The sequence below is a fragment of the Loxodonta africana genome, chromosome 1 (genome assembly GCF_030014295.1).
Source record: "Loxodonta africana isolate mLoxAfr1 chromosome 1, mLoxAfr1.hap2, whole genome shotgun sequence".
Classification (NCBI taxonomy): Eukaryota; Metazoa; Chordata; class Mammalia; order Proboscidea; family Elephantidae; genus Loxodonta; species Loxodonta africana.
Window position 1 is genome coordinate 20,254,017 of NC_087342.1, and position 71,912 is coordinate 20,325,928.

General features: G+C 47.1%; 1 protein-coding gene across 1 annotated transcript; it reads left to right on the forward strand.

Annotated features, from left to right (window-relative positions):
• Positions 1 to 9,442: 9,442 nt before the first annotated feature.
• On the forward strand, positions 9,443 to 53,910 carry TMEM44 (transmembrane protein 44). The gene is given in 12 exon segments (XM_010592868.3): positions 9,443 to 9,830; positions 12,384 to 12,510; positions 15,061 to 15,154; positions 18,407 to 18,573; positions 18,775 to 18,861; positions 25,263 to 25,433; positions 26,827 to 26,976; positions 28,750 to 28,854; positions 35,879 to 36,037; positions 49,438 to 49,470; positions 53,508 to 53,583; positions 53,586 to 53,910. Coding segments are annotated over 12 exon segments (1,338 nt in total). The 5' UTR covers positions 9,443 to 9,693; the 3' UTR covers positions 53,618 to 53,910.
• Positions 53,911 to 71,912: the final 18,002 nt, after the last annotated feature.

Sequence of the window (71,912 nt, forward strand, 5' to 3'; positions counted from 1 at the left end):
GGCCCTGGATAAGTAAAGCATTACTGAAAAAGAAGAACAAAGTGAGAGGCCTCACTCTACCTGATTTTAGAACCTATTATACTGCCACAGTAGTCAAAACAGCCTGGTACTGGTACAACAACAGATACATAGACCAATGGAACAGAATTGAAAATTCAGACATAAACCCATCCGCATATGAGCAGCTGATATTTGACAAGGGCCCAAAGTCAGTTAAATGGGGAAAAGACGGTTTTTTAAACAAACAGTGCTGCCATAACTGGATATCCATTAAAAAAAAAATGAAACAAGACACATAGCTCACACCATGCACAAAAACGAACTCAAAATGGATCAAAGACCTAAATATAAAATCTAAAACGATAAAGATGATGGAAGAAAAAATAGGGACAACGCTAGGAGCCCTAATACATGGCATAAACAGTATACAAAACATTACTAACAATGCAGAAGAGAAACCTGGTTACTGGGAGCTCCTAAAAGTCAAACACCTATGCTCATTGAAAGACTTCACCAAAAGAGTACAAAGATTCCCACAGACTGGGAAAAAGTTTTTAGCCATGACATTTCCGACCAGTGTGTGATCTCTAAAATCTACATGATACCGCAAAAACTCAACTACAAAAAGACAAATAACCCAATAAAAAAATGGGCAAAAGATATGAACAAGACACTTCACTAAAGAAGACATTCAGGTAGCTGACAGATACATGAGGAAATGCTTACGATCGTTAGCCATTAGAGAAATGCACATCAAAACTACAATGAGAGTTCATCTCACTCCAACGAAGCTGGCATTAATCCAAAAAACACAAAATAATAAATGTTGGAGAGGTTATGGAGAGACTGGAACACTTATACACTGCTGGTGGGAATGTAAAATGGTACAACCACTTTGGAAATCAATTTGGCACTTTCTTAAAAAACTAGAAATAGAACTACCATATGACCCAGCAATCCCACTCCTTGGAATATAACCTAGAGAAATAAGAGCCTTTACACGAACAGATACATGCACACCCATGTTCATTACAGCACTGTTTACAATAGCAAAAAGATGGAAGCAACCAAGGTGCCCATCAACGGATAAATGGATAAATTATGGTATATTCACGCAATGGAATATTACGAATCAATAAAGAACAGTGATGAATCTGTGAAACATTTCATAACATGGAGGAATCTGGAAGGCATTGTGCTGAGTGAAATTAGTCAGCTGCAAAAGGACAACTATTGTGTAAGACCATTATTATAACAATTTGAGAAATAGTTTAAAAAGAGAAGAGAATATTCTCTGATGGTTACGAGATGGGGGAGGGAGGGAGGGAAAGACAGGGATTTTCACTAATTAGATAGTAGATAAGAACTATTTTAGGTGAAGGGAAAGACAACACACAATACAGGAGAAGTCAGCACAACTCGACTAAACCAAAAGCAAAGAAGTTTCCTGAATAAACTGAATGCTTCGAAGGCCAGAGTAGCAGGGGTGGGGGTTTGGGGACCATGGTTTCAGGGGACATCTAAGTCAACTGGCATAATAAAATCTATTAAGAAAACATTCTGCATCTCACTTTGGAGAGTGGCATTTGGGGTCTAAAACGCTAGCAAGCAGCCATCTAAGATGCATCAATTGGTCTCAACCCACCTGGAGCAAAGGAGAATGAAGAACACCAAAGACACAAGGTAATTATGAGCCCAAGAGGCAGAAAGGGCCACATAAACCAGAGACTACATCAGCCTGAGACCAGAAGAACTAGATGGTGCTCGGCTACAACCGATGAGTGTCCTGACAGGAAACACAACAGAGAGCCCCTGAGGGAGCAGGAGGGCAGTGGGATGCAGACCCCAAATTCTCATAAAAAGACCAGACTTAATGGTCTGACTGAGACTAGAAGGACCCGGAGGTCATGGTCCCCAGACCTTCTGTTAGCCCAAGACAGGAACCATTCCCAAAGTCAACTCTTCAGATAGGGATTGGACTGGACTATGGGATAGACAATGATACTGGTGAAGAATGAGCTTCTTGGATCAAGTAGACACGTGGGACTACATTGGCATCTCCTGTCTGGAGGGGAGATGAGAGGGCAGAGGGGGTTAGAAGCTGGCTGAATGGACATGATAAGAAAGAGTGGAGGGAAGGAATGTGCTGCCTCATTAAACCAAAAAACCCAAATCCACTGCCATCGAGTCGATTCCGACTCATAGCGACTCTATAGGACAGAGTAGAACTGCCCTGTAGAGTTTCCAAGGAGCGCCTGGCAGATTCGAATGGCCAACCTTTTGGTTAGCAACCATACTACTTCACCACCATGGCACCAGGGTTTCCACTATCTCATTAGGGGGAGAAAAATTAGGAGTATATAGCAAGGTGTTTATCAATTTTTGTGAGAGACTGACTTAATTTGTAAACTTTCACTTAAAGCACAAAGTTAAAAAAAAAAAAAAAGGTTGGCAGTTCAAATACCAGGAGCTCCTTGGAAATCCTGTAGGGCAGTTCTACTCTGTCCTATCGGGTTGCTATGAGTCAGAATCAACTCAGCGGCAGTGGGTTTGGTTTGGTTTTAGAGAGAAAGAGAGAGAGAAATGATTTTTTAAATCTTAAAAAATAAAATGATAGATTGGATCCCTCAGACATTTCTGCTGAGAATGTAAAATGGTGCAGCCACTCTGGAAAACAATTTGGCAGTTTCTTGCCATATGAGCCAGCAATTGCATCCTTGGACATTCATCCCAGAGAAATGATGACTTATGTTCAAAGCAAAAACCTATATACAAATGTTCAAAGCATCTTTATTCTCAATAGCCCCAAACTGGAAACAATCCAGATGTCCTTAAACAGGTAAATGGTTTAAAAAAAAAAAAAACTGTGGTATGTCCATACCATGGAGTAAACTAGGAGCTATCAACACGAGCAACAACCTAGACAAATCTCCAGAGAATTATGCTGAGTGAAAAAAGCCAATCCACAAGGGTTACATACCTATGATTCCATTTATATAACATTCTTGAAAGGACAAATTATAGAGATGGAGAACAGATTAGGGGTTGCAGGGGTAAAGTGGAGATAGTGGGGGAAAGTGAGCATGGCTATAAAAGAGCAATGTGAGGGACCCGTGTGGTGATGGAAATGCTCCGGATTTTGACTGTATCAATGTCAATATTGTACCGTAGCTTTGTAAGATGTTAACCATCAGGGAAACTGGGCTAAGCGTACATGGGATCTCTCTATTAATTCTTATGACTACATGAGAATCTACCATTATTACAAAATAACAAATTTAATTACAAATAAAATAAAAGTAAAAGAGGTTAGTGGTATGGGGAATACCAATGTGGGCTCGCAATTTTAAATAAGAAGTCAGAGTAAGCCTCGCTGTGACATTTCAACAAAACTCAAAGCAGATGAAGAAGTCAGCCTTGAGGGAGTCGGGAAAAGCACATTCCAGGCAGAGAGCAGCCAATTCAAATACCCTGAAGCAGGAGCCAGCTTAGCAATTTCAAGGAATATCAAGGTCAGTGTGGGAAGCAAAGTGAGCAAGGGCTAGAGTGTTAGATGAGATCAAAGGGGTGCCTGATCTTGTAGGCCTTCCAGGTCCTTGCAAGGACTTGGCTTTCACTCTCAATGAAATAGGAAACCACTGGGGGGTGGGGGTGGTGTTTGAGCAAAAGAATGACATGCTCTGACTTAGGTTATAAGTATATATACACACAGGATCATTCTGGCTGCTGGGTAGCTTCTAGACTGTAGGGGTGAAAGGTAGAAGCAGAAGTTACATTTATCCCAGTGACTTAGACAGAGTAGTAGTAGCAGGCGACCTAGTCAGAAGTGGTCAGATCCTGGGTGGATCTTGAAGGTAGAGACAAAATCTTTCACTAAAGAGTTGGATGTGAGGTGAAAGAGAAAGAAAAGAGTTAAGGATGCCACCGTCAATGTTTTGGCCTCAGAAATCAGAGGAGGGAGTTTCCGTCATCCGAGATAGGGAAGACAGCAGGTGAAGCAAGTTTGGGAAGGAAAATCAGGAGTTTGGTTTTACACACATTCAGTTAAACAAGCAAGTAGAGTCTTTGAGTGGTGCAATCAGTAAGCACTCAGCTACTAACCAAAAGGTTGCCAATTCAAATCCACTCAGAGGCACCTTGGGAGTAAAAGCCTGGCGATCTATGTCCAAAAGATCAGCCGTTGAAAACCCTATGGAGCACAGTTCTACTCTGAAATGTGCAAATGCTGATGTCAAGCAGGGAGTTGCACAGGTGAGTCTGAAGTTTGGGCGAGAAGTCTGAGCTGGCGGTGTGCATTCAGGAGACACAGGCACAGAGACAGCATGGAAAGCCAGAAGACTGGAGGGGATGGGGCAGGCAGAGGAGAGGACCCAGAACTGAGCCCTGTCTCTCCACCATTAATTGACTTTCCTCTGTAACTTTCTCTCTCCTTTTAGTGGGTCTGTGGATGCTTGTAAGAAAGACAACAGTAACTTCCATGTTGACGTGTGCCATATGCTTTACATGAACAGTTACTAATAGTCACAGTAACTGTAAGGTAGGTACTATTATCCTTATTTTTCTGGGCAAGAATATAGAAGCTCATAGAGGTTTGGTGATTTGCCCCAAGTCACAGCTACAAGGAAGCAGAGTGGAATTCCAGCCTAAGACTTGCTGGCTCCAAAGCCCACGTTCTTCCTGTTGCACCTTTCTGTGAGCCAGATGACCAGTGACTGGGAACGGCTCCCCCAGTTTCTATACCCCTGACTCAGGGCCATCTCCGTAACCCTGTCTTTATTGAATATACTGCTCTCTCCAAGTCACTGGGATAATTACAACTTCTGCTTTACTTTCTCTTATGAGAAAATAAGAATCTCCAGGGAAGCTTGTGACAATGCAATGTAGCAGACTAAGTAATGGCCCCCAAAGGTATCAGGTCTTAATCCCTGGACTGTTACCTTATATCGAAAAAGAGCCTTTGCAGATGTGATTAAGTGAAGAATCTTGCGATTGGAGAGATTATCCTGGATTATCCAGGTGAGCCCTAATTGCAATCACAGATGTCCTTTGAAGAGAGAGACAGAGAAAAAGGCAACGTGACCACAGAGACAGAGCTTGGAGTTATATATGGCCACAAGCCAAGGTATGCCAGCAGCCACCAGAAGCTGAGAGAGGCAGGGAATGGGTTCTCCCCTAGACCCTCCAGAGAGAGTGTGGCCCTGGGGACACTTTGATTCCGGCCCAGTAAAACGGATTTTGAAATTCTGGATTCCGGAACTGTGAGAGAATTAATTTTTGTTGGTTTAAGCCACTAGGAGTCCCTTAGGCACCCTAGTGGCACACTGGTTAAAGCAATTGACTGCTAACTGAAAGGCCAGCGGTACAAAACCATCAGTGGCTCCTCAGGAGAAAGATGTGGCAGCCTGCTTCCCTAGAGATTTACAGCCTTGGAAAGCCTATGGGGTTGCTATGGATCGGAATCGGTTCCATGGCAGTGGGTTTGGTTTGGTTTTAGGAGTCCCTCGATGGTACAAATGGTTACACACTCAGCTGCTAACGGAAATTTTGGCAGTTCAAGTCCACCCAGAGGTGCCTTGGGAGAAAGGCCAGGTGATCTATTTCTGAAAAATCAGCCACTGGAAATCCTATAGAACACAGTTCTCCTCTGACACACGTGGCGTCTTCATGAGTAGGAATCGACCCAATGGCAACTTTTGTTTTTTTTTTTAAAGCCACTAAGTTTGTTGTAAGTTGTTACAGCAAGCATAGGAAACGCATACTTGCAGGTTCCAAGCCCACGCCCAGGGATGTGGATGTGGTGGGTCTGCTTGTTTGACAGGCAGCCAGTGTTTCAGACACAGGTGATCTGTGGCCCATACCATCCCAACCACTCAGGCAAGGGACTCATAACAAAGACTTAAACCCAGTGCCCCGCTACCACCACTGGCTGCTCTGACAGGGATCACAATAAAGGGTCCCAGAGAGAGCTAGAGAAAAACGTAGAACAAAATCCAAACTCACAAAAAAAGACCAGACCTACTAGTCTGACAGAGATTGGAAAATCCTCAAGAGTATGGGTCCCGGACTCCCTTTTAACTCAGTACTAAAGTCACTCCTGAGGTTTACCCTTCAGCTAAAGATTAGACAGGCCCACAAAACAAAACGAGACTAAATGGGCACACCAGCCGAGGGACAAGGATGAGAAGCCAGGAGGGGACAGGAAAGCTGGTAATAGGGAACCTCAGGTCAAAAAGGGAGAGTGTTAACATGTTGTGGGTTGGCAACCAATGTGTCATGAAACAATATAGGTATTAATTGTTTAATGAGAACCTAATTTGCTCTGTAAACCATCATCTAAAGTCAATAAAAATTAATTTTAAAAAAAGGACTTAAACCCTTTCATTAGGGCTTCTTAAGAGGGGTTCCATTGCTCTGTGGAATCCATAGCTGAATTTCAGGCTTCATAAATTTCTAAGATTGTATGAGAACGTGTGTGTGGGGCGGGGGGGCTATGTATGCATGCTCATATTTTTCAGGGATAAGATTTTCTTCATATTCTCAGGGGGGTCACAGAAACAGTTAAGAATTACTTTTCCAAGAAAAAACAGTTGAGGTGTGTACATCTGGTCCAAGATGGGTGGAGAGGAATGAAGCAATCTTTAAATTAGGTCCAGCCTCCAAGGGCTGATGCTGAGCCTGACGGCAAGGGAGGCCATAATAAAGGCCAAATCCAGTAAACAGCGGTATCTTCAAGTCTCTACAAAACTGAAAGCGTGAGGTGGCCCTGCCTTAGGGCCTGGTGGGAGTCTGATGCAAGACTGGGCAGGGTGTTTCCCCACTTTAGAGAGGTGGCTCTTGGGATAAATTATCTTTGGCAACAGTATGGAGACAACATCACCAGAGGAGTCCAAGAGCTGGGGAACCACAGGCCAGTGTGCATGGGACATAAAGGCAGAGATGACCATTTATAAGCACATAGGACATTCACCAGGACCTTCAAGGAGTCAGAAGGCAGGTATCTCAGACAAGAGGTCCTCCAGTGGTGTAGGCAGTAGCTGAACTAGAAAGATACTGTAGCCGCCTGTTATTTACAGAATATGTGGCCTAGAGAAACTTCACCCAAACCAAACCCGTTGCCATCAAATCGATTCCGACTCATAGCGACCCTATACGACAGAGTAGAACTGCCCCATAGGGTTTCCAAGGAGCGGCTGGTGGATTCGAACTGCCGACCTTTGGGTTAGCAGTTGTGGCTCTTAACCACTGCGCCACCTGGGCTCCTGGAGGAACTTAGGTCATATATATTTTTTCCTTTAATGTAACCCTTTAATCTTGTCTTAATTGCTTTTCATTCTCTAGTACTTCATCTTAACCATTTTATTCTTTTAATCATGGTCCCTTGTGTTTAATGACCTATTTTAATTTCACCTTTATTTGTGTGATTGCTTATTTAATGTCTCTCTCTTCTGCTGGGCTGTAAGCTCCACAAGGGTGGGAACCATGTATGTTTTTTTTCAACACTGTGTCCCCAGCTCCCAGCACAATGCCCGACATAGAATGTTTTATATCTCCCGTGAGTGGTCATGACGTATAAAAATGAGTGAACCAGTAGAATGGTGCAGCCACCTTGGAAAACAGCCTGGCAGTTCTTCAAAAGGTTAAACATAGAGGTACCATAACAAAAAAAAAAAAAAAAACATTGCTGTCAAGCCGATTCCAACCAATGGCGACCCTACAGGACAGGTTAGAACTGCCCCCATAGGGTTTCCAAGGAGCAGCTGGTGGATTTGAACTGCCGACCTTTGGGTTCACAGCCAAACGCTTAGCCACTGTGCCACCAGGGCCCCAGACGGCAATTCCACTCCTAGCCTACATCCAAGAGAATCGGAAACCTATGTCCGTACAAAAACCTGTACGTGAAAGCTGATAGCGGCATTATTCATAACAGCCAAAAAGTGGAACCCAAACATCCATCAACTGTTGAGTGGATAAACACAATGTGGTATAGCCATACCAGGAATACTATTAAGCAATACAAGTGAAGTGCTAATACATGCTACAACGTGGATGAACCCTGAAACATTATGCTAAGTGAAAGAAGTCATAAAAGACCACCTATTGTATGATTCCATTTATCAGAATGTCCAGAACAGACAAATCTATAGAGACAGAAAGTAGATTAGTGGTTGCCTAGGGGGTTTTGGGGAGGGAAATGGGGAGTAACTGCTAATGGGTACCAGTTTCTTTTAGGGGTGATGAAAGTGTTCTAAAATTCGATAGGGGCATTGGTTGCACTAAAAAAAAAAAAAAAAGCCCACTGCTGTCGAGGGGATTCCGACTCATAGCGACCCTACAGGACAGAGTAGAACTGCCCCATAGAGTTTCCAAGGAGTGCCTGGCGGATTTGAACTGCTCATCTCTTGGTTAACAGCTGTAGCACTTAACCAATACACCACCAGGGTTTCCATTGGTTGCACAACTCCATGAATATACTAAAAACCACTGAATTGTACTCTGAAAGGATGAGTTGCATGGTATATGAATGACATTTCAGTAAAGTTGGTATTTTAAAAAAGTAAAAAACAAAGGAAATGGTACAGTTATGTCCTGCTTTAAGCAAACTTTCATAAAAATTGCTAGGAGGCGCAAGGGTTAAGCACTAGGCTGCCAACCCAAAGACTGGTGGTTGGAACCCATCCAGCTGCTCTGGGGTAGAAAGACCAGCTAATCTGCTCCTGTAAAGATTACAGCCAAGAAAACCCTACAGGGCAGTTCTACTCTGTCACATGGGGTCACTATGAGTAGAAAACAACTCGAGGGTACCAACAACATTAAAATCTAACAGGAAATTTAAATATTGTTTTGTTTTCAAGAAACACAGCCCTGTGTACCAGAAGGAAGTGTGGCTAGATGGGTAGGGACGGATTCTAAAGATAGCTAAGCACCTTGGTTGCCGGGCTGCGGTCTAGAATGACCATGTTCAGTACCCTTGGCTTGGGCGACAGAGTGGGGCCTGAGGGTGCCGTTGACAGCTTCAGAAAAGACCTAGAGGAAGATAAGTGGTGGTGGTTTGCAGCATATTTCCTCCTTCTTGGCTCCCCACCCCATCCTTCCTATTGTATCCTTGTAAGGGGCAGGACCAGGCCCCACTCACCTCGGATCCCCAGCACCCAAGCGCAGCGCAGCGCCAGGCGCCAAGTACATATATTGTTCGGCTCAGGAAATGTGATGAATTAATGAACGGACAAAATGCCTGACCGTGACCCGGCAGGGACCCCGCCCTCCCCAAGCCCACAACGGCCTGTTCGGCTCTGGACGCTGGATTGGGGTGGCGGTGACAGCGACGGGGTCCGCCGGGAGTGGGTGGACACAGCCTTTGTGCAGAGGCTGCTCCGGGCTCCCGCCGCTGGGGGGCGGCCTCCGCCCGGCGGACCCCGACAATAGCGCAAGGGGTGGGGAGCATCGCGGTCCCGGAAACTTTCCCCTCGTGCCTTCGCCGCCAGCACCCGGGAGCGCGGAACTGGGTGCGCCCATCTCTGGTCCGCGGTTGATGCGCTCGGCTGGGGCCGCCGCGGCGGAACCGAACACAGGGAAGGAGCAGAAGGGCCCGCCGCCACCCAGCCCAGGGCTGTCGTGGGCCTGGGGGGCTGCGCCCGGCTCCCGGCCACGCGGGAGGCTCGGGCACTGGGCCGAAGGGACGCGCCGAGCCGTGCCATGGGGGAGGCGCCCAGCCCCGCGCCCGCGCTTTTGGACTGGGAGTACCTGGACCGCTGCTTCGCCCGCCACCGCGTCTGCATCTCCTTTGGCCTCTGGATCTGCGCCTCCTTCTGCTGGATCGCCGCCCACGCGCTGTAATGAGGGCCAGGCCCCGGGCGGGGCTAGGGTGGGAGACGGGGTCTGCCCCAGGGGGAAATGGGGCTCTACCACCCTGCTAACTTCTCCTGGAAACCTAGAGGGAAGGGGGAGGGAAGTGGGGACGGAGGAGGCAGGCGGCACAATTCCAGGACCGAAACTAACATTGCGATGTAGTCTGAAGTCGGATACTTTTTTCCGGATTCCGCACGCAGGGAAACTGGGCTCTCTGCCAGCAGGAGGAGGCTAGGTGATCACTGAATGGGGCCCTGGACTGCAGACCACAGAGTCCGGAGTTCTAGGGCTAGCCGTTCCCCATTGATTCGCGCTGTGAGCTGGTTGTTTCATGTAAATGGGGATAATACATCTTAGGACGGGTGGAGGGACTCAATAAATCAATGCCTGCAAAGCGCTTAGTAAGTGCACGATAGACACCATTATCCCAGTCCCAGCTCTGACATCAACACTTTGGGATCTTGGGCAAGACCCTCCATGTTTCTGGCCTGGGTTTGCCCAAGGCCGTACTAGTGGGGAAGGATCATGGGGTGCGGCCATGATCTGACTCTGGCCACAGTATTTGCCCAGGTCTGCCCAGTGTCCAAAGCGGTTTGGCCAGGTTTGGCTAAGGACAGCCTACAGGTCTTGAACCACCTGTCCCAGGCTCAGACATCCACAGGCTGGCAGAGGCAGTGCTCAGAATGGTGCCATCTGCCCACTGGGTACTTCCTGGCTCCCCTGGGGGAGGCTGGAACCAACTCACCTTAAGGCTCAATGGGTGTTCCTGCCAGGCGTTTGATATTGAAGCAGAGATTCCGCAGCCGCACGACTGGAATACTAATAAAAAGGATACTTTAGCAGGCTCACTGTTGGTCCGAGGGCTTTGCACGCATTATCTCATTTAATCCCTGCAAACCCCCAGAAGTGGGTATGGCTATTGCTCCCATTTAGAGGAGGTTAAATAACTTTCCTGGGATCCTGGAAAGAATGGAAACCCCAGATCCTATTGAAAAAGGGACAGGATTGTAAGGCCTAAACTGCCCAGAGCAGAGAATGGAAGCTGAGACGCCATCTTGGTGTTCCTCACAGCTGCTGTCTGAGGTCAGCATTATCAGGTGTTTTTACAACCTGGAAACTTGGGCTTGGAGAGTTTAGGTAATTCCCGGAGAATACCCAGCTGCGTACACAGCCTGAGAGCAGAGCCTCTGCCTTTTCACCTGTCTCAGCTGTGAGCACACCTGTTGTTGTCAGGACCTCCCCACCGCTGAAGGGCCATTTGTCTTTGGGAGAATGTATCCCTGGGGTGTGGGGGCTGGGTTGAGGTTAGCCTGGGACCCCTGGCCCCTGAGAAGTGGGGAAATGGCTGAAGAGCAACAGGGTACAGAGCAAAGCCCCCCCAACCCCACCGCCATGAAGCCAGAAGTCCTACCGTTAACTCACCTTTACCCATAAACAGGAGTCACTGGTGGCACAGTTAAGCACTCGGCTACTAACCAAAAGGATGTCGGTTTGAACCCACAGTATCCCCATAGAAATGTAGCAGGGAACCCACTGCCGTCGAGTCAATTCTGACTCATAGCAACCCTATAGGACAGAATAGAACTGCCCCATAGGGTTTCCAAGGAATGCCTGGTAGATTCGAACTGCCTGTCTTTTGGCTAGCAGCAGGGAGATGTTTAGAAAAAGTGCTTCCGAACGTCTGGTCAGTGATGCTACAGGGGCCCTTGGGCCATCCCAGCCTGTCTTGCCCTTCCGGGCTTGCCTCTGGGTGTGTATGTACGAGTTTGAGAGAGAGAGCATAAGGGAGAGAAGCCAGCCACAGGAGACCAGGGACAGGTAGTCCGCAGTGCCTGCAGACATCCTGGAGGGGCTTCGCTTCCTGTGTATGGACAGCATCCTCACCGTGGGCACAGGCCAGCGGAAGCCAGGCCACCCTGCTTCACAGACGGATTAGAAGGATTTTGCTTTCAGAGAAACACAGGCTGCCTTTTTAATTTGAACAGTGATTGGGTTTTTTTTTATAACCCTCCTGTTTCCTTCTTGGAGCCCTGATGACACAGTGGTTAAGAGCTCGGCTGCTAATCAAAAGGCCGGCAGTTCGAATCCACTAGCTGCTCCTTGGAAACTCTATGGGACAGCTCTACTCTGTCCTATTGGGTCGCTATGAGTCGGAATTGACTTGATGGCAAGGGATTTATTTCCTTTAAAAAAAAAAAAAAAAAAACCTGACAGCTAGTTTGTCAGCACTGAGTTGTGGGTCATTAAACCAGCTGCCTGGTTTCTGGGAGGAAGGTGGTTGCTCTTCATTAGAGAGGTGATGTCTCCATATTCCCTGAGGTCTGGAGTCTGCTGTGGGTGTTGACAAGACGCTCAGAAGTCTTCCAACCCTTTCTTTTCCCATCTGTCAACTGAGTTCAGAAATACCTGCTGCTTATCTGGGGCAGAAGTGCTTTGTAAGGACACCAAGTCTCAATTGTCCCATTTCAGACACCACCCTGGCCTGTCCCCAAATGCATGTCTCCCATGTTCTGACCACACCCCTGTCTGTCACCCAGGCTTCTCTATCTGAGGTGTGCAAAGAAGTCTGGACAGGACCAGTCAGTGCTGTGTGCCTCATGCTGCCTCCTGACCAGTCTGTGTGATACCATTGGGGCCATTCTGGCCAGACAGCTCGCCATCCAGGTATGTCAGGCCCGCAGGTGACAGTGACTCAGTTGGGCTCTGGCCTGGCCTGCCTTTCTCTGCCGCAGCTGCAATGACTTCTGTCTTATTCCTTCAGCATGTGAGGCACAGTCTTGCCTCAGGGCCTGTGTCTTTGATGTTCTTTCTGCCCCCAGTATCCCCGTGGTTCACCGCCCACCTCCTTCAAGACCTGCACAGATGTCATCTCAGTCAGTCTTCCTTTAACCACGCACTTAAAACCGCGACCCACCTTTATGACCAGCCACCTGATTCCTCCCTGCTCTGTTTTTTTACATGACTCTCGCCTCCTAATCTACCGTATGCTTTACGTATTGATTGTGTTTATTGCTTATTGCATGTTGACCCCTAAAAGAACGTGAGCTCCACAAGGGCAGGGACTTTTGTCACGCTTATTCACCACTGTATCCCAATCACCTAGCTCAGCACTTAGCACACAGAAAACCAAAAAACCAGACCCATTGCCGTTGAGTCGATTCCAACTCACAGCGGCTCTGTAGGACAGAGTAGAACTGGCCCATAGAGTTTCCAAGGAGTGCCTGGTGGATTCAAGCTGCCAGCCTTTTGGTCAGTAGCCATAGTGCTTAACCACTACATCACCAGGGGGTTCCTTGGCACATAGTAGGTGCTCAATAAATAGTTACTGTTATTGTTGTAAAGCCCTGAGTCTAGACCCAGCTCATGCAGTGGTGGCTGGACCTTTCTGGTGGTGACATGGGCTCAGGAGCAAATGAGGAGCAGTTTCAAGTTTTCTGAAGGTCTAAGCCCCTAAACAAATCTGTGCAGAGGGTCCCCATCCCAGGAAACCCTGTTGGGCCATAGGGCCAGGGGTGCACACTGCAGGGTGCTTCATAGGGCTGGTCCTGGCCTGTGCCCACCCAGGTAGATGTGAAAGAGGGAAGCCGAGTGGTGGGAACACAGATTTGGACAGTTCTAGACCCTGTTCTGAGCAGTGTTTTCTCAGAAGCAAATCACCTTTCATTTTGGGAGCTCATTCTCATTAGCTGATGAAATGTAATGAGGCCTAGCTCAGGTCAAATCATAGTAGCTAATATTTATTAAGTACTTAACTTTTTTTTTTAACTAATACCTGGAAACCTAGGTGATGTAGTGGTTGAGAGCTACGGCTCCTAACCAAAAAGTCTGCAGTTTGAATCCATCAGGTGCTCCTTGGAAACTCTGTGGGGCAGTCCTACTTTGTCCTATAGGGTCGCTATGAGTCGGGATCGACTCGACAGCAACGGGTTTGGTTTAAAAAAAAATTTATGTTGGTTTAATTAATACCTGGCATGCAGGGCCTTTTGTATAACAACTCATTTAGTCCTCAAACCATCCTATGACCTGAGTGCTATCATCACCCCTGTTTTACAGGTGTGGAAACTGAGGCACAGGGAAGTTAAATAGTAACTCTTTTATGGTCACCCACCTTGTGCTAGAATTCAAATTCCAGAACACGGGCTCTAAACCACTGTCTTCGTCATCTGGTGCTGCTGTAACAGAAATACCACAAGTGGGTGGCTTTAACAAACAAAAATTTGTTTTCTCACAGTTTAGGAGGTTAGAAGTCTGAATTCAGGGTTCCAGCTCTAGGGGAAGGCTTTCTCTGTCAGCTCTGGAGGAAGGTCCTTGTCTCTTCTGAGCTTCTGCTCCTGGGCAGTCTTCATGTGGTTTGGCATCTCTCTTCCCCCATATCTGCTTCTAGCTTGCTTGCTTAATCTTTCATACCTCAAAAGAGATTGATTTAAGACACATTCTACACTAATCCTATCTCATCAATAGAACAAAGAACCCATTCCCAAATGGGATCATAACCACAGGCATAGAGGTTAGGATTTACAACACATTTTTGGGAACACACTTCAGTCTATAATAGCCACTAACTTTTTTTTTTTTTTTTATAGGGTCGCTATGAGTCAGAATTGACTCGACGGCAATGGGTTATACTGTCAGCAGAGCTCTGATGGTACACTGGTTAAGAACTCAGGCTGCTAAACAAAAGATCGGCAGTTCAAATCCACCAGCCACTCCTTTGTAAACTCTGTGGGGTAGTTCTACTCTGTCCTGTAGAATCGCTATGGGTCAGAATTTCCTCTTCAGCAGTGGGTTTGGTTTTTTTTTGCTGTACTTTGCTTCGAGCTCTGTTCTAAGCACATTCCATGCGTTTAGCAGTCTCTAGGGGAGGCATTTTCATTATCCCTGTTTTACAGATGAGCAAACCGAGGCCCAGAAATTTCAGTGCCTGGGCCCGAGTTACACAGCAAAGACAACACCATGCAGTGGAAAGTGTGGAGTAGGAGGCAGAAGGCTGGGTTCTTGGGGTCAGTCTTTTAAGCCCCTGTCTCCTCATCAGTCAAATGGAGATGATAATAGCCTTTCTCAGGGCTGGTGGGAGGCTTCGCAGAGCTGATAGAGGTGGAAGCGGCCCATCAGTGTATCGGGTGGTGGCCAACACAGGTTGGAGAGGAGATGTGGGGCGAGAGATGCAAAAAAATGATGTTTGCACACGAGAACCCTATTTCCATCTGCCCCCAGGTTTTCACTGGCGCCTACCTAGCAGCTATTGACTTAGTGAACTTCACGTTCATTCTCTTCCCAGTCTGCGGCTCCAAGTTCAAGTCACATTCAGGTGGGTATGTGGCCATCTGTTCCTTTGTTCATTCAGCCAATCACTCTACTAATTCTTGCCACACCCTGTGCTGGGCCCCTTCCGAGCACAGAGAATGAATGCACCTGGTCCCTGACCTCGGCCGGATGAGGGAGGTGGGGCCCTAAACAGCATTCAGGGCTGCCAGTTCAGTGTGTATACACCGTGGGGCAGCCAGAGGAAGGGACGGGGCTACAGGTGTCATGGAAGGGTATCACGCTGGAACTGGGACTGCTGCCAAGGGCATCCCAGGCAGCCAGAGCATTATTGGCAAAGGCGGTGGGAGGGTGGTGCATGCCCTGGGGAGTGACAGTGGCGTCTCAGTGTGCAAGTCCAGGGTGGCCAAGCGAAGCCCCGGACTTCCAGACTGGATGCCAGGAAGGGCGCTGTCTTAGTGCTGCTATAACAGAAATACCACAAGTGGGTGGCTTTAATGAACAAAAATTTATTTTCTCATAGTTAGAAGGCTAGAAGTCTGAATTCAGGGCACTGGCCTTAGGGGAAGGCTTTCTGTCTGTCTGCTCTGGGGGAAGGTCTTTGTCTCTTTTCAGCTCCTGTTCCTTAGGCCCTCAGTGATCTTCGTGTGGCATCTATTTTCTCCCGTCTGTGTTTCCTTTCTTCTGTGCCTAATCTGGGAAATCCGGGTGGCATAGTGGTTAACAGTTCGGCTATTAACCAAAATGTCGGCAGTTTGAATCCACCAGGAGCTCCTTGAAAACCCTACGGGGCAGTTCTACTCTGCCAGCTAGGGTCGCTGTAAGTTGGAATAGGTCGAAATGGCTATAAATCGGACTGTAAGTCAGAATCGGATGGCAACAGGTTGGGGTTTTTTTTTTTTTTTTTTGTACCTAATCTGCTCTTTTTATATCTCAAAAGTGATTATAGCTTAAGACACACCCTACACTGATCTGACCTCATTAACATGACAAAGAAAACCCTATTCCCAAATGGTTACATCCACAGGTATTTGTTGTTGTGTGCTGTCAGAGTTGGTTCCCACTCATATTGACCCTATAGGACCAGTAGAACTGCCCTTTAGGGTTTCTTAGGCTGTGATCTTTACAGGAGCAGATCACCAGGTCTTTTCTCCTATGGGGCTGCTGGTGGGTTTAAATCGATAACCTTTTGGTTAGCAGTCAAGTGCTGAGCCACTGTGCCACCAGAGCTCCTGTATCCGCACGTATACCCGTTGTACCTCTTGCTGTCGAGTCAAATCCAACTCATAGTGACCCTACAGGACAGAGTACAACTGCCCCACAGGGTTTCCAAAGAGCGGCTGGTGGATTCAAACTGCCGACTTTTTATTTAGCAGCCAAGCTCCTAACCACTACTCCACCAGGGCTCCGTCCAGAGGTATAGGGGTTAGGATTTACAGCACATATTTTGGGGGGACACAATTCAATCCAAAACAGGCATGGGCTACTTCAGGCAGAGCTGGGCTGGAAGTGACACACGGGTTGAGTTTCCCTGAGCAGGTGGGCCTGGGGGGTTCCTGAGAAGGGGCAGCTGTGAGCCTGGACCCCCGCCTAAAAAGAGGAAAGTTGCCCGCAGCTGCTAACTGCTGCCCGGAAGAGAACCGTTATTATTAGAAGCGTTCAGAGGCGTGTCTGTCTGATATTTCAAAGAGACTATCAAAGATGTTTTTAGAAATAACACCTTATACCTAGTATTATTTTCTTCCTCTTCTGATCGTCAAAAACCAAGTTCTAGTAAAAAGCAGAAAATAAGGCTCTCATGCTAGGGGAAGGGGCAGAGCTTCTCAGCCCTGACTACAATGGAATCACCTGGAGACCTTTAAAAATACTGATGCCAGTGAAACCGGTCAGTTACAACAGGACAAATAGTACGTGATCTCACTTACACGAATTATTTAGAAGGGGCAAGTATATAGAGACCTAAATGTATTAGTGGTCACCAGGGATGGGAGGGAGGGAAAAGACGGAGCCATTGCTTAGGGGACACTGAGCTTCTGTTAAGGTGACGGAGAAATTTGGAAACAGAGTGGTGTTGATTCACTTAGATGAACGTTTGATTACCATTGCTAAATTGAACCTGCAAAAACTGTGAAAATGGTAATGTTTTGTTGTGTGTATATTTACCACAAAAGAAAAAAAAAGATTTCCTGAAGCCAAATGATTTTGGATATCCACCTTTATCCAAAGTTTGGATATACTCGTTTGTAGTATTTCAATTAAATTGCACTGGTAAAATACAGCAAAATCTGTGAGAGCCGGAACTTGACAGGACTGCCTTGTTTTTCCAGGTCTCGAAAGTTTTCCACCTTTGACAGGTTGCAGACTTACCATTTTTCTATCACTCGTTTTAGTGGAAAATATTTGAGTTTTCCTTCTCTGACAGGTTTCTGCCTTACACAGGTTCTGGCTTTCGCAGGTTTTACTGTATAACCTGATGTTTCAAAATGCTTTATAATGAACCTTGTACAGTTAAAATACTTAATGAAAACATTCAGGTGTAATAAAGGGGGAAAAAAAAAAAACACCATTGGTGGAGTCCCCTGCAGAGATTCTGCTGTGACTGGGCTATGTGCAGCCTGGGCACTGTGGAAGCTCCTAGCTGGTCTCCACACGCAGCCGGGGCTGAGAGCCACTGGGCCAGGGCTGGAGAAGGAAGACCAAGATGGGAAGAGATGGGCTAGAAGGACAGCTGCTGTGCAGTGGGGGCATCCTGCCAGCAGGCCAGCAGTGCAGGGTGAGAGGGGGAAGGCCCAGGCAGTGTCGGATGGCTCTCCAAGCGGAATGACAGCTTTATGTCGGCGTGCCTTTTCCAGGCCTGTGGTTGCCCTCCGAATTAGAGAAGATATCAGCACCTGCCGACTGGCTCGCTGCTTCTTGTGCTGCTCATGGTTGAGGGGCCCTTGGTTTAAAGACATCCACTCATAGCTTTGTTCACCAAGTCCATGCAGGACACAGCGTCAGCCCCGATGGGCTTCAGGCATAGTAGAGGCCATGTTTTATGCACACAGATAGGTATGAGAATAGAGAATGGCCATCTCCGTCCTAAGTCATCAACTGCTATAAAAGAACACAGGCTGGAGAGCAGGGCTGGTTGTGGAGGGTGAGGGTGGGATGGGGGTGGAAGAAGCTACTTGACACAACCCCAGAGCCTTGAAGGGTAGGGACATCTGGCCTGTAGAGCAGGGTGGGACCCATTCTGGCATTGGGGTTGAGGGCTGACACCAGTTCCAGGAGCCATGTGGGATTTGGTGTCTTGCAGGCCAGGGCTCCCAGAAGAGGAAGAGGAGACAGCGGCTCAGGGCCAGCATATTTGCCATGGCCCTGCCACTCAGTCTGGGCCCAGGCTGGGCCCTCTGGTCCTCTGTCCTGAAGGCTTCAGGCCCAGTCCAGGGGCCACAGCGGAGGCTTCTGGGAAGTCTGCTGCAGGTGAGGCTGAGTCACCACAGGGTGGGGTAGGACCACCGTCCTCATGGTCCCTGGGACCCTAACCCTGGGGAGGGCGTCATGGCCTTTGACATTGTGGGAGGAACCTACTAAATTAGAAGAAAGCGTATCAGGCTTTGTGGCTTTCTGGGCTGCACGGACAGTCTCCACAGAGTGCTGAGGGTGCATCACCTGTTCCTGCAGGAAGATATGGAGACCTTCGGCTACCTGCTGGGTGGGATCGCTGCCTTCGGCTCCTGGGCCTCCCGGATCCCTGCACTCTCCAGAATCGTGAGGCTGGGTTTGGGGTGGGGGTGGGGGTCCCAGGGGCAGGTCTTAGGGTACCTGGGAGCATCCCCTCTACAGGCCATCAGGGCAGTGGTGTGGAGTCACGGGGGGCACGGAGGGTGTATGCGCACTTGTACTTAATGTTTCCCAGGGTTCAACGGTGTGTGTGACTGTGATGGGGGAGGGCAGGGAGTTCCCTCAGGGAGGTTCCGAGGGCTGTTAGAACCTCTCCCAAGGAGAACCCTGCTTCCTACTCCATTTGTCATAATAAATGAAAAGCAAGCACTCAGGAGAAAGCCACTGAGGCTGGATAAATGAGTCTCCCATGAGGGACTGAGAAGGTTTAGGCAATGTGATCATTCAGTTCCTGGGGTTCTGTGTAGCTCAGGGGTGTTGAAGTCCAATTCAGCAGGTATTTTCCGAGTGCCGGAAGTGAGGGCCGCCCTGTGTTGGCCAGTCCTGGGGGGATGAAGGCGTGAGTTGAGACACCATGCTTGCCTTGGGGAGCTCACAGTCTCATGGAAGACACAGAAATGTAAAGCAGGCTATTTTCTTTCTTTTTATATTTTTATTGTGCTTTAAGTAAAAGTTTACAAATCAAGTCAGTCTCTCATACAAAACCTTATATACACCATGCTATGTACTCCTAGTTGTTCTTCTCCTAATGAGACAGCACACTCCACCTCTCCACCCTGTATTCCCCGTGTCCATTCAGCCAGCTTCTGTCCCCCTCAGCCTTCACATTTCTCCTCCAGACAGGAGCTGCCCACCTAGTTTCATGTGTCTACTTGATCCAAGAAGCCCACTCCTCACCTGTATCATTTTCTACCCCATAGTCCAGTCTAATCCCTGCTTGAAGAGTTGGCTTTGGGTATGGTTCCTGCCTTGGGCTAACAGAAGGTCCTTCTAGTCTCAGTCAGACCATTAAGTCTGGTCTTTTTATGAGAATTTGAGGGCTGCATCCCACTGCTTTCCTGCTCCCTCAGGGATTCTCTGTTGTGTTCCCTGTCAGGACAGTCATCGGTTGTAGCCGGGCACCATCTAGTTCTTCTGGTCTCAGGCTGATGTAGTCTCTGGCTTATGTGGCCCAGTCTGACTCTTCGGCTCATACTTACCTTGTGTCTTTGGTGTCCTTCATTCTCTTTTGCTCCATGTGGGTTGAGACCAATTGTTGCATCTTAGATGGCTGCTTGCTAGCGTTTAAGACTCCAGATGCCACTCTCCAAAATGGAATGAAGAATGTTTTCTTAATAGATTTTGTTATGCCAATTGACCTAGATGTCCCCTGAAACCATGGTCCTCTAACCCCTACCCCTGCTACACTGGCTTTTGATGCATTCGGTTTATTCAGGAAACCTTAAAGCAGGCTGTTTTAATGCTGTAAGACGATATGGGGGCAGTGTGGTTCAGTGGTAGAATTCTTACTTCCTCCATAAGGGAGACCTGGGTTTGATTCTCGGCCAACGCACCTCACGTGCAGCCACCACTTGTCTGTCATTGAAGGCTTGTGTGTTGCTTTGATGCTGGACAGATTTCAGTGGAGCTTTGAGACTAAGACAGACTAGGAAGAAAGGGCTGGTGATCTACTTCCAAAAATCAGCCAGTGAAAATCATATGGATCACAAAGGTCTGATCCACAACCAATCATGGCGATGGTGCAGGACTGGGTAGGCTTCCGTTTCATTGTCTAAGGAGGACGACTTGACAGCAACGAGTCTCAGGAGAGGGAGAGAAGGGTCCTATCCTATTCAAATGGGCGAGGGTGAAAGCTGTTTACACTGCAATTACAGGTGAGATGGGGGGGCTGTTACACTGGCTCAGAAGGATTCGAGGGGACAGAGGCTAGGAGAAGGCCTACCGGGCAGAGGATAGCACATGAGAGAAGCCACCAAGGCAGGGACGTACCTGAGAAACAGTAAGACATTGCAGAAGACCACTCTGCACCCGATTGAGTGTGGAGCGTAAGGGACTCATCATCTACTCAGAAAAAACACTTGCTGAACAGCATCATGGTTTAATGGCAGTTCCGGGGGGCAGGATTTGGGAGGTTAGGTGATTATTGGCAGGAAGCTACTAAAACCGGAAACTCCATGAAGCATGAGGCCTCATCAGTAAAAGTAAACCGTCCAGGTTTAGGAGGAGCGGGGGAGGAGCACCCTGCTGTTCAGCGACCCACTAGGATGGGTCTCCAGGAAGGGGCCCAGGGCATCATGGGGGCTGGGAAGCCAGGTCACGTTAAGGCCTTTGAAGGACCTGCCCAGTGCCCTCACCACCCACCTCACAGGGCCGGAGCCACCCTGCCACTCTGTCCCTCTGCCGTATTTTCTTTGTAGCATTTATCACGGCCTGAGGTGAGCTCCTGTATTTATGTGCTAACTTGTCCCTAATCCCCCAGCAGGTCAGTAAGTGAGATCAGCAACCTTGTCTGTTTCACTCCCCGCTGTCTCCCAAGTTACACCAAGGGCTTGGTGGGTGCTGGCAAATCCCTGTTAATGAATGACTTCATTTGGCTTGGAAGAAAAGGAAACTCATGGGTGCAGGAATCAGCAGGGCTGTCACGGGACAGAAAGAGCAGCCTTGTTCTCTGCAGTCTCACTCAGAGAACAGGACCAGGCCTGGGGACAGTGGGGGGCAGAGGGCACTTTCTACTTGGTAAAAGGAAGAACTTCCTGGGAGAGACACTTTGCATAGTGGCTGGCATGTCGAGAGCCACCAGTATTGTTATTCCTGACAACTGCCTTAGGAGGTAGTGGGCTCCCCATCACTAATGGGATTCAATTTTCATGACCCTTTAGTTTGGCGGGATGATGGAGTGAGTTTGCACTGGGGGTTGGGCCAGGCAGCCGTGAAGTGCTGCCAGTGCTAGGTGTCTGGTTTCATGAAGAACAGCGGAAAACTAGGGCTCCTTTATTAGGGTCTGGAGTGTTCTGGGAAGCCTGGCCAGCATGGGACTCAGACCCTGGTTCCGTCAGAAGCTGCTTCTAACTTACTCATGGTGGGTGCTAAGGAGCAGTATGTCTGGGTGGCATTGGTGGGAAACCCTCCCATTCCTCCAGAAGTGAGTCTTTGAGCAGTTCGAGTGCTGTGAAATGCCCACCGACAAGTAAAACATACCGACCCCAGGAATCGTTGCTCTGCCAAAGCTGCGTGAGGCGCACGTCCTGCTGAGCTGGGTCACACAGCCCCTAGACCCACCAGCGTCTGTCCTGACCTGCTAGAGACGGACTGTGTATGCTGCAGAAAGACTGTCATGTCTCATAGTCACCAGTCCAGTTCCAGTCTTTAAGCAGATGTTAAGCACTTATTCTGTACATAGCACTGCAAATAGGGCCTCCAGGCCCTGGTACTGTCCCTGAAAAGAAATTTTGAGTTTAGGGGACAACGGGTGCTGGGCCTGGGTTGGCACGTGAGTGAAAACATAAGAGTTCCCCAGCACGAGGTTCACTGGGAGCCGCAGCAAGAGCAAGGCTGGGAGCCAGAAGGCCCCAGTTCCAGCCCCGGCTCTGCAAGTCACCTCCTGGCTCTGGCTGTTGGTGTTCCTACTGTGAAATGGTGTGGGAGTAGTTAGGCTGGGAGACCCCCGAGGACATAGAGCATTAATATTCTAAGACCCTGTGGCCAGTGCTGACCAGGACCAGAGCTGCTTCCTGGGCTGCCTGTGAGGTGGGAAGGGCCCATGGGAAATGGTGTGGGCTCCACCCTCAGCCTCTGAGTCACCAGCCAAGCTCCTTCCTCCCCAGATAAGCCTCTGACGGTGGTATCCTTGCAACCAGTGTTCAGTGGACGTTGGGCCTGAAACAGGGAGACCTGGAAACAAAACTAGAAGAAATGCAGAAGGAAACCTAACATTCCTGAGCATTGTTTTTGAAAGTTAAAATGAAAATGGGGAAATAATGACCAAAATATGCTTTTTCCCTTCAAATTTTAACATTTGTTACCCAAAGCCTGTATATATCTAAATACTGCCATCTAATGAGCAAATGGAGCCCCAGTGGCACAGTGGTTAAGTGCTCAGTTGCTAGTATAAAGGTCGACAGTTCGAATCTACCAGCCACTCCTCGGGAGAAAGACATGGCAGTCTGCTTCTGTAAAGACTACAGCCTTGGAAACCCTACTGGGGAGTTCCACTCTGTCCAATAGGGTCACTATGAGCCAGAAACAACACAAGGGCCGTGGGTTTTGGTTTTTATTGAGCAAGCTAAATTATATATAATAAAATGTGTACCTACATTAATTTAAATATATATTACGTATTTAAAAAAAAAAAAAAACCATTGCCATCAAGTAGATTCCGACTCATGGCAATCTCGTGTTATACAGTAGAGTTCCATAGGGTTTTCTTGGCTGTAATCTTTACAGAAATAGATTACCGGGCCTTTCTTTTATGGCAGCACTGGGTGGGTTCAAACCCTCAACCTTTATGTTAATAGACAGACAAGGGCAAACCGTTTGCACCACCTGTTGTCGTTAGGTCCCCTTGAGTCAGTTTCAACTCATATCGACCCTATGTACAACAGATGAAAGACTGCTGGGTCCTATGCCATCCTCATAGGTGTTGCTATGTTTGAGCCCATTGTTGTAGCCACTGTGTCAGCCCGTCTTATTGAGGGTCTTCTTTTTTGCTGACCCTGTACCAATCATGATGTCCTTCTCCAGGGACTGGCCTCTCCTGCACCACCTAGGGACCTATATGTTATATAATGATATATAATTGGATATATAGTATGTATGTATATATATATAAGCCTGTAGGAGTCCCTGGGGGGCAAGAATGGGTAAGTGCACGACTACTAACCAAGAGGTTGGCAGTTTAGACCTAGGCACACCTCAGAAGTAAGGCCTGCCGGTCTGCTTTCAAAAGGTCACAGCCTTGAAAACCCAACAGAGCGCAGTTCTGCTCTGCACACATGGAGTCTCCATGAGCTGGAATCCACTGGATGGCAACTAACAACAACAAGGATATAAATTCTGTAAAATGCCTTTTTACCTGTAAGTAGTCGCTAGGTGGTACAAACCGTTACCGCACTCAGCTGCTAACCAAAAGGTTAGAGGTTCAAGTCCAGAGGTGCCTTGGAAGAAAGACCTGGCAATCCACTTCTGAAAAATCAGCCGTTGAAAACCCTGTGGAGCACAGACAGTTCTACTCTGACACACATGGGGTCACCAGAGTCAGAACTGACTCCAAGACAACCAGTCCTTACGTATAAATATTGCATATGGTTCATCTTCTTTTTACCAAAGTGTCCGTTACTCATTCCCAAAAAGTATCCCCTTTGCTTCAAAAATTCCAGAAAATTATTCCTGATCTCCCTGGCCTTCCCTGTCTGGCCTGGTTCCAAACTGGCAGTCACAGGAAGAGAAGGGCCAGGCCTTCACAGTTCAGTCATCCCATGTTTCCCTCCCTCACAGCACCACGTATCAGGGGCATCAAGATGGTGAGGACTGGCCCTGCTCTCTGGAGCCCACTAGCTGCTGAGCAGAAAGATATGTAAAGAGCTACAGCTACTAACCAAAGGGTCGGCAGTTCGAATCCGCCAGGCACTCCTTGGAAACTCTATGGGACAGTTCTACTCTGTCCTATAGGATCGCTATGAGTCGGAATCGACTCGACGGCACTGGGTTTGGTTTTTTTTTTTTTGAAGTCAGTCAGGGTAGAAGGTACTCCACCAGAGGGCTGTGTAGGGTGTGATAGGGCCTGCCAGAGTTACACACTTCGCCCGGGGTGGAGGTGTTAAGATTCCCGGAGTCAAGTTCAGCCAGGTGCTGAGGTACAAGTAGGAGTTCACCAGGTGTATTCGTTTCCAGGGCTCCAGAACAAATTGCCACAATGTGGGTGGCTTAAGACACCTGAAATGTATTGTCTCGGTTCTGGAGGCTAGAAGTTCTAATATAGGGTGTCGCAGGGCCATGCTGTCTGAAAGGTCCTTTCTTGTCTCTCCCAGCTTCTTGTAGCCTCAGGCATTCCTTGAAGTATGGCAGCTTCACTCCAGCCTCTGCCTCAGTCTTCACGTGGTCGTCTTCCCTCTGTGTCTGCCTGTGTCTTTTCTTTTTATGAGGATATCAGTCATATTTGATTAGGGCCCACCCTACTCCAGTATGGCCTCATGTTAACTAATGACATTGTGAAGACTCTATTCCCAGATAAGGGCACATTCACAGGTACTGGGGGTTAGAATTTCAATATATCTTGTTGAGGGGGAACACAATTCAACCCATAACACCAGGCAAAGAAGCAGCTTCAGCAAGAGCTGGAAGCCTGACAAAAGCAGTGCCTTTGGGGCCAGGCCATGGGCAGAGGGTTTGTCCCCCACCTGCCATGCCACCTGGGTCTCAGAATCAGGCCTGGAGGGAGCAGGTGGGACAGCTGTGTTCTCGCCGCTGAGCCCCCTCCTCTCCGTGCCCAGTGCCAGGGTAAGACACTTCCCTCCCTCCACCTGTGGATGCGGTTCCTGTCGGCCCTGGCCAGCCTCCTGTACGCCTCAGCCATCGTGGCCCACGACCGGCAGCCTGAGTACCTGCTGCGGGCCACACCCTGGTTCCTGACCTCCCTCGGCCGTGCTGCGCTGGACCTGGCTGTATCCACCCAGGCCTCTGAAGAGGCCTCTGTGTCACTCGCCTCCCCTCCTGTTATGGCCCCCTCCCCTCCTGCTAGATGGAACTCTCTAGCCTGAGGCCTGGGGCAGGCTGACACAGTGCAGTCGTTTGCAGTTTTGTGTTTTAATTAAAACAAAAAAGAACGAAAGAAATTATCTCCTGGCTGGTGGTCTCTGAGATAGTGGAGATACATGGAAGGCTCCTGGCCCGGGACCAGAGGACCCAGGTTCGAGCCTCAGTTCTACTCCCCACTGGGGCATCTTATCCGGGGTAGGCCTCAGCTGTCCATCTTTGCTTGCCTTTCTCACAAGGCTGCAGATTGGCCTGCCACACAGGGCTAGTGATTCCCTCTCTGTTCCCTCAAATGGAGCCTGGGTTGGGGCAGCTGAGATAAAACCTGACAAGCGCTGCCCTTTGGCAGTGCCCGGTGAGCATCTCCCTGCTCCCAGGGCATGTTCCCTGGCGTGCTGACCCCTATGCCCTGGGACGAGCGGTTCAAGGACAAGCTAAGTTCAGATGATGGGTGGGTGGGATCACTGGAGATGCTGACAGTGGGCAATGGCTCTGCTGTGCTGTTGGTGAGGGTGGGATGGGGATGTGTGTGAGTAACCCGTGCGTTCCACATAAATAGTACAGACAGCAATGTTCTCACGCGCTGTCTCCGTAAGCCAGATGCTTCCAGAAAGACAGTTTTCAAATGTTTTTGTTTATTTAACAAGGATTTACCACGTGTTTGTGAGGGGCAGGGTCTTGCTGGGTGCTGGGCCCTTGTGGGGGACAGGTAGGGGAGAATTATCCAGGGTAAACACGGGCTTACTTGTGCTTACTTACTACTCTGTAGTGAACAATCTCACATGGGTTTCACCATGCCACATCAAAGTGAAACCCACGTGAAATTGTTCACACGGATTAGTAAATCAGCACAAGTAAGCCCATGCTTACCCTGCTTACTGAGTCATCTGGCCCTGTCGGGGATTGTAAATTTGAAAGAGGCTTTGATTCAGTAGGAAGGTGCTGTTGGGTTGGGAGAGAGACAGATGCCAGCCATACCTAGAAGCAGAGTCTTTGTGAAAGATTGTTCATTGCAGATTAGTAAGCACAAGTAAGCCCGTGCTTACGTTGCTAATTGGATAATCCGCCCCCGGGGACAGAAGTGTGGGGTGAGACCTGGCCCTGCCCTCAAGCAAGCTCGTGTCTGTTCTGGGGGCCAGAGCCACGCAGGACAACACAGGGCAGGCTGAGAACCTTGAGTGGGCCAGGCAGAGCAGGGCTGGCTGGTGGCTGGACTCCAGGCAGCCGTGGGCAGGGAGGTGAGGGCAGGCCTGGGTGGCTGAAGGTGCTCTGCTCCCTGTACCTTAACTTCCACCATCTCAGATCATTTTCCTTTCCTGTGTGATGACGAGCAAGATGAGGCGGGTCTTGGGACTTGCTGCTGAAGCCAGAGAGAGCCCCGACACCCAAGCCCTTCTGACCTGTGCAGAGAAGGATAAGGAAGGAAGCCAGGAGGTGCAGAGGAAGAACAAGGTCTCGGCACCTGGAAACTTCCGGCCCCACCAACGTGCTTACTGACATGTAGAGGACAGAGCAGTGGGCTGGAGGGGTGGGGGCTGGGGAATCCTGGAGTCCCTCCGCATGTGACCCGTTGGCCACCTTAAAAAACTACTGTTTATGCCCAAAGCTGAGACGATGCTAATCTAATGGGATCCTCCATTTTCCCAACTACAAGATTTTTTTTTTTTTAAGTTTTTTTGATCAATTAGTAAACTTATTTAGTGATATCCATGGTGGTGGCAAATAGTTAACATACTTCTGCAAACCGAAAGGTTGGAGGTTTGAGTCCACCCAGAAGCACCTCTGAAGAAAGGCCTGGCAATCTACTTCTGAAAAATCGGCCATTGAAAACCCTTCGGAGTTCAGTTCTACTTTGACACACATGGGGTCCCCATGAGTGGGAGTCAACTCCACAGCAACCGTTTTTTTTTTTAGCCATATCTATTAAATAGTCAAATGCCCGCTTATGCTATTTTGTAATTTACCTGCTACCCATTGCCACTGAGTAAACTTTGCCTTATATCGACCCTATAGGACAGGGTAGAACTGCTCCGTAGGGTTGCTAAGGAATGGCTGGTGGATTCAAACTGCCAGCCTTTTGGTTAGCAGGCAAGCGCTTATCTACTGTGCCACCAGGACTCCATTTTGTAATTTAGTTACTCATATACTACATAGATTAATATTCCAATTGAGGAACCATGCTTTTTCTAAACTTGTATTTCATTAAAAAGCATGATGAAATTATAATTATATATCATATAATTATATACTACATAAATTATAATTATATACTACATAAATGTACTAATTGAGGAATTGTGAGTTTTTTCAATTTCGTATCTCATAAAAAAATTCTTTTTTCTTTTTTTTTTTAAAAAACCCTCTTTTTGACTCTCACATGTGTCCACCTAACACATCTTCATGGTAAGCTGTTTGGTGCAGCACTTTGTGAATCCGTGTGTGATGCTGTCTCTGGACATTGTTCTCAAGTCACGAGGACCCATTTGCCATTTGGCCACTACAATGTAACTGCTTACTGTCTTACTTTTTTAGTTGCTCTTTCTTCTTTCCATTTTATTTTTACTGCATTGCTTTTGCACTCTATATTGCTAAAAAGTTGATTTTTATAAGCGTTCTTTGCAATAACTGCCAACATGTACATTTATGAGGTCAGACCACTAGTAATGGTACGTCTGAGGTAAATGTGTCTGTCGCCGTCCTTTATTGATTTAATCAGATGACCTCTCTAAGTAGCCGGAACTTATTCTGATTGAAGTGATTAGTCTTCATCAAAAAGTTCTTGGTTCAAAATAATTGAGAAAGTACCTTGTAATATGAAAGATCTCGTAAGTACTTAACATAAGTGACTCCCTCTTTTCTAAGATACGTTTTTGCAGGGTGATTCTCACCTGTTACCCGGGCTCCTCACTACCCTAGGTCCCTATCACAGTGAGTGGGAGTGAGGGGCACTGAGTGAACCAGGCCCACTGGCTGGGGAGGAAGACATGATAGCATGTGGACAGATAACATCCTAGGCTTAACAACGTAATCAGATTGTGGAATTTGAGGTCACAACCTAGAGGGAGAGAGAAGACATAGCACATATGAAGCAGAAAATGAAATGCATTATAAAGGAATAGACCAAATATTTTGGGGGTTCTTTTGAAGAAAATGGAACCATGTGTTTTCAAAATGCCTGCTGGCATTAAAAATTCCCCCTTCTGTCTCCCTGTCTCCACGTAAAAGAATCCAGATTGGGTGCCTCTCACCACGTTACCAAACTGCAAGTCACTCAGGATGATGGGAGCCATCAGTCACTACATGGAACTGACCATTGAGCCCATGCAGCAGGTGAGCAGCCATAGGCCACGGCCAGGTGTCCAGAAGGCTGGCGGGGGGGGGCAATCCTGGAAGACTTCCTGGAGGAGGTGGCACTTTGGCTGAGGGCTGGGCAGGATGAGGCAGGGAAGCATGTCAAAAGAAGTAGCTGTTCAAGGCCATAGTGTACGGACAGATGGAGGGGAGATAAGGGTAGAGAGGAGGCAAGGGATAGATCATCACACCACGGGGTCTGGCTACTGTCACCCTGAAGGTGATCAGAGTTGGGAAAGGCTTCAGTACTCGAGACTCAGTCAGACGTGCATTTTAGAGTCCTCGCCCAGGCACTGTGCAGAGCAGGCAGGGGGTGGAGTCTAGGAGCAGAGCAGTCAGCAAGGGACTGTGTTAAGTCCAGGAGAGTGGTGGTGAGGCCTAAACCAAACTGAAGGAGATGGACGAGCAGAGATGGAGCCGAGAGAGAGAGTTGGGAAGGAGAGCCTTGGAGGGCGTAAGGCTGTGGAATGAGGGGGCTCCAGGATGACTCCCAGGTGCCTGGCCTGCGTACTTGGCTCCACAGGAGAAAGAAGGTTGGAGAAAACAGGAAGAGAGATGGAAACTCTCCTCCTGGCCATTCTCACCATTCACTAAGCCTGTCCTGGTCAAGGTCACCAGTGACCTTCAAGTTGCTAAATCCAGTGGTCATTTCTATTCTAATTGGAATTCAGCTCAGTTGGCCACTAGCTTCGGGGTTCTGTGGCCCCCACATCCCTGGTCTCTGCCACCCTCACGCTTCTGCTGGCCCCTCCTCTTAAGCTTGGCTGTAAAGTTGGAGTGCCCCCAAGCTCTGTCCTGGGAGGGCTCCCTTCTCTCTGTACTCTATCCAGGTCCTCATCACAGCTCAGAGCTTTGCATACCAACCCTTGGCTGATGTCCCAGATTTGGGTCTCCATCCTCTCCCTCTCCCCTCAGTTCCGGTCTTGGCTGCCCGTCACCACATGGCATCTCACACTTACCATGGCCAAACAGAATTCCGGCTGCTCGTGCCCAGACTGACTCCCCTCCCCGCCCTCGCCATCGCAGTAAATGACACCACTGCCCCTGCAGTTGTTCAAGCCAGAATTCCTCCGCCTCACCATAAACCAAGACTGGTGGCTGTCAAGTTGATTTTAACTCATGGGGACCCCGTGTGTGTCAGAGTAGAGCTGCACTCCATAGGATTTTCATGGCCTGTGACCTTTCAGAAGTAGATCGCCAGGCCTTTCTTATGAGATGCCTCTGGGTGGGTTCAAACACCAACCTTTTGGTTTGTAGCCAAGCCTCTAACTGTTTGTGCCACTCAGGGACACCCCCCTCACTATATGCCCATCCAGTCCATTTTCAAGTCTTGTAACTACCCACCCATTGCCATCCAGTCGAATTCTGACTCATAGCGAGTCTACAGGATGGAGTAGAACTTCCCCATAGGGTTTTCAAGGCTGTAATCTTTATGGAAGCAGACTACCACATCTTTCTCCCACGGAGCAGCTGGTGGGTGTGAACCATGGACCTTTTGGTTAGCAGGCGAGCACCTAACCGCTGTGCCAACAGGGCTCCCTTGTAACTACAGTCCTACCGTTATGATAGATCTCCAATCCAGCATTCTTCTGGTGGATCTTCCTTTCCATCTGCACCCAGAAGCCAGAAGGATCTTCTATGAATGTAAATTGCATTTTTCTCTCATTTTAAAACACTCCTCTGGCTTCCCACTTCACTCAGAACAAAACCTAAACTTTTGACTATGACTTCCAAGACCTCCAAGCCAGGCCCTTGTTCCCTAACTGTCTCCCTCTCCTCTCTGCCTCTTTTCTCCCCTCTAGCCACAAAGGATTTGTCTCCATCCCTCTGCTGTGAACACACATCCCCCTGCTTTTTCACACAGCTGCCTCTTTCTTGTCTTTCAGACTTCAGCTTAAATGTCACCTTCTCAAAAGGCCTTTCCCGACCACCCAGTCAGGAGACGGCTTCACCCCTCTACTACCAGGAGCCGTCGAGTTAATTCCAACTCATGGTGACCCCACATGTGCAGAGAAGAACTGTGCTCTACAGGACATTCAGTGGCTGATTTTTAGGAAGTAGATTGCTGGGCCTTTTTGAGTGGACTCAAACCTCGAACCTTTCAGCTGGGCCCCTTAACTGTTTGCACCACTCAGTAATTACTTTCTTTCAATTCTCTGGAAAGCACTTACCACTGTTACTCTTGCTTGTTGAATGTCTCCTCCTGCTAGGATGTAAACTCCAAAAGAGCTTTGGCTATCTTCTCTCGTTTACTCCTAGTGCCTAGAACCTGGTGTGACAGGGCCTCTCAGTAAAGGTGTGTTCTGAACACAGAGTTGTAGGTGGATGCAGCCCCTGGGGAGCTGCCCAGAGGACTCCATGGTGCTCAAAGTGTTCTGACTGGAGAGAGAGGTTAAGACCTCTCTTTTTTGTGTTCCTTGGAAATTGGGCCCACATGACTGTTTGTGCTGTAAGTGAAGCTAGACAGACTCGGAGCATGCTCTTAAAATTAAGAGCCCACTTCAGCCAATGGGGAGTCCCTGGTGGTATGGATGGTTAAGGGCCTGACTACTAGCCAAAAGGTTGGTGGTTCAAACCCTCCCAGGAGTGTCTTGGATGCAGGCCTGGCATCTGACAGGTCACAGCCTTGGAAACCCTATGAGCACATTTCTGCTCTGCACATGTGGGATCACCATGAGTTGGAATCGACTTGATGGCAACTGGTTTGGATTTTTCAGTTTTCAGCCATTACCCCTTCCTCCAATGGGAGAGTAGGTGTGTGAGTGGGTGGATGGGTGGTGGGAAGCCCTCAGGAAAGTACAGGAAACCCCGGCAGCATCTAGCCAAAGCTTTGCACCATACGTTTTCAAACCATGAGCCTTCTTAAAAATAACAGGGCAGAGGTTGCATTCACTTTACCCTTCCAGCACCTAAATCCTGAGTGGATTCCTGCTGGGGAACAGATTCCACGGAAGAAGAGAGCGTCTGTTCCTCCATTCTTATCCCCTGAAGCCAGCCAGCACAGCTTTCAGCAAATACCTTGCACTTGGCCTCTTCCTTCTGTGTCCACCAGAGGGCAAGAGGAGTCTCTGAGACGGCTCCCACGAGGAGCCTGAGCCCCGTGGCACAGCCTTGGCAGGAGGCCACCCCACACAGCTTCCATGGCACCATTCCCAGCACAGTCTTTTTATTGAGGGCAAACTACTTTCCAGGCTCTGGGTAAATAACCACTAACAAACCCACTGCTGTTGAGTCAATTCTGACTCACAGTGACCCTGTAGGACAGAGGAGAACTGCACCATAGGGTTTCCAAGGCTGTAATCTTTATGGAAGCAGACTGCCACATCTTTCTCCAGCAGAGCGACTGGGGGATCCAAACCAGCTGTCCTTTCAGTTAACAGCTGATCGCTTAACTACTGCACCACCAAAAAACCCGCTGCCGTCAAGTCGATTCCAACTCATAGCGACCCTGTAGGGCAGGATGAACTGCCCCATAGAGTTTCCAAGGAGCGCCTGGCGGATTCAAACTTCTGACCTCTTGCTTAGCAGCCATAGCACTTAACCACTACACCACCAGGGTTTCCAACCAGGGCTCCTTAAATGCTTTACATAGATTAATTTAATCCTCACACCCAACCCCTGAGGTATTATCCTCATTTTACAGATAAGGGAGCTGAGGCAAAGAGAGGTTAAACACCTTGCTTAAGGTCACACAGTTTGTGAGTAGTAGCTTATGCCCTTGACCACTATGATATACTGCCTGTCGCTTGGCCTAATGGCCAACACCAAGTAAGCACTTGATAAATGGTTGCTATTTTTTTATTGGGGCAGCAGTGGTTCAGTGGTAGAATTCTCACCTTCCATGCAGGAGACCCTGGGTTCAATTCCTGGCCAGTGCACTTCTTGCATAGCCACCACCCGTCTCTCCCTGGAGGTTTATGTGTTGCCGTGATGCTGAACAGGTTTCAGCGAAGCTTCCAGACTAAGACAGACTAGGAAGAAAGGCCTGGCGATCTACTTCTGAAAATCAGCCAATGAAAACAATTACAGGAACAGCACTGGTTCGAGCAGCTTTTTATTCTGCTGTGCGTGGGGCAGCCGTGTGGTGAAGTCAGTTTCCTGTGGGTGAGGTGCATTTGATATATAACCTGTTTTGACAGGGGCAACGATCACTCACTTGTTTTCCCAGCAGCCATTCCTGGGCACTGGTCCTCAGGAGAGAGAATCCAAGAGACGCTAGAACCACCAGCCCTTCAGGCTGAGCCTCACCAGGGTGCCTGGGGTCGTGGGGATCAATCGTCTCTACCTCGGCTTGGGGTTTTTGAAAACTTCTTTTCTCTAGTGATTCAGGTGTGGTCAGTCCTGTCTTAGGCTGGGTTCTCTAGAGAAGCAAAACTAGTGAAGCATATATAGAGAGCGATTTATCTCAAGAAAATGGTTCACACGGTCGTAGAGGCTGACAAGTCCCAAGTCCGTGGGTCAGGCGCCAGGCTGTAGGCTTCTTCTGACTCACGCAGCTGCAGGGGCTGAAGAACCCAAGATCAGCAAGTCAGATGGCAGGCTGCTGGCTCAAGTTCCAAGCCCCAGAGATCGGATGATGGCGAGCCAGATGCAGGCTCCAGAGCAAGCAAGCGGACTTTTAGAATGTCCATATATATGTTGGATGCAGGCCACACCCCTGAGGAAACTCCCCTTACAACTGATTGGCTGAACACATCATGGAAAATGACTACATCATTACACAACTGCCAAGCCACTGAGAATCATTGCCCAGCCGAGCTGACACACAGCCTTAACCATCACTGGCCCTGAAGAATTTGTGTCATTGTCTTAGTCATCTAGCGCTGCTATAACAGAAATACCGCAAGTGGATGGCTTTAACAAAGAGAAAATTTATTCCCTCACAGTCTAGGAGCCTAGAAGTCTGAATTCAGGGGGCCAGCGCCAGGGGATGCCTTTCTCTCTCTATCGGCTCTGGGGAAAATATCCTTGTTATCAGTCTTCCTCTGGTTGAGGAGCTTCTCAGCACCGGGAGCCCAGGTCCAAAGGATACGGTGTGCTCCCAGTGCGTCTTGACTGGTGGTGTGAGATCCCCTGTCTCTCTGCTTGATTCTCTCTTTTATATCTCAAAAGAGATTGGTTTAAGACACAACCTAATCATGTAGCTTAAGTCCTGCCTCATTAACATAACTGCCTCTAATCCTGCCACATTGACATCTTAGAGGTAGGATTTATAACACATAGGAAAATCACATCAGATAACAAAATGGTGAGCAATCACACAATACTGGGAATCATGGCCTAGCCAAGTTGACAGGTTTTTGGGGGGACACAATTCAATCCATAACAGTCATTTCTCTCTCTTGTTGCCTGAGAAGCCTCTGTGCGTCTTCCCCCCAATGCAGCCCTTTCACTCCTCGCTCCTACCATGTCCAGGGGCTGCCCGGGCGATCTGTTTTGGCATCCTTCTCAGGTGACCTGCCAGTATTTCCTTCACTGCTTTCTCTGCCTGTCCAGCTGATCCTCACAGGAGACTGCACTTAACCCACCGAGGCTGGAGCCCTCTTCACGTGGGGTCCAGTCCTAGTGGCCATTCTTCTTACGCATCCAGGCATTTACATCTGAGCCTCATGACGCCCCTTCAAAGGACACAAGGCAGGGATTATCACCCCCTTTTATAGACAGGGAAACTGAGACTCAGAGGGTAAGTCTTTCCGAGGCCACGTGGTTAACTGGTAGAAGATGTAGGTCCAGAAAGCAGGTTGTTTGTTCTGTCACGTGTCTGGGACCGACCCGTATCCTGCCTGGCTCTGTATCTGGCCAACCCTGGCTTCTCTAGATCTCTGATGAAGCCCCGCCCTACCCTACACCCCATCAGCCTGTTGTCTGAGATAGACAGATAGAAAATTTCACAGGTTCCTTCCTCCCCTAAACCCTCCCCACTCACTTTTGTACTCAGCAGCATGCGATGTTAAAGCCTGCATGGGGGCATTTTTGGGAGCAGCCACCCAGATTGCAAGTGTACGTGCTCTCTGGCCCAGCAGTTCCCCTTCCATGAGTTCACCCTTTAAATACCCTCAAATTTGGGGTGTAAATGTGAGTTTCTGCAGACAGTGTTGACTGTAAAACCAAGAGATTGAAAACAGCCTAAATGTCCATCAGTAGGGGACAGGTTAGATGAACTGTGAACACCTGTACTAAGCTACAAAAAGAAATTCTTCTGACATAGAACTCACCCTAAAGCACGTTGTTATGTGGGAAAAAGCAAGGTACAGAAGGGAGCGTGGAGAGGGCTAGCGTTTGTGCAACTAGGGGAAAGAAGGCGCCCTGGTTGTGCAGTGGTTAAGTGCTCCACAGCTAACTAAAAGGTCAGTGGTTTGAAGCCACCAGCCACCCCATGGGAGAAGGATGTGGCAGTCTGCTTCTACAGAGATTACAGCCTTGGAAAAGCTGTGGGGGTAATTCTACTCTAATCCTATAGGGTTGCTGTGAGTTGGAAACAACTCGGTGACAATGGGTTTGGTTTTAGTTTTCCGTACATATATATATAGAGAGAGAGAGAGAGTCCATGCGTGGTGCAAACAGCTAAGGCTCTGGACTGCTAACTGAAAGGTTAGAGATTCGAGTCCACCCAGAGCTACCTCAGAATAAAGCCTGGTGACCTGTTTCCAAAAACTCAACTATTGAGAATCTTATGGGGCGCAGTTCTACTCTGACACACATGGGGTTGCCATGAGTCAGTCGATTCATTGGCAACTGGTTGTTGTTTTGTGTATATGTGTGTGTTGTGTATCTGTTAGATTAGCTGTATATGTATAGACTGTCCAGAAGGATGCACAAGAAACCAATATACTGGCTACCTCTGGAGGGAGGAGAGCTGGATGACTGAGGGGCGCGAGTGGAGGTAGACCTTGCACAGTGCAGCCTTTTCTACCTTATGAATACTGAGTTGGAAATGGTCGACAATTCAAAACTAAAGAGGTGAACTAGTTGTCCCTTTCTGGCCTCTCCACATGCCTCGCAGGCCAGCTGCAGTGCCACCAGGCTGCCCAACAACCGACAGATAAACACTGGAGACATCTCCCTGCAGGAGCCCCCCTCGTACCCCCCTGTCCAGGTCATCTGGGCCCGCGTGTCTTCCAGCAGCTCCTCTGAGGTCTCCTCCATCAACTCTGACCTCGAGGTATGTGGTTGCTGCTTGCTGGGCCGGTGCATGATGTCCTCGCTCGCCAACCCTTGCTGGTGCCCCTCTGCGCTCGCACTGCTTTTCTATGCTAACCTGAGCCCTGTTGTCACTGAGACCCATCCAGAAAGGCTGCACTTGCTAAATAATGAAGAACCATCTGCAGAGCACTGACTGTGTGCCAGGTGCAGCCCCTGAACCGTGTCAGTACTGAGAGAAGGCTTCCACGGTCAAATCCATCTGGGAAACACTGCATTGTGGAGTCTGGTCTTAAAGTGTCACATGTCCATTCAAGCCCTGCAGAAATAAATGAGTGAACAATACGCTGTTTAAGAATCTCCATGTTTCCCACACCCGTTTGACCATGGAAGCTTCTCCCCCATAGTAGTTCTCTTGGGCTGCTACAAAGTACTGTAAACTAGGTGGCTTAAAACCACAGAAATTTATTACCTCACGGCTCTGGAGGCTTGATGTCCAAAATCAAGGTGCTGGCAGGGTTTGTTCCTACTGGAGCTCTGAGGGGAGGATCTGTTCCATGTCTTGCTCCTAGCTCCTGGTGTTGCTTGCAAGCCTTGGCATTCCTTGGCTTGTGGCGACATCCCTCCAGTCTGACCCTGTCGTCACATAGCATTCTCCCACGTGTCTCTGTGTCTCTTCTTTTAGGGACACCAGTCGTGTTGGATTAACCGCCCCCCCCCCCAAAAAACAAACCCATTGCTGTTGAGTTGATTATGGGCCATAGCGACCCTACAGGACAGAGTAGAACTGCCTCATAGGGTTTCCAAGGAGCAGCTGGTAGATTCGAACTGCTGACCTTTTGGTTAGCAGCCGTATCAGTTAACCACTGTGCCACCAGGGTGCCTATATTAGATTAGGGCCTCCCTAATAATCTTAACTTGATTACATCTGCAAAGATCCTGTTTCCAAGGAAGGTCACATTCATAGGTACTGGGGGTTAGGACTTCAGCATGTCTTTCTCGAGGACACAATTCAACCCACACATCTCCACACACCTTGAGAAATGTTAACTCTAGTCTGTTGGGCCAGTGGGTCCATACATTGGTGGACCCTGTGGTGGCACCAGGCCTGCCACTATCATAACTTCACTTCATTTTGTATTTTGGGGTCAGTGGACGGAATGCATTTCACGTTTGGATACCACAAGCGGGTATAGCGCTGGCGTCTGAGTTGTCCCGTCACTCTCAGGCCCACAGCTCTGGGTCCCAACCCTGTCCTGTGAGGTTGTTTCCATCTGTCTGTGGAAAGATGAGAACGGCAGAGACAATGCAGTGGACATCTGTCTGTTCAGCACAAGGTCGCAGCTATCTTTTGGGAGAGGGAAGGACTGTCCTTCATTTGGGGTTTGTGTCCTTCCTACTTTTTTGGTGTTAGAATGCCCTTTTGGTGTTAGAATGCCCTTTTGTGAAATGATGACACTAGTAAGTGGTGGTTAGCATTGAGTATGGCAAAATCAACAATTAGCCATCCTGAGTAAGTTCCCCAAATTTGTTGAACTTCTACTGGACTCTGAAATCCGAAAAACCAAGAACCATCGATCTGTGGGATAAGGTCCAGATTCCTTAGTGTGATATTCCAGACCCTTCGCCGCCTGCCCGAGCCTCCGGCACTTCCCCTGCCCTCAGCTGGACACCACCTCCCACCCCCGGCCTATTATTATTACACCTTCCCAGGCCTCTGAGCCTTTCCTCCAGGGGTTCCCTCTGGTCAGGCTCTGTGTGAGCTCTTAGGAATAGTTCCTGGGTCACTTTCATCTTTCTTTACCCCTAGATCCTGGAGCACAGGTGGTCACTGAGCTGAGTTTTGAGTTAGGAGTTGTTTGCCCGACTGAGAACTATTTGGGGTTCGTGTATTCTGTGTCAGTCCTGTGTTTAACAAAGAGAACTTTATTCTCGCACAGTCCAGTAGGCTAGAAGTTTGAATTCAGGGCGCTGGCTCCAGGGGAAGACTTTCTCTCTCTGTCGGCCCTGGAGGAAGGTCCTTGTCATCAGTCTTCCATTGGTCTGGGAGCATCTCAGCTCAGGAACCTTAGGTCCAAAGGACACACTCTGCTCTCGGCACTGCTTTTTTGGTGGTATGAGGTCCCGTGTCTCTCTGCTTGCTTCTCTCTTTTGTATCTCAAAAGAGATTGGCTTAAGACACTATCTAATCTTAGAGACCTCATCAATGTAACTGCTGCTAATCCATCTTATTTAATCATAGTGATAGGATTTACAACCCACAGGGAAATCCCATAAAATGGCAAACAATCACACAATACTGGGACTCACAGCCCAGCTAAGTTGACAGATATTTTGGGAGAACACAATTCAATCCATGACACTCTACAAGAGAGATTGTTTAGTACACGAGCAGGAGATGCCGAGGCCTTCTAGTAATCTGTATTTTCTGTTCTTAAAAGTAGTACATGCTGTTTCTAGAACATCTGGGAAAGAGAAAATGTAAAGGAGAAAATTTAAATTAACCCACAAGACTACCAACTAATGTCTGCCTCCAGATGGTGGGATTGTGGGTGCTTGACATAGTCCAGCTTTTCAAAGTAGCATGAAAGACACTGGTTTGTTTGTGGCTGAGTGAGAGTGAGAGGGGTCTTTGAGGAGGTTAGTGTAACACTGGATTTGACCTGGCTGTGTGGTGCTCTCATTCAACAACCATTTTCTCAGGGTGGAAATTTGAGAGAAAAGCGTGTGAAGACAAATGGACTGGTGTGAACCCGCCTCAGAGCGTGGTTTGCTGCTGGTTGCCTTCGAGTTGGCCCCGACTCATGACAACCCTGTGCACAACGGAACAAGTGCTGCGAGGCCCTGCACCATCCCCACAGTCAGTTGCAGATGGGACCGTTGTGACCCACAGGGTTTTCATTGGCTGATCTTCAGAAGTAGATCACCAGGCCTTTCTTCCTCGTCCATCTTAGTCTGGAAGCTTCATAGCAACATACCAGCCTCACTGAGGGCGGGGAGTAGCTTTGCATGAGGCACATTGGGCGGGAGTGAAACCCAGGCCTGCCTAGTGGAAGGCGAGAATTCGACCACTGAACCACTGAAGTCCCCCCCAGATTGTTAGTTCCTTGGTAAATTGATCACAGTGGGGAGCCTGATCCTCCCCCTGACTCTTCAGACGTACTCCTAAGAGACTGAAGCATGCAGACAGAGGCCCGTGAGCCTTAGTCACTTCCTCTGGCTATCAAATGGTCTTGCTCTTCTAGAGTTGCATGATTCAAACATTTCATGGCATTGAGCTCAGACAACCTGGTGCATCTAGCCTCACTCTTGGGCTGTACCTGTGCTGCATATCTCCCCAGGATGCCACTGAGGTGGGCTCCTGTTCCCTCAGCCACCTCCCCCACTGTCTGTGTCTCTTGCTGGCCAACTCAGCTTCCATTTGACACGTTGGTGGATATCAGAATGCTTTCAGCTACCCACTGTGGAGGCCTGGGAGCACTCGGTGTCTTCAGTCTAAGGTGATGTGTTTATCGGAAGAGGTGCTGTGGTCTTCTGTGATCGTGTAACTTAACTCCCAGAGAGTGATTCCCTGTCCACGTTGTTGGGAGATTCCTTACCCAACTGTTTCGTATACCTACTTTCTGCGTTAGGGAGCCCTGGTGGCACAGTGGGTAAGAGCTATGGCTGCTAACCAAAAGGTTTGCAGTTCAAATCCACCAGCCGCTCCTTGGAAACCCTATGGGGCAGCTCTACTCTGTCCTATAGTGTCACTATGAGTCAGAATCGACTCGACAGCAATGAGTTTAGTTTGTTTATTTTTCTGCACCAGGGGAGGGAGGTGGAGAAATGAGCAGCGGCTCAACCATGCATCGTATCCCCAGCACTCTGCTTCACAGTGTCCTCAGGTCCGTTAACCAACACAGCAGTAGTCATTGCTAGCAGCACCGTGTGCAGGTCATGCGTCCGGCTGCCAGAAGGCATGGAGTGTACAGGCACTGCGTGGTTTAGTCCTCTTAACAGCTCAGGGGTGGGTGCTGTTGTCATTCTTGTTTTTCAGAAGAGGGGCTCAGTGAGCTTAGGGAACTTGTCCAAGAAAACATAAGAGTAATGATGATGTAGCAGAGCTGGGATTTGAACCCAGCTGCCTGGTTCCGAAGCCTCCTGGCTGGTAGCCGCTATAGCCCACTACCGAGGCAGAGGCTTATACACAGGGAGGTATGCAGGACTGGGGTTATTACCCATTATCCCCATTTCACAGATGAGAAAACTGACTCTCTGCCCTGTGCTCTGCCTCTCTGTCCTCAGAGAGTGCCCTGTCTACTAGAAGAGATGAAACAGCGGAATTTACAAACGATTCCAATGACACAGAACAAGAGCAGGGGCGAGGACAGAGACAGCTAAGGTTGCGGAAGCTTGGCCTGGGCTTAGAGGGAGTGGGGCTTTCAGGAGCAGCCGCCCCACTTTCCCAGGGCAGCCAGCGCGCTGTTGTATGGGAGCAGGGTTGACTTTCCCCCGGCCTTGGAACCTGCTAAAGGTACCCTGTTCGCCCTTGTTTTTACCTGTTCGGAGGCAGGGTTATATATGGCCAGGAGAGACTTGGAAAACTGGCAGAGAACCAAAGACCGGCTTTGTGAAAAGCCTGAAGATCGCTGTTCCCCTCCCTGTTTAAAGTTTCTACTTTTTAGCCCCTGGGATTCAAGAAAAATTTTGTCCTGCTTTATGACAAAAGACTTTAGTCATTTTTTTCCCATCTCCTTCTGTGCTTCCCAGCAATGCCGTAGTCCTGGTATAAGCAGCTTTATAGGCGTTCTGCAGGGAGGCTGCATGTTGGAGAGTGACCGTGACTAGAGCTGGTGCATGCGTGTGTGCGTGAGTGTGTGTGCGTGTGCATGCATGTGTGTGTGCGCATGTGTGCACCTGATAACCTGATACCCGATAACCAAGACTGCTTGTCCCCTGTCGAAACCCTGCTCCCAGCACCAGCCGACCAGGGCAGATCCCCTTGGACTTTCACCATTCTTAAAGCAAAATCATTCTTTTAAGGGAAAAAAAAAAAAAGTGTGGGAGTCTTTATCTGACCATAGAAGTGCTAATTTTAGTGGGAGAAAATATACATATGAAGAAAGAGGCCAGAATGAGGTTTCTGCCCCCTACAGATTATTTTCTTCCTGAGGAACTGGAGTCATCTGCCATGAGACCGTGAAAGACAGTACAACACAGTCTACCCCCAAAATGTCGGGGACAGTCAGCTGGCCCCACTGGGAGTGAGGAAGGAGACCTCAGTGGGCCCCCAAAGCGGGAGGGGCTGTGCAGGAGAACAAGCCCAGACCTGGAAGGCAGGGGCACACAGGGCTGGGATCTCCTGACCTGCCAGCTGGCCTGGGCCTGCACGGGGCTTATCTGGCTTTAGCCTTTCCCTCTGTAAAATGGGAACCATGAGCCCTGCTTATATCGCAGAGGGACTGTGAGGATCAAATGAATGCTCTGCTAGGCTACCAAACTCAGTACAAAGTTGTATAGCAGAAAACGGGCTGCGAGTGGGGGCCTGAGCCCCAATACCTGGCTCTGGCCCTTAGGGCCGTGTTACTGGGTGGCACCCAGTCATTCCTCTGGATGTGCTCTGAAGGTGGAGATACCGAGCCCCAAGGACAGCGAGGCCCAGCAAGGTAGGAGCATGAAGGAGCTCTGATGCAGTAGTGTAGTGGTCACAAACATGCTGATAGCTCTGGACTGGGCCGTCTCTGAGGTTCCATTTAGCAACACAACCCTGAGTGTAAAAGTGTGTTGTTGGAGGAGCGGGGTGGAGGTTGATTACACTCAGTTAGTTCTTAGAAAGGCTTCCATCAAGAACATGGAAGAGTAAGCCACCAGCAAAACATGTTGGTTGCCTTGATAGTGTGACAGCAAGGCCCTGTGGACTGTCTGCCCAGATCCCATGCTCTGAAAGCCTCTTCTAGCTTCCTCAGTCCCTGGAAAGTTTCCAATCCTACTGTCCAATGTCCCAGGAGGAGCCTTAGTATTTCCTCCTGGACCAGGGCAGGAGCTCTTGGCTCAGTTCCCTGCCTCCATCGCTCCTTTCTTTTCTATCCTGCAGACAAGACAGCATAGGATCTTCCCAACACTCAGATCCAGTCCAGTTACCTCATGGCTCTAAGGCCCTTTGTGCTGCTTACAAAATCCAAACTCCTCAGCCTGACCCCCAGGACACTCACCATCTGGTCCTGGGCCAACTTTTTAGTCTCTTCTCTGCAAATCCAGCCAGCAATCTCTTTTCTGAATTCCTCTGCTTAGCTCTGTCTTTACTTGCCTTTCAAGGCCCTGGCCAAGTTCTGCCTCCTCCAGGAAGCCTCCCCTGATCTCCTGAGTAGGGTTGCCAAATTTAGCAGCTAAAAAATACAGAACACCCAGTGAAATTAGAATGAACAATGAATAATTTTTTTTTTTTAATCTAGGTTCATCTGAAATTCAGATTTCATTGGGTGTCCTGTATTTTATCTGGCAACGCTATTCCTGAAGCACACTTGATCATGCCCACTTTTAGGCAGACAAAGCCCTTCTCCAGACCAGTTTTTCAGAGCAGCATTTGACAGCAGAATTTCTTCCCAAAACTCAGGAACGGAGCCATGGTTTTCAAGGTCTTTCCCACTGGTGGCCCTGGGATTTGGCCTGAATGCAGTATTTGTATCTCCTTGTGACTGGGTGTGGACCTGCCCATTCCCACCCCAGCTGCCAATCACTTTAATCCATGATGGACTCTCCTCATGGCCTTTCCCTTCCAACCTTGGGGTGCTCCTGAAGTGTAGCCGCGTGGCCTCTTTATAAAGGAAACTGATCCACTGTGGGTCAGGACTTTTCTTTCTCACTGATCCAGTTCACAATTGGCCTGGTCAGACCTGGATGGAGATAGGTTTGAGTGGCTAACTCACCCACAGCAACCAGTAATGAGGGAGCCACACAAAAAACCAAACCCATTGCCATCAAGTCCATTCCAACTCATAGTGTCCCTATAGGGCAGAGCAGAACTGCCTTATAGAGTTTCCAAGGAGTGGATGGTAGATTCAAACTGCCAACCTTTTGGTTAGCAGCCAAACTCTTAACCACTGCGCCACCAGGGCTCCAAGGAGGGAACACTGAGCTGCAAAAGCAGGTCTCTGACATGTAGTACTTCGCAGTCTATGAAGCATATTCCCATCTCACAGCTCTTCTTCCCCCTCCTCCTACAATAGCCCAGGGAGAAGAAGCCGTGAGGGAGTACTGGCCAGTTAGAGATGAAAAGGGGGGCCCTGGTGGTGCACTGGCTAAGCGCTTGGCTGCCTACCAAAACATCGGTGGTTTGAACCTACCACCTGCTCCTTGGGATAAAGATGTGCAGTCTACTTCCATAAAGATTACAGCCTTGGAAACTCTTTGGGGCAGTTCTGCTCTGTCCTAGAGGGTCGCTATGAGTTGGAATTGACGTGATGGCAGTGGGTTTTAGAGATGAAGAAATAAAGCTGGGTGAGGCGAAACAGTGCTTGATCCCAGAGTAAGTGCTATAAAATTGGTTAATTAACTATAAGTGTTTTGTAAAGGACAAGGCTTTTAAAGCATATGGCGTAATATTTTAAAGTCTATGAGGTACCAAGTCAAAAGGAAATCTATTTTTAAAAATCTAGTAGCCAACTGAAGCTGGTGTGTATTGACCAGTCTTAAGACTTTATCATCAGTCCTGAGTCCGACAGTCTCCCCTCCCAAGCTGAGGGAAAGTAACTTCTCCCCCAAGTGTTAGTGGAAGAGGCTCCCGTATGGTCCAAAGTGTAAGCTAGAAAGTGACCCTATTTCCTTAGTGACTAAGACATACCCCAAACACTTCAGGAACAACAGAAAAGCTACCACACGTCGCGTATACAGCACTTCCGGCTGCTTTTTGGTTTCAGAAGCATGAAAAAATACGCTTTTATAAATGATGCAGATTCAAATAGTACATTGTGTGGCTCTCAGAGGAGCCCTGGTGGCACAGTGCTTAAGAGCTCGGCTCCTAACCAGAACGTTGGCAGTTCGAATCCACCAGGTGCTTCTTGGAAACTCTACAGGGCAGTTCTACCCTGTCCTATAGGGTCACTATGTGTCAGAAATCGACTCGATGGCAAGGGGTTTGGTTTTGGATTATGGTCCCTACCAGAGATGACAGAATGATCCTGAAGACCATTTAAATATATGACAAAGTTTCATAGTACGTTAAGAGAGAAAAACCATTTACATAATTTGATTTTGTATCTTTGATAATATAGATTATATATATATATTGATTATAAATATGAGGGCTTCGGACCACTTTGTTTTGGTTAGAACCCCTGCTGAGAACGTGCACGTCTAACCAGTTCCCAGCTGATGCTGAGGCTGCTGGTTAGGGACCAGTTCTGAGAGCCACCAGTGGAGCAGTGGGTCTCAAAATTTATTATACACAAGAATCGCCTGGGGATCGTGTTAAAATGTAGATTCTGACCCAGTGTATCTGGGGTGGAAATGCAAACTCTCAGCAGGGATTTGAACCGGAATGAACTGCTAAGCCTGACGTGTGTGTGTGTGTGTGTGTGTGTGTGTGTATATGTGTATACGAAACCAAAAACCAAACCGATTCCCGTCGAGTCGATTCCGACTCATAGCGACCCTATCGGACAGAGTAGAGCTGTCGCATAGAGTTTTCAAGGAGCACCTGGCAGATTTGAACTGCTGACCTCTTGGTTAGCAGCCATAGCACTTAAGCACTACACCACCAGGGTTTCCATATATATATATATAAGCTATATCAAAAAAAAAAAAGCTATATACTATTCAGTGAATGTTCATATATTTATAAACTAAAAAAAGAAAGAAAGAAGAACAGTTGCTGTTGATTCCAAGTCACGGAACCCCATCTGTGCAGAGCAGAACTGCACACCTTAGGGTTTTCAAGGCTGTGACCTTTCCAAAGCAGATTTCCAGAACTTTCTTCCAAGGTGCCTCTGGGTGGGTTCAAACCCCAAACCTTTCGGTTAGTGGTCGAATGTTTAACCGTTTGCACCACACAGGGATTCCTCATATGTTTACAGACGCTGCCTTACTGAGGATAGAATTATTGGCTATCTTTATTTTATTTGAAACTTTTACTATGATGAACACATTTTCCTCTCCTAATGGGGAAAAGACTATAAATGTTATTTATTTTTAGTTTTGGGGGGCTGAGGTGAGGGACACCTCAGTTACAAAGATTGGAGTTAATTTTACTCCTTAGGCACGTTGTAATCATTGGTTTAAAAACAAAAAACTGTTGCCAACCAGTTGATTCCGACTCACAGCAACCCTATAGGACAGAGTAGAACTGCCCCATAGGGTTTCCGAGGAGCAGCTGGTGGATTCAAACTGCTGACCTTTTGGTTAGGAGGCTTAGCACTTAACCACTACACCGCCAGGGTTTCCGTTGGTTTAAAAGTAATTTTAAAAAGAAATCCTGACCACTACCTCCACTAGAGGGCACTCTCCTCAAATTTTTAACCACTTGTGAAGCTGAAGTTTCCTGGTTTCGTTTCAATCCAGTTGTGGGACTCTGTTGCTGTTGTTAGGTGCCTTTGAGTTGGTTCACACTCATAATGACAACAGAATGAAACACTGCCTGGTGCTGCGCCATCCTCAACCATTGCTATGCTTGAGCCCATTGTTGCAGCCACTGTGTCAATCCATCTCATCGAGGGTCTTTCTCTTTTTCGCTGACCCTCTATCTTACCAAGCATGATGTCATTCTCCAGGGACCAGTGCTTCCTGATAACATGTCCAAAGTACGTCAGACAAAGTCTTGCCATCCTCGCTTCTAAGGAGTGTACTTCTTCCAAGACAGATTTGTTCATCCTTCTGGCAGGCCATGGTGTTTTCAATATTCTTCACTAACCCCATAATTCAAGTGCATCAATTCTTCTTGCTTCCTTTCTCATTGTCTAGCTTTTGCATGCGTATGTTGTTGTTAGGGAGGGACCATCAAGTCGGTCCTGACTCATAGCGACCCTGTGTACAACAAACGAAGCACTGCCCAGTCCTGCGCCATCCTCACAATCGTTGTTCTGCTTCAGCTGACTGTTGCAGCCACTGTGTTAATCCATCTTGTTGAGTGACTTCCTCTTTTTCATTGACCCTCTACTTTACCAAGCATGATGTCCTTCTCCAGGGACTCATCCCTCCTGATAACAAGTCCAAAGTATGTGAGATATAGTCTCGCCATCCTTGCTTCTAAGGAGCATTCTGCCTGTACTTCTTCCAAGACAGATTTGTTCATTCTTGTGGCAGTCCGTGTTATGTTCAATATTCTTCGCCAACACCACAATTCAAAAGCGTCAGTTCTTCTTCAGTCTTCCTTTTTCATTGTCCAGCTTTCATATGCATATGAGGCGACTGAAAACACCATGGCTTGGGTCAGGCGCACCTTAGTCTTCAAGGTGACATCTTTGCTTTTTAACACTTTAAAGAGGTCTTTTGTAGCAGATTTGCCCAATGCAATGCATCTTTTCATTTCTTGACTGCCGCTTCCATGGGTGTTGATTGTGGATCCAAGTAAAATGAAATCCTTGACAACTTCAATCTTTCTCCATTTATCCTGATGTTGCTTATTGGTCCAGTTGTGAGGATTTTTGTTTTCCCTATGTTGAGGGATAATTAATATTGAAGGCTCTGGTCTCAGATCTTCATCAGTAAGTGCTTCAAGTCCTCTTTACTTTAAGTAAGGTTGTGTCATCTGCATATTGCAGGTTGTTTAATGAGTTCCTCCAATTTTGATGCTGTGGTCTTCTTCATGTAGTCCAGTTTCTTGGATTATTTGCTCAGCGTACAGATTGAATAAGTATGGTGAAAGGATACAGCTCTGGCGCACAACTTTCGTGATTTTAAACCATGAAGTATCCCCTTATTCTGTTCAAACGACTGCCTCTAGGTCTATGTAAATTTACACATGAGCACAATTAAGTGTTCTGGAATTCCCATTCTTCAAAATGTTATCCATACTCTGTTATGATCCACAGAGTTGAATGCCTTTGCATAGTCAATAAAACACAGGTAAACATCTTTCTGGTATTCTGTGTTTTCAGCCAGGATCCATCTAACGTTAGCAATGATATCCTTCCTTCCACATCCCCTTCTGAATCCAGCTTGAATTTCAGGCAGTTCCCTGTCGATGTAGTGCTACCATCATTTTTGAATGATCTTCAGCAAAATTTCTTTTTTAATTTATGAGTCAGAATCGCCTCGACGGCACTGGGTTGGGTTTTCAGCAAAATTTTACTTGCGTGTGATATTGATATTGTTCAATATTTTCCACGTTCTGATGGATTGCTTTTCTTTGAAATGGGCATGAATACGGACCTCTTTCAGACAGTTTACCACCAGGTAGCTGTCGTCCAAATTTCTTGGCACAGACAAGTGAGCACCTCAAGTGCTGCATCCATTTGTTGAAACATCTCAATTGGTATTCCATCAATTCCTGCAACCTTGTTTTTCGCCAAATGCCTTTAACACAGCTTGGACTTCTTCCTTCGGTACCATTGGCTCTTCATCATATGCTGCCTTCTGAAATGGTTGAATGTTGACCAATTCTTTTTGGTACAATGACTCTGTGTATTCCTTCCATCTTCTTTTGATGCTTCTTGTGTCATTCAATATTTTGCCTATAAAATCCTTCGAAATTGCAACTCGAGGCTTGAATTTTTTCTTCAGTTCTTCCTGCTTGAGTAATGCCAAGCATGTTCTTCTCTTTTGGTTTTCTAACTCCAGGTCTTTGCACATGTCATTATAATACTTTGTCTTCTCCCGCCACCCTTTGAAATCTTCTGTTCAGCTCTTTGACTTCATCATTTCTTTCTTTTGCTTTACCTACTCGACATTCAACAGCAAGTTTCAGAGTCTCTTCTGACATCCATTTTGGTCTTTTCTTTCTTTCCTGTCTCTTTAATGACATTTTAATTTCTTCATATACGATGTCCTTGGTCATTAGTGTTCAATGGGTCAAATCTATTCTCGAGACTATCTCCAAATTCAGGTGGGATATATGCAAGGTCATATTTTGGCTTTCATGGACTTGTTTTAATTTTCTTCGGCTTCAACTTGAACTTGCATATGAGCAATTGACGGTCTGTTTTTTTTCACAGTCAGCCTCTGGCCTCATTCCGACTGATGACATTGAGCTTCTCCACCATCTATTGCCACAGATGTAGTCTATGTGATTCCTGTGTATTCCATCTGGTGAGGTCCATGTGTATAGTTGTCCTTTGTGTTGTTGAAAAAAGGTATTTCCAATGAATAGGTCATTGGTCTTGCAAAGTTCTACCATGCGATCATTGGCATCGCTTCCATTCACCGAGGCCGTATTTTCCAACTAGTGATCCTTCTTCTTCGTTTCCCACTTTCACATTCCAATAACCTGTAATTATCAGTGCATCTTGATTTCATGTTCCATCGATTTTAAACTGCAGAGGTTGGTAAAAAAAAAAAAAATCTTCAATCTGTTCATCTTTGGCATTAGTGGTTGGTACATAAATTTGAATAATAGTTGTATTAACCAGTCTACCTTGTGGGCATATGGCTATTATCCTATCACTGACAGTGCTGTACTTCAGAATAGATCTTAAATCTTGGCTGGTAGCATATTGGCAAGGTGAGAATTTTTTTGCATCTCTCGTCCTTAGTTTTATGGATTTGAGTTTAGTCATGTCAGCCATTTGGTTATTAAATGGGAGATGTATTATTATTACTTCTTGCCTTGGTTATCTAGTGCTGTTTAACAGAAATACCACAAATGAGTGGCTTTAGCAAAAAGAAATTTATTTTCTCATAGTTAGGAGGCTAGAAGTCTAAATTCAGAGTGCTAGCTCTAGGGGAATTCTTTCTCTGTCAGCTCTGGAGGAAGGTCCTTGTCTTTTTGAGCTTTTGCTCCTGGGATCTCCCTGTGGCTTGGTGTCTCTCTTCCCCCATATCTGCTTATTTTGCTTGCTTGTTTTAATCTCTTTTATATCTCAAAAGAGACTGACTTATGACACACTCTACCCTAATCCCGCCTCATTAACATGACCAAGACAACCCATTCCCAAGAGGATTATAACCGCAGGCATAGAGGGTAGGATTTACAACACATATTTTTGGGAGACATAATTCAATCCATAACACTCCTAATAATAAAAAATAATAGTTATTTTAAAATGCGTATAGATTGTAATTTTCCCAAGGACCTGCAGCCCGTCATAATTATCATAATTGCCTTTTCATCATCTAACTGCTACCTGCCTGCCTACCTGCCTGCCTGCTGAGGTCAGCCATTCCAGAGCCACACAATAACATCTCAGGGCCTGTCTCCTGGCTAACTGGCTGGCACTGAGCTCTGCTGTGCTCCCCGATGGTGATAAAAATCTGTCCAACGATTTTTCCATCTCTGTTTTTATTCTGCAGCAGAAGTATTGGGAGGCCCTAAACTCAGAGCAGGTATGGACCATCATGATGTCTCTCTGTTCCAAGAGAGACTTCCTGTGGCTTGATTCCCGTTCCTTTTTTCCTTTGTTTGTTTGTTTGGAATCTTTTATTGTGACTTGTTCAAGACCTTGAGAAGCAATAGAGATCTTTGGAGATGACTGGGCTGTTTTACCTTTTGAAATACTGGTTTCATATTGCATGCTTTTTTTTTTTTAATTTATTTTTTGTTATTGTTGTTGAGAATATACACAACAGGACATACACCAATTCAACAGCTTCCACCTGTACAATTCAGTGACATTGATTACATTCTTTGGGTTGTGCGACCATTCTCGCCTTCCTTCTCTGAGCTGTAGATGTACGTAAACTCACTGCCCCCAAGTTTCCTATCCAGTCTTTCAAATTGCTGTTGTCAGTTTGATCCCATATAGATAGATTTTCAAAGACCATCATGCTCAAGGCAGACATTCTTTACTAATTAAGCTAAACTATTTTTTTTGTTTCAAGAAGATTTCAGGGCATATATTTGGTTTAAGGTTTAAAAATTAACTCAGGGCAGTAGTTTTGGGGATTCATCCAGCCTCCATGGCTCCAGAAAGTCTAGATTCCATGAGAATTTGAATTCTGTTCCTCATTTTTCCCCCTTTTGATCAGGATTCTTCTATGGAATATTTGATTAAAATGTTCAGTAATGGTAGCCAGGCACCACCCAGTTCTTCTGGTCACATGGCAAAGAAGGCAGGAAATCAGCCACACATTCCATTTCCTCCTGGTTTTTCTGTTAATCACATTGATTAAGGGTAGCGCTGCACAGCCAATTAGTGTAATTGCTGTCATTAAGTTGTACATCTGTAAAAAGTTGAATTGGCGAAAGTCATGTGACAGATATTTTTACAAAAATGCCAAAAAAAAAAAAAAAAGAGCAGCTGTTGAGACTGCTTATATACAACCAAACACCTCATGAGATTTGGTTCCTTGGTTTGGAGGTTCAGGGTCAAGGTTTCATGGGACATCTCAGTTAACTGACCTAATATTTAGTGCTTCTGTTCTACCTCCTTAGTTTATTGTGTAGTGCCTGGGCTCTTAAAAGCTTGCAAACAGCCATCTAAGGCACAACAGCTGGCCTCTGTTTGCCTGGAGTAACAGAGGAAGGAGGAGAGTCAGTTCCTCTTTTTATTAGAACCCCTGAGTGGTGGCATAGTGGTTAAGAGCTACAGCTGCTAACCAAAAGGTTGGTAGTTTGAATTCACTAGGCACTCCTTGGAAACTCTATGGGGCAGTTCTACTCTGTCCTGTAGGGTCTCTATTAGTTGGAATTGACTTGAAGGCAATAGGTTTGTTTTTGGGGATGGCTTGACCCATGCTAATTATTTTAGATAAAAAGAATGTAAAAACAAGAGGGAAGCCTGAGGGTCAGTGGACTTTTCAGAGCTCTCTCAAGTTAGAATTCTTTCTGCTTTGGGGGTGTTCAGATAAGCCCAGTCATCAAGTCGGGATTCAGAGAAGATGCATAACCCAAAGAAGAGACATGGTTTAGAACAAAAGTTATGAACAGGCTGAATAACTGCAGGGCCAGTAATGGTAGCAGTGCTGGGAGGGGCTGCAGTAGTTGCTGAAATCAGCATTCCCACACATTGTTGTTCTGTGGCCCTGGGCAGCTGGCTGCTGTCTCCCTGCTGCCCTTGCCTCCAAGTGACAGATGAGCGCATTTTATGACAACCTATGGCTGTCATCTCCCAGGATTGTTTCTGATAAAAGAGTAGATCGTCTTTTCTCCAGTTGTCTTTATGTCTGGACGCCAGCAATGCTTTTAATAACTTCACATGAAGTTTTAAAACACATTATTCTGGGGATTCGGAACAAAGAGATTTAAAATGTTTTGTGAAGCGTAAACCACTTCAAATAGCTTGCTTGATTAGGGTGGCAGGTGTTTCTGTTTGCAAGCAGCTGAATTGGGTAGGACTAGAAGGATCACTCTTAGGCAGCCACGTGGGGAGCTAGAGCAGTGGTTCTCAAACATCAGGATATCGAGGAATCACACTGATCATTAGGATGGCATGCTTCGTTCTGTTACACACAAGGTCGCCATGAGTCAGAGCCAACTCCATGGCAACAACCAGCAACAACAGGAGTCGTCCTAGGAGCCTGTTAAAATGCCAAACCTTAGGTTCCCACCCACAGATAGGGGCTAGGGGGGGCTCCTGGCATCGGCCTTTCTAGGGAGCAGCCTGGGTGCTTCTAGTGTGGTTGGTCCAGGGCACCGTCCTAGAATTGTGATCTAGAATGCCACCTTCAGCTTCGAAACAGCATTCCTCAAAACGCACACTGTCTGTCCTCAGAGAACAAAACAGGCCCCTAGTTTTGCCACTGGGCAAGTTGAGTCACGTAGGCTGAGGGGCCAGACCAGCCTTCTTACTTGGAATCTTTGATAATGTCAGGAAGGAATTTGGTGAGAGGTGTCCAGCAAGATCAGCCACGACAAGCAGATGAGAAGTTAGCCCCAGAACTGGCTGGCACAGCCCGGAACAGGTACAGGGGGCCGCTGAGCTGCTGGACCAAATCAGCTCATTTCCTGGCCTGCAGGCTCACTGGGGATGAGGCAGCCTTTTAAACAGATGCATTTTTTATTCACCAAGTAGTAGAACTCAGTTATCAGTAAATTGCTATCAATTTAGTAGCAGAACTCAGTTATCAGTAAATTGAGTTTGTTTTGGGTTCAGAATTTGTGTTTTATAACTGACATGGTGTGGGTGTTACTGGTCGGTGGCCCAGGGAGCCCTGAAGACCTTATCTGGGACCTCTAATGACTGGACTGTTTCATTCAGCTTAAGTTTGAGCAGCTGGTGAAGCGGATCTTGGAGTACATGTCCACGCCCAGGTCTGTTTTCTTGCCCAGACAGATCCTTCTGTTGTGGCCCAGGTTGACATATCTTACACAGCTTTTGCTCATTGTTTCCTGGATCTTTCGATATTGTCAGATGTGACCTTGTAACTCAGAATCATCAGTCATAGAAACTCAGAAATGGAAGCAACTTACTACCTAGTTGCTGATCCAGTGCCACAACTTACACATGGGGAAACTGAGGCCCAAGGGATTGAAAGGTTGCAGTGTAAGCTAGTGGCAGAAGGAGACTTGAGCCCAATCCTCACTTGCCTCCATGGCTGGAATTCCAAAGGAAACACGAAGGATCCCCTTGACCGCAGGTAAAGTTCTCTCTCACCGGCCGTATTGGAACAATAGGAAGATTCTGCAAACAGCTTCATCAGTGCTCATGTGCCCACATTTTTTAACTTTCTACTCTTATCCCTACAAATTTTGATTTTTCACACTCATCTGAGTCACAGCAATGAAATATTCACTGGCACTGACCACAACTCTGAATTAGGTTTTCAGTGTTCATTTTTGACATGTCTGCCCAACAGGGATGGATTAGCCAATAAGCAAGATATACATGGGATTACTTGTGCTTACTTACTGATCTATAATAGTGCACAATTACATCTGGTTTTCAGCACGTCAGTAGACAAGGAAGACACCCAGAGAAAGGCCTGAGCTGTCTGTGCTCAGCTGCAGAGGCATGGCATAGGTAGTACAAAGAAGCAGGGTGAGAACTCAGCAGGATAAAGCAATCAAGGGAGGCTTCCTAGAGGAAGAGGCACTTGTCTGAGCCATAAAGAACAGTTGAGTTTGCCTAATCTTTTCCAGGAGTGAGTTAGGCAGAGAGGAGGGACTTCTCAGGATAAAAGGAACATGACTCAGTCCCACTAGAGAAGGACTTGGTGGAGGCAGGGAACAGTGGGAAAACAGGGTAGGAAGGAAAGTGGGGCTGGTCTGCTCCATGTGGCTCTTCATTAATTCTTTGAATTTAAAGTTACAGTTGCCTCCTTATGTCCTAGAAACATAGGCCTAGTTAACCTGTCTTTACCTGTTTGTCCATGTCTGTACCTGGGCCAAAAGAGCCAGGATTGAAGCTGTTGTTTGGGGGTGGGGATTGTAAGACATGGGAAAGGTCCATTCTATGAAGGTACTGTTTGTCTTTTCTTCACAGTGGGACCCTGAAGATGTTAACCTTGAAAGGAACAAAGACAACATGGAGATGCCCAGATCCCAGGTCCATAGGGGCTCCATGAGCCAGTGGACTTGACCTCTGATGATTAACACCTTCTGGAGCCAGCCCATCAGCACAGAGCTCAAGGTCAGGCATTTGTCAGGAACGGAGCAGGGAGCAACCTGCAGTGGCACTGTAGCAGGAATTTAAGCTGCTGGAAGGGCTTCTCAGGAGAGTAAGGAACGAAGAGCTCTCACTGAGCTTGGCTGGTCTGCATCATGGCTCAAAGCAGAGCCAAGACTCTGGGTCCTGTGGACAGACCTGGATATACTAAATTTGTTCTGAAGATTCTGAAGTTCACAGACCACTCTTGCATTGTAAAGATAAATCTTCATCTCAAGGACACTGGACCCTCTTTTCCTTTTTTCTCTGTAGACTGAAGCATATCCTGAATACCTGCTTGTGCCAGGCATGAGTTCATCTAGCAAATCTAGTGTGTATCTCAGCAAAGCCCCATTCCACAAAACCTGGCTAATTGAAGAGATGAGAGGGGTAGGTCCTTGTGCTGGGGCCTGGGCATGTACCCAGCAACCCTCTACTGGAAGTTGTAGTTAGGACTGCTTTGATCAACCAAGGGTTTCTGAGGTCACTGGTGTTGCAAGGGTAAGCAGGCCAATTGCTCTAGGTACCAGGACTTTCTCCAATCTGCCTGGGGTGTGTGCTGGGATAGGGTTTGCAGGTGAAGGGTACTGTATGCTTCAGAAGGTAACTGAAAGCATGCAGAGGGTAAGAGATATGGTGGGAGGTTAAGTTCAAGCACAGCATCCCCATTTTAGGATTGTTATTTTGATAGTGTGACCATGGGTGAGGGGAAGGGTGGAGGGAATGGGGCTAAGGTGAGAAGAAACACTGGAGTGATTAAATCTTTATTGAATGAATTAAAGTATCTCACTGTGGAGCACAGTAATAAGTCTAAATCCCAGCAAAGTCATAGAAGTCAGCCACAAGGAGAATTGGGAAAAAGAAACACAGTTCTGGTTCTAGCTGGCCCACATCAGCCTGTGTGACTCAGCTGTAGCTGCCTACTTTCTCCTAAGGGGAGCGCAAGTCCCAGTAGCATGAAGAAGGGACTGCCAACTGCTTTGGTCCCTGGTTGTCCTGTAAAAGGAAGTATCCTAAGTCAACTTGGTTCTGTGATCTTAATCATCGAAGCTGTACTTCGAGGGAAGAGGAAGATTTGGCTGGGCCAGAGGAAGGAGAAGGGCATTCTAATAGATAAAATGGCTTAGAGGGTTGGAGGCAGAGAAGGGTGGAATCTAGCCAGGGAAGGAAGAATCTGATGTGGCTGGAGAGGGTGGTGCTGTAGGGGATGGAGGAGAGGCAAAGAGCCAGGCTGTGGAGGCTAGGGAGTTGGTGCTTAACTCTGTGGCCAACGTAGCTGTAGAAGAACTGGACTAGAAGGAGACTGACTTGTCTCAGGTAGGCCACAGCTGATAGATGAGTTCTTCACCCCTGTGGCCACAGTTTTTCAGGAAGTAGAAGTACAGTCATGGGTTCAGAATGAACATGGGGACAGGGTATGTTTAATCTAAAGGGTATTGAAAGGCAACATCAGGGCGGGAGGGCTCATCCCACCTTTAGGAAAGCAGAAGGCATGGATTGACATCTCTGGAGTTAACCTTTGACACATCTGCCTCCCTCAAGGGGAGGATGGAACAAGCTCCCTGGGACACTGCATTTGTTGGATCCTGATAAGAATAGCCATTCACACAAGACCATCTTGCTGACTTTGAGCAGCACAACTACTTGAGTCCTAGATACTGCCTCCTTAGATTCCATCCTTCCAGCCTCCTCCCTTCACCAACCAGTTCCTATTCTCCCGGTCCCAGCTTGTCTCAAAGCTGAGTCCCAAGTCTCTTCATCCAGAGTGGATCATCAAACTGGGGGTTTGGGGAGCAAAGTTTGACCTCATTGTTTAATTAGAATCAGGCCATAGGCAAAGCTCTGGAACTCTGGAGCCTTTGTGAAGAGCTATCAACCAGGATGCCTTTCTCCTAGTAGGAGTCCTTGCCCTGGGCCTGTTTCAGCTTTAGCTGTTAATCAGGCTGGGAGGGCAATAGGAGTGACTAGCCCTGGATGATCCACTGAGCAGTGCAAGGGGTCACCTATTCTGGGAAGGGCCTGGGGAGCACTCATCTGGAGATAAGATGGTACAATATAGTCTTGGTTGTGCTTCCTTTTATCTTCCTGGTTTGGGGTATGTTACCTAACCTTTCTGAAATCCTGAGGCAAACTAAGAATAATACCTAGAAAACTTACTGTGAAACTATGTGATACATATGAAAGTACATAACAAAATATTCAACTCAAGGTAGACTTCAGAGATTAGTTTTCTTCTTCCCTCTACTTATTCACAGTATTGCCACATTTACACTAAAAGATAGTGACCAATTCAAAGAATCAGACCCAAAGATGGTTGGATCCTGACAGAAGTGGCCATTCACATAAGATCATTAAATGGAAGGGACACCAGAGGTTTGAATCCCCTTGTTAACTCCAATAAGTGATTATCCAGTCCTTAAGCTTTTCCACAGAAAGGGATTTCCCCGTCTCCTAAAGAAGTCTGTATCATTTAAGGAGAGCTCTGATCAATAACATTTCCTTAAAAGCCTGTTTGGGTACTTCAGAATGCTAACGAGATTTACGAGCATCATCTCATGACACACGCCCATCATGATTGTTTCAGTGGGGTATGAGACCCTCTGTAAGGAGGCACTGGGCCAAGGTCCAGCTCCCAGGTCTGCCACTGAACTCAGTGTGATCTCTGTCAAGTTATTTGCCTTTTTGGGTTAGTCTCATCTGTAAAATGAAAGGCCAGATTTCTTTTCTTGTTTCCCTTTTATGACTATGCCAGTGAATTTCTGCTTCTGTGACATCTTTATAAACTCTCAAGAGAGATTATATTAGGACAAACTTAAGATGTACCTTGAAAATAGTTTTCACTATATAATACACAGTTCTTTATTTGGATTTTGCTATCCATTTAAGACATTTTAGAAAATATAAAAATCACTTTTGACTAAGAACCCAACTTGCTGTGACAGGAAGAGACCATAGCATTAGACATTTTAAAATGTTGCAGATTCCCTCCAGTTCTGAGGAAACCCTGGTGGCACAGTGGTTAAGTGCTATGGTTGCTAACCGAAAAGTCAGCAGTTCAAATCTACCAGGTGCTCCTTGGAAACCCTAAGGGGCAGTTCTTTGTCCTACAGGGTCACTATGAGTTGGAATCGACTCAACGTTTCCAAAGTTGGTGATCCTGGCCACTTCCCTCACTTCGTTCATTAATACTGACAGGCTTTTTTACTGGCAGTTTATTTTGGCCAAGCCTCATTCCTTGCTAAACCATCTCGGACAGAGAAGGGCATGAAAAATATTTTCTACTGTGCAAGAGAGAATCTGGGTCAATCACTAAGGGAAAAGGACAGTGGGGTCTTAGGAATGTCTCAAAATAATTCTCCAACACTTCGGATATCCTCTCCACGTCTTTTTCTGTGCCTTCTTGATCATCCTCTTTCACATTTTCCAATTATGCAAGTACAGCCCTACTTTCTTCGACTTGATTTTACAGTCGATGCTTTGGCAAAGGAGGTTCTGTCTTGAAAGAACCCAAGACGGAGTGCAAAGTTGAGGAAGATGTCTCCTCAAGAAGTCTGCACATGCCTGCCGGGTATAATTCCAAAGGCCATCAGGTTAGAAGGGCCGTCTTAGAGAAGAAATTCAAGGAATGGTGCTAGATCCAATGATTCAGAGTACGTTTGTTTTTTCTTTAACTCTGAAAGCCGAACAAGGCACCGAGCATCCAGGGCTGCTTTTGAGCGGGACACTTCATTAAACAGCGCGCTAACTTCTTCAATTAGTCTGTCGCTTGGCGAACTCAACATAATTCCGTTGGAAACTTTCCATGAGCTGCCAGTATTGGCGGCTCGTCCCTCGTCCTCAGCGGTGATGGCAGCGGGCTTGGTCCCTCTCCGCGGTCACTGACACCACACCCTTTTCAATACCCAGAGTCATCCTAGGTCGTCCCGGCGGGGTATTAAGTAGCCTCCTAGAGCCGCAGGGGAACCCCGCCGTCCAAACTGCTGAGAATTAAACCCCAGCTCTCAGAGAAGCCACAGCGCTCCACTACCTTAACCTCCACCGTCCAGGTACTTCCGGGAAGCACAGGGCAGCTGAGCGCATGCGCACTTCTCAGCTGTCCTCTCGCGAGCAGCGCGAGTCGCGCTCACCGCCTCCAACCCCTCGGGGAAGGCCGATTCGCCGCCGTTACTTCCGGGTTTCCCGGAAGCTGCACGTGGCCTCCCGGTAGTCTCCGTTTCTCAAGGGTTGTTTTCTTAAGGCGGTTTTTTACGGTTTTTTTTTACGGTTCGTAGCGCAACAGCCTCTTTGGTGTACTGTAGACCGTTCTCTTCTTTGTTTTTAAATGCATTACAGGTATTTGTTGAGGTAAAAATATTGCAGATACAGCTGGAGGAACCCCGAGACATGACTCCCCGACACTCAGCCAACTGGGAACTGCAGCCACTCCCAAGGCCCACCTTTCAGACAAAGAGGACCTGGGGGTGAAAGAGGGAGAGTGCTGTCACATGGTGGGGTTTGCAGTAGATGTTACAAAATAATATGTGTAATATATGTGTGTAAATTTTTTAACAAGAAAGTAACAAGCTGTAAACTTTCACCCAAAGCACAATAAAATAAAAAAAAAAAATAGTGCAGGTGTGTGGTTTAGAAAAGATAATTATACAGAAAGGTTTACGAGGATAAACATTACCCTTTTCCTGCTCTCCGCCCTCAACAGTCCCGCTTCTCAGCAGCTTTTTTTTTTTTTTTTTTTGAGGCAGCCAATTTTAACTGTTTAGTTTTAGGTTTCTTCATTAGGTTTGATACCAAACATGTTTTCCAGGCATAATGTTAAAATATTTTACCTTTTTTTTTTTTTTTTCTTTAACAAAAGCACTGAGCACACGCTCATGAGGCACAGTAGTTAGGACGGGGCCACCGGTGTACTGGAAACGGTGTATTCAGAAGTGTCTTCATATCCTGCAGGTCACTGTGGATATCCCGTTATTCCTCAACTGGAACCCTGCCTCTGAGTCTAGCCCCTCCATCTCACGTCTGCTCTAGACTTGCTGTCCCTTCATCCTTCTGCTTCTCCTCCTCCAGGTGCCTTAGCGCTTGGAGTGTCTCCAATGCATGTCTGAGAGATTTCCTAAACCCACAACTAGAACAAGAACCCTCATACACTGTTGCTGCTGCTGCTGCTGCTGCCAGCCACGATCTTTCCCAAGAACAACCTGGGCATGCGCGAAAAGAGTCATTCAATAGATTTTTACCTTCTGACGCGCCAGTCCTACTTTGTGGACCATGTATATCGTAAAGCTTTGGTATTTGTGCTCCCCGTTCGAATATAGGTTTCTAGGTTCCACCCCTGGTGAGTTCCAAGGTCTGGGCAGGGGCTGGGGTTCTTTAACAAGCTCCTCAAGTGACTCTGTTACAGATGATCCAGGAACATCCTTTGAGAAACACTGCCCTAAGGAAATTATTTTTTAAACTGATTTATTTGTATGAGGTTCTCATAAAACTGTTTAGAATAGACCAAAAACAAAGACGAAGCCCCAAAACTCCATTGTTGGGAAAAGGCTAAATAAACATTATACTTTAATGAAGAAATGGTGTTTTGCCATTAAACAAACAAAAAAATCAGTGAACGATAGACTGAAGAACACACCTGAAATACGTTGAGATCATCTAGTTTAATGCCAGAGTGGTTTTCCCATTCTCACACCATGAATTTCCCCAAACAGGGTTTAAAAAAAAAAAAAAATTAAAAAAGCTAATGTTATATAGCAAGGGTAGAACACAAGAGAGCATGTATCAAGGGGAAAAAAAGTCTGTATATGTATATATAGTTGGAATCGATTTGAGGGCAACTAGCAACAACAATGTATTTAGCCCACCCATAAGATCGGAAGAGTCTTGCAAGTGATTAGAGTCCACCGTAAAGGAATTCTGTGTATTCTTGTAGTAGTAAGTTGTTTTATTTATTTATTTATTTTTTTACTGTGGACACAGTTAAATATACTCCCCAATTAAAAAGTATCTCCTCCTGTAATTCCTTTTCCTTTAAAATTCACAGCATAGACATCTTTTATTTCAAAAGAAGCCCCTGGGCTCAAACAACTGCTGTAGTTCTAGTTCATTGCCAACTACGTCCCACCAGACCAGAGAACGGTAATGTGGACCCAGATAGAAACTCTTCCCAAACCAAGGAAAATAGTCAGGAGAGAGCCCCTGGGAAAACACTACAGCCATGTTGCTTTTTAAAAGCAGGGCAGCATTTTGCTCAGATGCTATAGCAGAACCCTGATCAAAAGGGGGAAAGTGCAGAACAGAATTCCAAATTCTCATGGGCTCCAGATTTCCTGGAGCCATGAAAGTTAGATGAACCCCTGAAATTATTGCCCTGAGATACCCTTAAACCTTAGACCAAAAGTAGCTCCTGAAGTGTTCTTAAAACTAAGGGATAGTTTACCTTAAACTAATAAAAAATGTCTGCCTTGAACATTATGCTCTTTTAAGATCTATCAGTACAGGATCAAATGCACAACAGCAACCCGAAAGATTAGATAGGAGCCTCAGGGGGCAGTGAGTTTACGTTAATGGAGGAGGAACAAGTCAGAAAAGGAGGGTGAGAATGACGGCACAACTCAAAGAATGTGATCAGTGTCACTAAATGGTATGTGTAGAAACTGTTGAACTGGTTGTATGTTTTCTTATGTGTATTCTCAACAACAGCAACAAAATAAATAAAATTAAAAAAAAAAAAGTTGATGCTCAGAGGCTGTTACGGCTTAAAGGTCAAGTAGCCAAAATAAAAATGATTAAAATAAATAAATAAAAGCAGGACAGGAAGAAATAAAAAAAATGATGGAATTTCTTAGAGGTCTTAGTATGAATAAGAAAGGGGCAATATGAAAAAGAATATATGCAGAACTTTGTCAGAGATATGTTTATGAAATTCATCCTTTGAAAGGCTTTTTGGTACTTGATAAACTTTTTCAATTACAGTAGGATATATTTTATAATTAGGCAAAACAAACTGAAAAAAAAAAACTGAAGAAAGATATAAATACATATGTGTCCCCCCAAATAAAATCCACATAATCATTTGGAAAGAGGAAATTCATAAATAAATGTGCTGTACATGAATGCGTGTATTTTTATCTTGCTCTCTGTGTGTATATAGAAATTATATATTTTTTACATTTCAGTATTTCACCCATTTTCCATAATGAATATGCATTTCTTTTAAAAATAGAAACAAACTAAAAAAGTGACCCACCAGTTTGCAACCACCATAATAATCAACAGGCAAAGATCCCAGAAGTTGCTGAAAGCATGGAGTGAAAAGTTATTGGGGGACAGGATAATCCCATGGTCTCAAAATATTACCCCAGAGATTAGTAATCATGATAGGAAAAGGGTTTCTTTACAATGGTGAATCTGGGACGCTATCACTTTTACCAAGCAATCAAATTGACGTCCCTGAAAAATGGGACCCATTGACATCATGTGCCTCCTGATGCTGGATACAGCATCACCTCTGATGGGTTCTTGCCAACACATTTTCATCTGAACCTGTTTTTGAGGAAACAGTCAGAGAGAGCCAATTTCTGGGGAAGTCTACAAAACAACTAGCTTGGATTTTAAAAAATGTCAACGTCATGAAAGACCAAAAACAAAAAAAAAAAGGCAGAGACCCGTTCTGGTTTAAAGGAGGCTAAAGCAGGCTGTCTGGAGGATGCTATATAGAATTATTGGGACAAGTGGGGACATTTGACTATGTACGATATATTAGTTAATATTATTGTATCATTTCTTGCGAGTGATAATGTGGTTGTATAAGAAAATATCCTATTCTTCGGACATAATGCTGAACTATGCAGGAGTAAAGAATCATACTTTGGCAACTTTTAAATAAGTCAGCAGGAACGAACTATATATTTTTCATGGATGTATATGGAGTTAGAAGAAAGAAAGCAAATGAGACGAAATACAATTGGTGAATCAAAGTAAATTCATTATACTGTTTTTCAATGTTTCTATAGGTTTGAATTTTTCCAAGTAAAAAGTTGGGGACAGAGTGCAGGATTGCAGGATACGCGAAGACTCCCACTCTCAGCCCCGCCACGAGGTGGCTTTCCAAGGACCCCATCACACCTACCAGCAGGTGACCCTGAAATCCCCCGGCTTTACGAAGGGAAGAGCTGGATTACTGGGAACTGCTTTGCAAGCAGCTTCCCTGTGTGGCAGAATTTGGAGCCCTAATTGTGGTATGATGTCATACCACAAAGGGTGGAAAGATTCCAGTTTGTCTGGGACTGAGGAAAAAAAAAAATCAGCTCTGTTAGACAGCCGTGATAAGGCGCCTTGGTGGATATGAGTAATGGAAAGCCCAGGGGACAAACCCGGAGCTAAGAAAGCCGGACAATGGAAACACTGGAGCCCTGAGCCGAGGAAATTCTTCCCCTGAATTGCCTTTTCCTATTGTGATAAGATCGCACACGATAAAGTACCAAGTTTGGAAGTGCTGCCACCAACCCCAGCCTGGAGCAGCCTGCACTCAGGCCTGAGCTGAAGCACAGGGCTGCCTGCCTGTCATCCCTGGGTGGTCTCCAAAGGGCTTGCCCTGGCCTGTCGCACACAGGGCAAAGTCATTCATCTGAGACCCAGAAGACTGGGGTCAGGTTCTGACTCATACCCCTTACCAGCTGAGAGACTTCAGTTCCCATTATTATTTTCTCACACACACAAAATGTTTATCCCTCTCCTTCCTCCTTTACTGTCCCTGCAGGGGCAGTTTGCACTTGGCTGCTAATGGGTGGCGGATCGAACCCACCCACTGGCACCAAGGAAGAGAGGCCTGGTGATCCGCTTCCATGAAGATTATAGCCAAGAAAACTCTACGGAGCAGTTCTGCTCTGTTACATGAGGTTGCCATGAGTCGGAATTGACTCAAAGGCAATGAGTTTGGTTTTTGTTTTTTTTTTAACTCGGCAGCCGCAAAAACTGAAAACAAGCCCTGAGAGGGCCTTTCAACTCATAAATGTCATAAAGATGTCAGTTATTATCATTACTTCCTAGGCATGAAGCAATTAGTTTTGTATGTTTCCCTTCTTAGTAGGTCCAAAATTTCCTTAAAACTCACTGGCACGTCTCTTAGGCCCAGAGTACATTATTTTATTATGCAGTCGTATGAGTAAGATCCTTTGAATTTCTGAAATGTCCCACTTTCTCCTGACAGTGACACAGGACGTTATCATCCGATCAGGAGGCGGCTCTCCATAGACAAGCTGACTCACCCACACTGTCCCGGGTGAGGCAGCGTCCTAGCACTGGCTGTCCTCTGCTGGAATGCTCCAAGGGATGATGGGAAGAAGCAGGGGCTAGACTCAGTGAAGATGTCCCTTGGCCTACCAGGAGCAACAGAGCAGAGTCAGCCGAGGGGAAATGGGAGCAGATGCCTTGCTTTACATAGGCCTTCAGGAGGGGTGGATTGAGCTACTGGGTCTGGGACACATAGAAAGATTTTAACGTTCGGTCGGCCCAATCCAAGTTGCAATGGTTGCAGCGAGCTCCCTGTTCCTTGAGCGATCTCCACACAGCTCCATCACTCCTCTAACGTGTTTGAGGAAGCTGCATCACTGACCAGAGACTGGCATCAGATGAGGTGTCAGGGCTCTTCCAACTTTTCATCTAGCAATGAAGTCGCATTGACCCATCCTCTGCTAACTAACCATGTGACTTTGTACATGTCTTTTTAACATTCGGAGCCTTAGTTCCTCAGCTGTAAAATAGGCTTATTAATATCTACCTTATTTCACAGAGTTGTTGGGAAGATCAACAGAGATTGTGATGATTCTTGGTAACCACAAATGTCTTCCCATTCCACCTACAACCCTAGGGTGACCAGGTTGGTACCTGAACTGGCTGTCCCAGCGATCAGAGCGACGGCCGTGTTTTCTCAAGAAGTCAGCATTAAATCAGGTCTCTCTAGCCGTCCTCCATGATTACCCTTTTTGTTTTGCCCTCCTCCTTTTTCTCCATTCATCCTTTCTTCCTTAGGTCCCTAGGTAGTATGAATGGTTTGTGCTCAACCGTTACCCTAGAGGTTGGTGGTTAGAACCCACAGAATGGTAAAACCAAAAACCAACTGCCGTCAAGTCGATTCTGACTCATAGCGACCCTATAGGACAGCGTAGAACTGCCCAATAGAGTTTCCAAGGAGCACCTGGTGGATTCGAACTGCCGGCCTCTTGGTTAGCAGCCGTAGCACTGGTACTGCAGAAGAAAGGCCTGGCAATCTGGTTGCCTAAAGATTACCCCATGTAGCAGTTCTCATCTGTAACACATGGGGTCACCACGGGTCAGAATCGACCCAAAGGCAATGGGTTTGGTTTTATCCTCTTTTTCCCAGTTCATCCTTTCTTCCTTTCCCTTGTGTTCATTCAGCTAACGCTTTCTGAGGAGTTACTATGTCCTAAGCACCCTGCTGCGTGGAGGAGTGTGTGCATCACCCCCAGTCCTTGCCTGCAAGTGTATCTCAGCCTGTTGCAGGGAGAGCTACCCAGAAGTGACTGGGATGAGACAGATGCTAACAAGTTTGTACGGAGTGCGGGCCTAGGGGTGCACAGAGGGGCAGTCCTTTGGTTAAGGAGGGGATGTGAAGGTGGAGGAGGGTAGACTGGGGATGTGGTCACCACAAATAAGACATTTGAGTATGGCTTTTAAGAATGTTGTTGTTAGGTGCCCTCGAGTGGCTTTTCAACTCTTAGTGACCACATGTGACAGAGTAGAGCTGCCGCATAGGGTATTCTAGGCTATAATGTTTACGGATGGAGCTCTGGTGGCTCAGTGGTTAACAGCTCAGCTGCTAACCAAAAGGTTGGCAGTTCAAATCCACCAGCCACTCTTTGGAAACCCTATGGGGGCAGTTCTACTCTGTCCTATGGACTCAACTGCAACGGGTTTGGTTTTTTGGAAACATCTATGGAAGTAGATTGCCAGGTCTTTTCTCGCACAGAGTCACTGGGTAGATTTGAACCTCCAGCCGTTCAGTTAGCAGCCAAATTCTTAACTGTTGTGCCACCAGGGTTCCTTGCTTTTAAGAAGAGATGGTGGTTTTCCAGGTAGACAGCGTGGGGAGAGAAAGCGCACGGACAAAGACCATGAGGACGTGTGTGTGTGTGTGTGTGTGTGTGTGTGTGTGTTGGGGTGTGTGTGTGTCTGTCTGCTTCCCTGTGCCAACCCTTTAGCAGCTCCTTCCCTCTGCTCACTCTCCTGCCTGTTGAGCACCATCATCTTCCTCCTTTAGGATGGAACAGGAGTTTTGGTCAGGTCCCACACGCCACTTCTTTCTAATCAAGAGGATTTGAAAACTAGAAACAGTTCCTGGAAGCCCTGCTGCCTGCTCATTGGGGCTGCGAAACGTGAAATAAGGCAGCCATTCTCAACCCTGGCTGTGCTGTGCCCCAGCATCACCTGTGGCTTGTTTTTTTAATTCCCATTTCCTGGCCCCACCCTTCACGTATTCTGCTCTATAAGTGTGGGATGAGGCTACTGTCATTGGTATGATCTGGTTTCACAGATTTGGGGGCAGCAATATTGTCCCATCATCTTTGTTTTTCCAGTTCCTCACTGAAGCCCAGAATCCCCTCGTGGAACTTCCTACTCCAAAGCTTCCAAGAACACCCAAAAGCTATGAAGTCCAGTGTTCATCCCAGAAGAGAGAGAATGGGCGGTAATCAGTCCACTACTTCTCTTCCCTGTGCTTCTCTTTCCTCATCTGTAAAACGGGTACAAAAAAAGTTCCCACCTCAAAAGATTGCAGTGAAGACTAATGGAGGAGTGAACATAACAGCACACAGCAAGCGCTCACTAAATGTTAGCTACTATTACTGAGGCAGCCAGGCCTGGTGATTAGGGTGTGGGCTCTGGAGACAGACTGGTAGACATTCTATAATCGTGTAATCTTGAACAAGTAATTTAACTTCTCCGTGCCTCAATTTACTGCTCTGTACAACGGGGGTGATAACGACGCCCTCACAGAACTGTTATTAGATGAGTTATTAAATTAATGAAGAAGTGTCAGACCCTTAGGTCAGCCAGTGCTGTACAAACCACACCAAAAAAATATTGGCAAGTAATATTATTTCCGCAGTGACTTTTAACTGCCTCATGATGTCGCTGTTGGACACTGGTCCTACCCTGTTCTTAGCTAGTGCCTGCCAGCTGCCCTAACAGACTCTCAGGGCAGCTGTGGCTCTCCCTGCTTGCTAACCTTGGCCAAAGTTACCCTACTTGGGCTGCTTATGTAGCAGTTTACCTACACAGGCTCCTCCCAGGACACCACTTGGCCCTGGAAGGGCTAGTTAGACTTGATTCTCATCCCACCTTCTGGAGAAGCCAGAATCACCACACACACACACACACGCGCACACATACACACACACAAACACACACACACGCACACACACACACGCGTTTTCCAGAGCCACTCTCAAGGCTGCAGCTTTTCTTTTACTGCCCTGCAACCCAAAGGGTCTGAATCCACCCCTTTCCCCAGATAGATGCTACGTGGCTTTCTTCTGTGGTGCCAAGTGATTTTACCCTCATAAGGGAGATCACCCAAGAGATTACAAGGTACCTGCACCTACCCTTCTAATGGAACCACTACTGGGATCCCAAGGTGATTTTTGTTTTATTTTGCTGCTTATGGCCTTAGAGAAGATGGACGGTGGGAAGGGGTTACACACACAAAAATAAAACCCACACGCCTAATCTCTGTTTGGAAACCATATCATGTGTAATTTTTGAAGTCCCACGCATGATTCTAATATGCAAGCCACTGAGGCAAGAAGACTGAGTTGCTCATGGCTATTAAAACTCAGCTGTACCTGTGGGATGCCGAAGGCTGATCCTCTTGAGCCTGCCATCCCTTAGAACATGTAGATCCTAGAATAGTGGAGCTCAGTTAGTTTACTTAGAGATCAGCTGGCCAATGATTCTCAAACCCTAGTTTGCAGCAGGCCCAGGGGAGTGGCCTATTCATAATACACATTCCCAGCTCTGATGATGCTGATTTAGGACCCACCCACTGCCATGGAGTTGATTCCGACTCATAGCGACCCTACAAAACAGAACGGAACTGCCCCATAGAGTTTCCAAGGAGCGCCTGGTGGATTCGGACTGCCAACCTTTTGGTTAGCAGCCATAGCACTTAACCACTATGCCACCAGGGTTTCCATGAGTGGAGGAGTGGAGAGAAATCCCAAATACCTCAGGTCGAGAATTTTAGCAAGGAGGCCTAGTGGCACTATGGTTAAGGACTTGGCTGCTAACCTAAAGGTTGGTGGTTGAACACACCCGCAACTCAGTGGGAGAAAGACCTGGCAATCTGCTCCCCTAAAGATTAACCCCAAATCAAGCCTTTATTATTGAGTCGATTCCAATTTAGAGCAACCGTATAGGACAGAGTAGAACCACCCCATAGGGTTTCCAAGCCTATAATCTTTATGGAAGCAGATTGTCATGTCTTTCACCCCATGGAGCAGCTGGTGGATTCGAACCACCTACTTTTAGGTTAGCAGCCCAGCACTTAACCACTGCACCACTGGGTTGGTAGGAGTCAACTTGGTGGCACCTAACAACAACAACATAATCCTATCAAGATGCTTTAGTAAGGGACCCTGGGTGGGGTGAGTAAGCAAAGGTGGGTGCCCAGGCAGGTTGCTATGAGAGGCAAGGGTGGCATGACAGGATGATGTGTGAGGGGAGTAGCCATCAGAAGCTGGAAACAAAATGCAGTTCTCAAAATTAAATCTCAGATCTCTTGCCAAATAATATACCCCTTATTTGATTCTTAAGGCATATTTTCAGGGGAAAGAAAATATATATCCAAGCAGAACTCCCAATATGAGGGCCCACCATAGGCATGGAGTGGAGACCCTGGGAACTAAAGCTGGGAGGACAATTGCTGCCAATGGTCCTCAAGGAAAGCCTTGGGCTCTGATGACCTCATGGCTCTTTTCTGTCCCCGGGGGCTGGACACTCCCTTCCCCTCTGTCCACCTCCACCCACAGGCATATCAGACAGATGACCGCATGAGTGCAGGGGACAAGTGTTCCCCACCGATAACACACTCTCACGTACTGCTGCTGCCGCCCGGCCTCAACCCCTAAATGTCCCGTGATTTCAGCTGAGAGCCTCTCTCTCCCTGGAGACCAAGGAATTTTTGAAAAGTTGCATGAGGGCAAATGCCTAGTCATGCCTTGAATTCTTAAAAACTTTAACTCTGACAGCTCAAGCCACATTTGTCCCCTGGCTCACTGTGCATAGTTTTGTTTTTCTGAGCAGTGTCCACTGTGAGAAGTAAAAATAATATTTCCATATCACCTCAGAGGGCTCAGCAAGGCAGCCTGTCCCAGCCATGAAGCAGGTACGAGCTGAATCAAACTCAGCTCAAATGCAGCCGCCTCCAGAGCCCACACCTCTGAAGGAATCTCTCCCACCTCTGTGCATTCCAGCAGTGACCCCAAGGGGCCTCCTTATCCCTAAAGGATTCTCAGGCTTTCAGAGTTAGCGATAAAGAACTCAGCCATGGAACCAGCCTGTACTGGGTATCACTGTTCTGTTCCCAACATAATTGCAAAGAGGATCACCCAAAAGAGTCTTTTCCTCACGTTACTGTGCTCTCAAACTCCTGCTGGCCCCCAACCTTCTCTGGCTTCCTACTTGCCTAAATAACTGGGAGCTGAAACAATAGTCTTACTGATGCTGTGAGGAGTGATTACTGGAAAGTCATGTGATTTTCCCAATAGAAACCAAACCAATTTGTCAAAGACTATTTTCCTTTCACTCGTCACCTCTCCCACCTCCCCATGATAAGATAGGGTCCCCAGAGCACAATAATCCTTTCCTGACATACAATTTAGAGGCTCCTGAGAAAAGAAACAAAAATGAGGCTAATTTTGGCTTTTCTGAGACTAAAGAATAAGCACTCAGGCAGGCCCTGTCCTGCTCAAGGAAACCAGGGTGGGCCCAGTTTTGTCCTTCTGGGTATCTCCTCAGATCACCAGGGAATTTGGAGAACAATGTGAGGGACGAGGGGGAGATGAGAACGCTGGGTCTTGGCCCTGGTGGCAGGACCAAAGCCTTGCCCAGGCTATGAGATTTCTAGAGTAACAGCCCATGGCTTCAGACTTCCAGTTTTTATGTCTTTTTAACTGCAAATCTCTTCAACTCCCTTCCCCAAATTATTGAAGAATTAAGATTCGGGGATCCCTTACAAATCTAGCAATGGCCCTCAAGGCTCTTCCAAAAACCAAAACCAAACCTGTTGCCATCGAGTCGATTCCTTTTGGTCAGCAGCCATAGCACTTAACCACCATGCCACCAGGGTTTCCCAGGGCTCTGTAAATCACCTAAAGTTGCAGGCTAATACAGGAGTTTTGCAGTTAAAAACAGCAATGACGAAATTTTGGTATGGAGACCCTGGGTGGTACAAATGATTAACACGATTGCCTGCTAACCAAAAGGTTGGAGGTTCGAGTCTACCCAAAACTGCCTTGGAAGTAAACCCGGGCAATCTACTTCCAAAAAAATCAGCCATTGAAAACCCTGTGGAACACAGCTCTCCTCTGACACAGACCATGAGTCGGAGTCGACTTAATGACAATTGGCTGGTTGGTAAAAATACCTACTCCTTAGCCACAATGAATATATATGTATTATCCTACAATTGGAGGCGCCCTGGTGATGCTGTGGTTAAGCACTCAGCTGCTAACTGAAAGGTTGGGGTTCCAACCCACCAGCTGCTCCTTGGGAGAAAGATATGGCAGTCTGCTTCCATAAAGATTACAGCCTTGGAAACCCTACTCTGTCCTATAGGGTCCTATGAATTAGAATGGACTCGACAGCAATGGGGTTGGGGAGTATCCTATATTTGGAGAGGTTAGTTTGGTTATTTCTTCACCCTCTCCCCCAAATTAATTTAATCCTCATTAAATTGAAAATCTGTTGTGGGTATTTCATTATATTGGGATCAATTCATTAAACAAATATTATGGGTGTCTTCTATGTGCCAGGCATAATAAATGATAGTAACGAAGGCCATCAGTTTTACTTTGCAACAACACGGGTGCATGTAACCTTTGTTGTGCGGGGGGGCGGGGAGGTTGGCTCTACTAGGGCAGCTGCTGCCAGCCCTCGCCCAGGGTTGGCCCAGCTTGGTAGTAGATCTGTGATTAGTGAGCCCCCCAAGAAGAACGTGGCTCTCGGGAAATAAGGATCAGTGTGGTCCCTCCATTCCGTCCCATGTAGAGAATTCCTTTCATTACTAGCTTTAAGATCAAGCATTCTTTTTACTGAGGAAGCCCACGAATTTCCATTTTGGGGAAGGTTGGGGATTTCCGAAAATCACTTCTAGGTGCTTTTCAAGGATTTGGAGTCACAGGCTTATAGGCTCAGTCCCAGATCTGGTGTCAACCAACAGCTGGTTTGGGCGAGTGCCTGGGCCTCTGCATCCCTCTGCCAAGACCTGTGAATCATGAAGTGTTAAGTGTTTCTCAACCCTCACTGCATGTGGGACTCACCTGGGGAACACTGAAAAAATACTCAAGCAGGGACCCCACTCTCAGATTTTTATTCAATTGTATAAGTTCCCCAAATGATTCATTGTATACCTACATGTATAAAAACCAAACCCATTGCCATCCAGTCAATTCCAACTCACAGTGACCCTGTAAGACGGAGTAGAACTGCCCCATAGAGTTTCCCAGGCTGTAATCTTTATGGGCAGCCCTGGTGGTGCCGTTGGCTGCTAACCAAAATTTGGCAGTTCGAATCTACCAGCCGCTCCTGGGACTTCCTTCTCACTGTGACTTGGCTGTTTAGAAGCAGCAGGTCTCAGCAGTAGCGAGCTCCCTTCAGCCCAGGTGCACGCCTGCCTGAGGTTCCTCCTGCCCTCTCTCTGTCCCAGGAGAAAGAAGTGGTCATATTCTAGGTATGACTTCCTCCCTAGTGGGACCGCTCTGCTTCTATGCTTCTGTACTTCAGTATCTTCCACCTGTTTACCACACCTCTTCACGTCTTGTCCCCTGGTTTCCCCTGCCCTCATGTTCCGGCAGGAGCGCTCTCGGGTGTCCCCAGCTGCATCATTCCATCCGGAAAGGCAAAGGGGCAGGAAAGCTCCCACCAGGAGGTGAGGAGGTGATGAGAAGTAACAATGTTAGGCTTCCGGTGGTGCAGGCCCGTGGAACAGCTGCAGAGGCGCCGTAGCACATGACTGTGGTTTGCCAAAGAGGATACTCCTGCTGACTAATGTGGAGCATTTTATAGCACCACAAACACCTATCTGTGGCTTTCTGGTTGCAGAGGGTGAGAAGACAGTTTGCATCCAAATTTATCACGTCATGCAAATTTCGTTTTCAATTTACCTGGGGGAGAATCACTATTTTGGAAGCCCTGCTGCCGTTTCACTACCCGTTTCCCATCAGCTCTTAAATCCTTAGCCACCACAGACCACCTGGCTCCGGCAACGGCGTCCACTAGCCGTGCAGCAAGCCAAGAGCCTGTCCAGCTGCCGCGGGCCTTTGTGGGCTTTGCATTGAAGGTGCCAGCTGATGCTTCCCTTTTGGGAGACGATAAACTGCCTACTCTGTGGAAGGTTACTTGGGCTGATGAAAACTCACACAGACCAAGAATGCCATCTACAGGCCTCTGGCCTGGAATGGCAATGACTTTGAGCCACCTCAGTATACCTTGGGCCTTTGCCGGTTGCCTCCCTGCGTGTCAGTATTGACGCAGCTTAGCTTTAACTGAGTTTTGCCAGGCCAAGTGTAGCAGCCAGCCTCTAAGATGGCCCCCAGTGATCCTCACCTTGATAGTCACACCCTTAGGCAGCCCCTCCCACAGTGAAGAGCGCTGATCCATGTGACAAACAGGATTTTGCTGTGGTGATGATATGTGTCTTCCCAGGTTAAACCCATTGCCACTGGGTCAATTCCAACTCATAGCTACCCTTACAGGACAGAGTAGAATTGCCCCACAGGGTTTCCAAGGAGTGGCTGATAGATTCAAACTGCTGACCTTTGGGTTAGCAGCCAAGCTTTTAACCACTGTGCCTCCAGGCTCTTCTTCCCAGGTTAAGGCATAAAAAACATTGTAGATTCCGCCTTGGGTTCTTGAATTGCTCATTCTAGGAGAAGACAGCTGCCATGATGTGAGGACATTCGAGTAACACGTGAAGGCCATGTCAGGAGGAATCAACTTGCCAGACATCTGAGT